A 72,089-nucleotide genomic window follows, 5' to 3' on the forward strand; every position below is an offset into this window, starting at 1 on the left:
AAGACCACTTGGAAGGTACATTATAGTGGAAATTTCTTTTCCATTATAAATTGGAGTAGATGGTCATCGATTCCCTTACAATCCTACAGTTCAGTGATTCTTTCTAACGAGGTGCTAGCTTAGTTTTTCTATGCTGCTAAAAGACCACCAATGTTGTCAGCATTCTCAAAATTTAGACACCTTGGGGACAAGCTCTATGACCACACCCATATTATGTCTCTGGTTATTGTATCATTCTTTATTGAGTAACTTACCATCATTAAACCTGTGAAATAGAATTTTCCCCAAAGGTTTGTTACCTTTCATTTATTTAGTGAAAAATCTGATATTCTCATTCCAAAAAGCTCCTAAGGTGTGAAGGTTCTGGGAAGAGTCATCCAATTAGAGAGACAGAGAGAGAGAGAGACAGAGAGACAGAGTGAGAGAGAGAGAGACGGAGAGTCCCCAAGGATGGATCCTTCTGTGTATGAGTTCCAGGGTTAGAATGAGCTTCTAGAATGAAGAGGTTTCTGGGGTCTGATAGAAGAAATATAGAGTCCAGTTTAGAGAGGAATAAGGATATGTTGAAAATGATTGTGCAAAATTAATATTTTAAAGTATGTTTATTAAGAAAGGTATTTACATAATGTCTTTTCAGATACCGAGGTTTTCTTCTTTCTTATTTTTACTATTCTCTTAATCTACATCACGCAGAGAACACTCAGGCCACCATACTTTGACCAAGCCAGATCTAGGGGTGGGGGTTGGGGAAATGCAGGATGTATTCAGACTAGTATGGTCCAAAATGTATTTTTATTGTCCCTTTGGCCTGAGAAATCAGAATGTCACATCTTTCTCATGACCCAACAACTCAAATAGTTTGAGGGGGACCTGGTTTTTTAACAGTGGTTTTGTTCTTTGATCTTCCTTCACTAATTTTGATGTGCGGTTTTCAGATTTTAATGAAGCTAACCTATAAATGCGGAACACTAAAGATGTCCTTCCACATGATTCTGAAGGTAGCTCAAATGCTTTAGGGTATACCACTTCCTTGCCAGACCTCTTTTAGAATAGCAATCACATTCCTCCTTCTGACCCCTACCCACCGACCCCCACCCACTGACCCCCTGTGAAACAGACTTACCACGGGGGAATGCAACAGAACTGAGAGCAGTCTCTCTCAACAGGAGATCTGCCCAAATGCTTCATGTGACCAATGAGCTCTTGAAAGATTTGGTCAAACTGCACTCATAGAGTTGTCCCAGGCCTCTTCTCAGGCCTCTTTATTCCTTCAAATTCATAGTGAACTTTGGGTCATCTCCAGTTTTGTCCTGACCCATATCTGGCCACTGGATCCAGATGGCTCTGGAGGAGAATATGAAGCTGGTGATGTAGCACAGCTCTCTTTTACTTATATCCAGTCCCCTTGGCATCATTTTCCTGATGTTATGGTTGTCTTCGAGAATGAAAAACGAACAACGTTAACAGAACGAACTGTTGAATTGGAGAATCGAGGAGAAAAAAATGGCCCAAGAAGACCTACATGTATCTATATCTGTAGACATAGGTATAGATATAGATATCTACACATACACACATACATGCATATAAATACACACACACAAACACACACATATTTCCTTCTTTAGGAAAAATTCCAAAGAGTACCATCACCTTGACAAGAGAGAAGAAAAAGGAACGATTATTGTGTGGAATGGGATAGAAAGAGTAGGAGAATTGTGGAATACATCCCCCATAGTTTAGTGAAAAGCATAAAGGCTTGGAAGTCAAGTCTCAGGTCTGCCATGTTGTGAGCAGGTCCCTTCCTCTTTCTGGGTCTCAGTATCTTTATCTATAAAATGGTGACGTTGAATTTGATGATCTCTAAGGTCCCTTCCAGCTTTTAATTCATAAAGTTGTATGCTATCTCTAGATGAAGAAAACATCTCTCAATTTCCTTACACTCTCTAATATATATGTATATGTGTAGAACTGGGAAAACAATGTAAACAGTAACGATACTATAAAGACAAACAACTTTGAATGACTTAAGAACTCTGATCAACACAGTGAAACCAACCACAGTCCCAGAGGACTCATGATGAAGCATGCTATCGACCTCTGGGTAGAGATGTGATGGATTCAAAGAGCAAAATTGAAGGGTTTTTTTTTTTTAAATGTAGCCAATACAGGAATTTGTTTTGTTTGACCATACACATTGTAATGAGTTTTGGTTTTCTTGCTTTCTCAGTGGGTAGGGGAGGTGGAGGTAGAAGGTAAAGAATTTGGAACTGAAAATAAAAGAATACTTATGGTTTATTTTTAAAAAAAGAAAAGCATGGGGATTTATAATGAGTTCATTAAGACTACCCAGTAGAATGACCTAGAATGAGATGCATGAACAGGGTTGGAGTGGGTGTCAGTTTCTGTAGCATTGCCTCATTTGTTAATAAATCCATATACTGATATTGTATTTTGGCACATAATGGTCTTGTTTGCCTTTTAAAATAAACACACATGCCCAAATGGAAAAAGAGTTAACGAAGCAAAAAAACAAAAAACAAAAAGCAAAAAAAACCCAACCAAAATCAATAACAAAAAAGGTCAGTGTTGTGTTGACATGGTCCGTCCTACTTAAAGGAGGGTGTGGTTACCTTCCTAGCAGTTCAGATTTTCTGTGTTAGTGGTCACCCAAAGTTGGGTAAATAACTTACAACATAAATTTGACTTTTTCATAAAACTAATTCAGTAGGAATTCAACATGTAAAATAAATATATTCATTTTCAAGACTTTGGGGGCATATCATGCAATGGAAAAAATCTGCTTCTGAAGTAGGTTTGTCAGAAGTAATTAAATATGAGGTATTGCTCTCCTTTTTAGCTCAGAAAAGCTTTAATTATCTTCCTGGGTACAGAGGAAAAAAATGCCCCCTACCATGGAGCCCATACATGGAGTCTCACTAGAGTTCTGTCTTTAGCTTTTTAATCACATACTCTTTCACCAAACCAAGAGAGAACAAGGATCAAAGTTTCATAAAATATATTTCAAAAAGCAAACTAACTGAACTTCACAGAATACTGAAAAACTCCAAACCACAAAATGTTTACCAGCGAACTATGTTATCCACATCCATAATCACCCCACCACCACACCCTCATGCTGCAAATACATTTGAGTAACCCTAGAAACACAAAACTAACCCAGAGAATAATTTTTGTTTTCTCATGAGTTTTAGGTGAACTGCATAACAGAGCTTATTTCAATAGTTTTAAGTCAGTTAAATACATAAAGGAATACAATGGGAATGGGTTTTCCATGGTTCAGTCACAAAATTTTATTGATAGATAAGCAAACTGAAGGCCAAGGAAGCAATAGAACTGGCCCAAGCTCATAGAGTTTATGACAATTCTTTTAACCTGAACTCAGTAGTCTTATGCTCCCCAGGGTTAACAACAATCTGAATCAGCCTGAGAGAGGCAACATGGTGTAGTCATGGCCAGTTTGACTTTGTGAATTTCGACAAGATGTATCGTCTCTCTAGGTCTTCATTTCCTCCTATATAATATAAAGGACACTTAACAAGATGATGTAATAGTTCCAAAAAACCTATGGATTGAAAATGCAATGCATTTTATGGGGTTTTTTCCTAATAGAAATTTTTTAATTTCTAAATGTATAGCATTTATAGAGGCTCTGAGGGTCCTTAAACCAATTATTCCCACTTGCATTGGAAACTGGGTCCCCAAAAGGTAAGCTATATTAGGTCTCCTTCAAGGTTGCTTTCAATTTTTCCTTATTGTCTCCAGAAAATTTACCCACCTTTTGTCCATTTTTATAGAACTGAAACGTTGGCATGCACTTACTACTCAAAGTGTAGCAACATTCTGGCAGTCATTTCCATCTATTTCTATGAAGATCACATCTGGGTACTTTTCAAAAAGTGAATGAAAGAAAAGTTTGATCATTTTTCATGGTCTATACCATATGCCACAGAAATTAACTACTTCTAGTTTTTTTCTCTAGCCTCTTTCAATTCTGGGACAAAGTTTTCCTTGTTCTCTTTCTATTTCACCATTTTTGCAGGAGGCAGAGAGCCACATGTCTGAATGGTCAGGCAGGGAGCAGCTGATCTGAAGGATCTGTGAGGCAGAGCTTTTCCAGACAGTGCTTCAGTCTACAGGAGATGCAAGAACTTGGCTTCTATCTTCTTGATATCGTTGGGAAGTGAGTAACATCAATTAGCTTTCACAAAAGGATGTTTACTGACAAGATATATGAAGAACAGAAGTGTAAACATGTCCCCCTCAATTGGGGATGACCAGTCTCTCCTCTACTACTTTGGTCTTTTAGGAAAGTGAGTTCAAACTGAAAGTGGTTGTATCATCCACTCCTGGAACGACATGGGCAAACTTGACCTTTAATACTGTGAATTTGGCAGATGTTTGGAGGATGACTTGGAATGGAGGGAGATTCAATGCAAAGAAACAACTAAGAGTCTCTTGCAATAGGCCTGGTGAATGGTGATGAGAGCCTGAAATTGAGTAGTAGTCACACGTTGGGGTAGAATTGATAAATCATAGCAGTTGATTGGGTGTGTGAGGTATGGGATAGGAAAAAGTTGAGGATGACCCCAAAATTGTAAATCTTCATCAGTAAGAGGAGAGTGGAGTCACCAAATGACAGAAATAGGAAAGAAACCAATGAATTCCTCTTTAGACATGTTGAGTTTGAGATACCTATGGAGCTATCCAGCATGTAATAACTGGTAATATCAGGACTGAAGTTCAGCCTACAGAGGAGTTCTGAATTTGAAGATTTAAGAGTCATTTGTATAGAAGTGATAATGGAACCCAGGGGTGATATTGAGATCATGGAGAGTATCAAGGCCCTTTAAGAATGATATACTTACTCATTACCTTAACTCAAAAGTATGTACTTCATCCCACTCTTTTGCTCCAAAAGCAGTTTAAAGTTTTCTTAAAAGGTTGTTGTAAGGAGTTTGATTCTTGGCACAACCATTTTATGAAATGGACACACATGGACCTGCCTCATGGTCTGTTTGTCTGTGTTCATCCTTCATTTTTGAAGAAGACCATGACATCAGAGAAATGATGACATGACTTGCATTGATTTTGTTTTGAGTGAGGGAGGGCTGTGCAAGGTCACCAGTCTCACTTTCTCCTCCTGAGCTATTTGGGTCCAGTGACCAGATATTCATCAGGATGACTGGAGATGGGCTCAGGACACAATGGGAGGCCTTGGCCTTTATAGGCTGGCCTTTTCAGGTAGAGGGAGGTAATACCCATTGAGTGAATAGGCCTCTTTAAGAAGTAGTCAGGGAATGGCCCTTTCTAATGAACAAAAGAAAAAATAACTAAATCAACAGAAACTGTTATTAGTGATAAGCAGTCTAAGCTAACCATTAAGTGGAAAGAAAGAAGGAAGGAAGGAAGGAAGGAAGGAAGGAAGGAAGGAAGGAAGGAAGGAAGGAAGGAAGGAAGGAAGGAAGGACATCTAGCTAGTTAACCCCAAAGCCCCAAAAGAAGGGGAGAGGGAAGCAGAAGGAAGAGAATGAGCTGGGTTACCCAGCTAGCCGGGTCCCCACTCAGGCATCTCAGTCTATGCTCACAGTCTGTGTTCATCCTTTGTTTTCAAAGAAGATCATGACTTCAGAGAAATGTTGACATGACTTGCACCTGACTTTGTTTTGAGTGAGGGAGGCTTGTGCAAGGTCACCAATCTCACTTTCTCCTCTTCAACATGCCTCACTACAGTTAAATCAAATGAATGTAGGAAAAAAGCAAAAAAAAATGAACCCCTTCTTAAGCCATAATTTTGGACCATTAGATCAGAGGAGTTTATACCTTTCCTTTTTTTTCTGAAACACCCATATACATCTATTGCACTATTAAAAAAATTTTCAGAAAAAATTTTGAGGAAGAATTTTTCATTTTAACAATTTGCCATGGCCAATGAAATGCAGCATAAAATAGTATATAACAGGCCTGTCTTGGAATCAGGAAACACTTACATTCAAGACCTGCCTTTGACATACTCTAGTTTTATCAGGCAAATCACTTACCAGTCTTTTTGGGAAACTCTCTATTATGTTATAGGCATGTTGCTAGTCAGCTTTAGTTGAGGGTGTCTCTACACATTGAGGTCCCTACAACACAAAACAGGGAGATTTTAGTTTTTCAATTAACTGATCACAAAGCTTTGCAGGACATACGAGCAATTCTCCTTCCCATCATATCTATAAAGGGAGTCCTTTGAAGTTGCTTTGCATATGATTCATCAACCATCATTTTGATTATATCAGTAGCTACAGGTAGCACCTTTGTTTCTGTTTTCAAATGCGGTTATTGACACTTAGCAATTCTGTAAGCCTTCTCATGTGATGCAAGTAATCATTTTGATGTCAAGGTTGTATTTGCTTATTTAACGCATCTGATTTTCTCTGGAAATGTTCTCTTGTCTAGCCAATTCAATATTCATATGAAATCAGAAATTAATTAGACCTGTCAAGCCAGAGATTCAGTCCCTAAAACTTTACTTAGAAATGATCATTATTTTTTAAGTACAAAATGTCTAACAGTAGTCTATTTATGATAGAAAAAGCCAACTTGGAATAAGTTTATATGCAAAAACTAGAGAATGGATGAATTAATTATTATATATTCATGTATGAAAATATGATGATGCTAAAAAGATAAATATGAAACATACAAGGAAATGATGAGTGAAATCATCTGTAACTATATACCTAATCAAGTCTATATTAGAAAAGAAAGAAAGAGGGAAGGAAAGAAAAGCAAAAGTCAAACTTTAGGAAGACTAGGAGGGGATGAAGAAAATGAAAGCATCTTCCTTGTTAAAGGCCAAGGGTTTGTCATGATAGTTTGACTCTTGTTTTGCATATTTATTTGATTATATTGATGGCTGTTTCATTTGTAATTTTTAAATTTTAAGATAGTTTATTATTAGCTAAACTTAAGATATGACAAATAAAATATCTTTCACTATTCAAGTGGAAAAGATGGAGAGATGTAGACTAGACGATGATACAATTAGCTAGATTTAGAACTGATTGCATGGCCAGACTCAAAGAATAAATGTTAATGTCATGCAGGTGGTCTCCCTCTCATGGCACATCCCAGGGAGCTGGGTTCTATTTAACATTTTTACCAATGGACAACAGTGTAGATCACAAGTTCATCAGATCTGAAGATGGCAAAACGCTGAAGAGGACAGTTTACACATTGGAGAACAAAGTCAGGAACCAAAAGCATTGAGCAAAATCTAATGAGATGAAATTCAGTAGGGATAAATGTGACATTGTGCATTTGGAGACAAAACATATAAGCTTCACAAGCATAAGGTGAGGGAGATATGGCTAGACTATAGCTTATCTGAAAAGTATTGAGGGATTTAGTGGACTGCCTCCTGATGACATGTAGTCAAAGTAGTACTTAGGGGAAATTTTATATCTCTAGGTGTTATATCAATAAAATAGAGGAAAGGGGCAGAGCCAAGATGGTGGAGTAGAAGGATGGGCCTGCTTTAGCTCTCCCCCCATAGCCCATAAAATACATGTAAAAGTGACTCTAAACAAATTCTAGAGCAGCATAAGCCACAACACAACAGAGTGAAAGAGATTTCCAGCCCAAGGCAGCCTGGAAGGCTGACAGGAAAGGTCTATTCCACTGGGTTCAGAGCAGAGAGCAAACTAGCCCTGGTCATGCAGCATGGACAGGACTGGAGCAGTCTTCAGAGTGCAGAATCAAAGGTAGCAGCTGCGGTTCCCAGATTTCTCAACTCACAAATGCCAAAGACAGCTTCAAGTCAGTAAGAAAGTTCTTTCACTTGGGTGAGAGGGGGCCCAGCCCCAGGGTGTTGGTAGTCACTGTGACAGCATCCACTTTTGGAGCCCTCAGCCTAAGGACCCTGGGGGAATCGAGCAGCTGATCTGGATCTCAGCCCTGAGTGGAGGTCCTGGGGTGAGGAGGAGCACTGGCACTGGTATGGTGGAGCTGGTGGTGGCTGTGGAAAGGGAATCCTACTTGAAGATTCTGAGAAGAAAAGAGGGCTTGTGGTTGCTCACAGACCAGAGTGCAGGCCAGGAGAGGAGTAAACTCCTCTCCCTTGATTGTGCTACCTTAGAGGAACTGAGAACTTACAGATCCCTAGAGTATACCCTCCTCTTGACAAAGGACTCAAAAGTCAAGTAACTGGCTAGGAAAATGACCCAAAAAAGGGGCAAAAATAAGACTATAGAAGGTTACTTTCTTGGTGAAAAGGTATTTTCTTCCATTCTTTTGGATGAGGAAAAACAAAGCATACCATCAAAGGAAGACATAAAAGTCAAGGCTTCTACATCCAAAGCCTCCAAAAAAATATGCAATAGTCTCAGGCCATGGAAGAGCTCAAAAAGGATTTTGAAAATCAAGTAAGAGAGGTGGAGGAAAAACTTGGAAGAGAAATGAGAGCAATGCAAGAAAATCATGAAAAGCAAGTCAACAGCTTGCTAAAGGAGATCCAAAAAAAATGCTGAAGGAAATAACACCTTTAAAAATAGACTAATCCAAATGGCAAAAGAGGTACAAAAAGTCAATGAGGAGAAGAATGCTTTAAAAAGCAGAATCAGCCAAATGGAAAAATGAGGTTCAAAAGCTCACTAAAGAAAATCATTCTTGAAAATTTAGAATGGAGCAGATAGAAGCAAATGTCTATATGGGAAACCAAGAAATTATAAAATAAAACCAAAAGAATGAAAAAATAGAAGACAATGTAAAATATCTCATTGGAAAAACAACTGACCTGGAAAATAGATCCAGTAAACATAATTTAAAAATTATTGGTCTACCTGAAAATCCCGTTTAAAAAAAAAAAAGAGCCGAGACATCATCTTCCAGGAAACTATCAAGGAAAACTGTCCAGATATTCTAGAACCTGAGGGCAAAATAGAAATGGAAGGAATTCACTGATCACCTCCTGAAAGGGATCCCAAAAGGAAAACTCTTAGGAATATTGTAGCCAAATTCCAGAGTTTCCAGGTCAAGAAGAAAATATCACAAGCAGCCAGAAAGAAACAATTCAAGTATTATGAAAATATAATCAAGATAACACAGAATTTAGCAGCTTCTACACTAAGAGATTGAAGGGCTTGGAATATGATATTCCAGAGGTCAAAAGAGATAGGATAAAAACTAAGAATCACCTGCCCAGCAAAACTGAGTATAATACTTCAAGGGAAAAATGGAATTTCAATGAAATAGAGGACTTCCAAGTATTCTTGTTGAAAAGACCAAAGCTGAATAGAAAATTTGACTTCCAAAAACAAGAATCAAGAGAAACATGGAAAGGTAAACAGGAAAGAGAAGCCTTAAGGAACTCATTAAAGTTGAACTATTTACATTCCTCCATGAAAAGATGTTATTTGAAACTCATGAGACCTTTTTCAGTATTAGGGTAGTTGGAGGCAATATATATATGTGTGTGTGTGTGTGTGTGTGTGTGTGTGTGTGTGTGTGTGTGTGTGTGTGTATGTATACACACACACACATACATACAAAAGCAGAGGGCATAGGGTGAGCTGAATATGAAGGAAGAATACTTAAAAAAAATAAAATTTACTGTTGAATGGAATGTACTAAGAGTAAGAGAAAGGGAGAAGTAGAATGTACCAAATCATCTCACATAAAAGAGGGAAGAAAGAGCTTTTACAATGGAGGGAAAAAGGGGGGAGATGAAAGGAAATAATTGAACCTTACTTTCATGGGATTTGACTTAACGGGGGAATACACACTTCACTGGATATGGAAATCTATTTTACCCTGCAGGAAGATGAAGGGGAAGGGTATAAGAGAGGGAAGATTATAGAAGGGACAGCAAATTGGGGAAAGGGGTAATCAGAAGCAAACACTATTGTGGGAGGACAGGTCAAGGGAGATAATGGAATAAATGAAGGGCAGGATAGGACAGAGGGAAATCTGGTTAGTCTTTTACAACATAACTATTATGGAAGTGCTTTGCATGGTTACACATGTATGCCCTACATTGAATTGCTTGATGTATGACCTATATGGAATTGTTTGTTTTCTCTATGAGGGTGGGTAGGGAGGGAAGGAGAGAATATGGAACTTAAAGCTTTAAGAATGAATGTTAAAAATTGTTTTAGCATGGAATTGGAAATTTAGCTATACAAGCAATGGAGAATAGAAACTATTTTGCCGTACAGGAAAATAGAGAGGAAGGGGGATGGAAGAAGGGTGGGTAATAGAAGGGAGGACAGACTGGAGGAAGGGGTGCATAGGGTACATGCTGTCCTGGGATGGGAGGTGGGGAGAGATGGGGAGAAAATTTTGAATTCAAATTCTTGTGGAAGTGAATGTTAAGAACTGAAAAATAAATAAATTACATATTAAAAAAATATAATAGAGGGGAAAAAAACAGATCAATGGACTGGGCATGCAACTAAAAAAGCTAGAAAAAGAACAAATTGAAAATCCCCTATTAAATACCACATCTGAAATCCTGAAAATCAAGGAGAGATTAATAAAATTGAAAGTAAGAAAATGAACTAATAAATAAAACTAAGAGCTGCTTTTATGAACAAACCAATAAAACAGATAAACCTTGAATTAATTTTATCTTTAAAAAAAGATAGAAGAAAACCAAATTACCAGCATCAAAAATTAAAAGAGTGCGTTCAACACCAATAAAGAGGACATTAAGACAATTATTAGAAGCTTTTTTGCCCAACTGTATGCCAACAAATTTGACAATCTAACTGAAATGGATGAATATTTACAAAAATATAAATGCCCAGATTAATGGAAGAGGAAAGAAAATATTTAAATAAGCCCATTTTAGAAAAAGAATTGAACAAACCATCAATGACCTTACTAAGAAAAAAAATCTCCAGGGCCAGGGTATTACTACAAGTGAATTCTACCAAATATTTAAAGAACAATTAATTCCAATACTATGCAAACTTTTTGAAAAAATAGGTAAAGAAAGAATTCTACCAAATTCCTTTCGTGACACAAATATAGTGCTGATATCTAAACCAGAAAGAGCCAAAACAGAGAAAGAAAATCGTAAACCAGTTTCCCTAATGAATAATGATGCATAGGAATAAATGTAACTTTCCTTAAAATGATAAGTGGCATCGATCTAAAACCAACAACAAGCATTATCTGTAATGGGGATAAGCTAGAAGCCTTCTCAGTAAGATCAAGGGTGAAACAAAGATGACCATTATCACCACTATTATTTAATATTGTACTAGAAATGCTAGCTTTAGCAATAAGAGAAGAAAAAAATTGAAGGAATTAGAATAGGCAATGAAGAAACAAAACTATCACTTTTTGCAGATGATATAATGGTATATTTAAAGAATGCTAGAGAATAAACCAAAACACTGCTTGAAATAATCAACAAGTATAGCAAAGTTGCAGGATATAAAATAAATCCACATAAATAATTAGCATTTCCATATATTACCAACAAAACCCAGCAGCAAAGATAGAAAGAGAAATTCCATTTAAAATAACTGTAGACAATATAAAATATCTGGGAGTCTACCTGCCAAGACAAGTCCAGGAACTATACGAACACAATTACAAAATACTTTTCACACAAATAAAGTCATATCAAAATAACCGGAAAAATATCAATTGCTCATAGGTAGGTAGAGTTAGTATAATAAAAATAACAATTCCATCTAAATTAATTTACTTAGAAAAACCAGTTACTAGAATGTAAAGGAGTGCCCATCAATTGGGAAATAGCTGAAACAATTGTGCTATATAAATATGATGGAATATTATTGTCACAAGAAATAATGAAAGATACAATTTCTAATAATCTTAGATACTACGAACTGATCTAGAGAAGTGAGTAGAATCCAGAGTAAAGTTCATACAAAGATAAAGTTCATACAAAGTTCACACTAAAAATCAACTGTGAAATCCTTCAAAACTCTGACAAATGTAATGACCAACCATATCTACAGAGTAACTACAATGAAGCATGTTATCCACTGCTTCCTGAGAGAGATATGATAGACTTAAAGTGTAGAAAGAGACATATATGTTAAGGCCACTGTGAGGTTTTTTTAAAATTTAACAGTGCTATCTGTTACAATTTTTTTTCTTTCACTAAGGGGAAGGGATGGGTATCGAGAGTGATGCTCTGCCAAAAGAAGACCATTAAATTTTTATATATCAAATAATTCTGCAATAAAATATAGGAAGGGAAAAAAATACAGAGACCTTGTATAGCCAGAACAAATCATGGCCCCACTGGAAGCCATATTCCCCTCTTCAGAGGTTATGATGCCATCCTGATGAACCAATGCTTTAATCAAACTGGGCTACTGTGTACATCTACTGTTATATTTTTCGATCCTTCTCTCTGTACTTAGCATATGCTGATCACCTGCATCCGAGCTCTTCTCTACGGTTCTTCTGCGGTCCTATGCTGCCAACCTCTTCCACTGAATTTTTCTGTTATATGACTTTTTCTACTCCTGGAAGCAATGGATTTTCAGGTATTTTGTAATATAACATCAAAACTATCTCACTTTTCTATGAAGTCCTAAATTAGTCCATCTGCAAATGACGCTAGGCTTAAATTAAATCTTTAGTCTCCTTCATTTCTATCTGAGCTGCCTCTTTGTGAGTTCAATTCATATGACTTAGAGCAGATTTTTCTAAACTGTGTACCTGTCCCTCCTAAGGATAGACCCTGGCTGAAGGTGGAGAGTGCAAGTGCCATGCAATGGCCAAAATTATTGGATATGTGTGTGTATACACACATATATATACACATATGTATATGTACATATATGCATATATACACACAGATATATTCCATTTTTTCATTGAAGAGAAAGCACAAATCAAAGCCAACAAAAGCATAAATCTTCTTCAAGAGACCATAAGCACCACTCAAAAATTAGTGAGAATAATACACACTTGACTAAGTGCAAATTGAGTATCAATTCAGGCAGGATCTGCACCTGTCATCAATAACATATAGTCATGACACTGATGAGGTACATGTTAATTACTATGCTACATGAAGCTGATTTACATTATGTAAACTCAAAGTTAAACAATCTTTGCAATAATTTACGATATATCACTTGAATATAAAAAGATCTGTTATCTCTCTTAATGTTATTCATGTTGGTAAGTACCAACATAAAAAAAATGTTATTTTCCTTCATAATATCTTAAAGATAAAACATGCATTTCATGACAAAAATTTCCATCCAAAACTTGCATATTTGGTTAATATTTTTAAATTGAATGCTCTATCTAAATTAATGCAAGATCCTTTAAGTCACAATCTGATACTAAAAGGTAAGGTGAACTATATTTATGAAAAAATTAGGGCTATAAATAGTAAATTTACAAGATAATATTTAAAGTGTTTCCTGATTTTAAAAAAATACTTGTCACAAAATGAAATATAAGAAAATAAAGATCTGCTTATTAACCATCTGATAGGTCTACAGAAGCAATTCTCACTTTATTTTTTAAAAAAACTAAATATATTTAAATCTCTCCTTGCTACACTCCTGATTCTCTAGACTTTTCTATGTCATGCTGGAGATACTAGCTAGTTATCTAAATACTAACGTATGCTAAATATCCTAAAATAGGGTAAGGAACCTATTTTCCACAGACAAATATAATACATTTGACCTCATTCTATTTGAATAAGAACAGTTAAAAATAGACTTGTGATAATAAACTAAAATAAGCACATGAACTTAAAAAAAAAGTCTGACATTTTGGCTAGGAGAAAATGAAGATTTTTTGTTTTTATCGAACGAAACAGTAGAAATTTATTCCATCGAATTTGTGCAAAATGTTTTCTCCTGTAGTTATTAAACATGATTTTAATAAGTTGTTCAGAAATAATTGGGTAGCCATATAATAATGATAACACGAGTTATTATGTGTATAGTGTTTTATAATAATGATAATTAACACGAGTATAGCGGTTTATGGCTTTTTTATTTGATCCTCAAAGCAAGGTTGTGAAGTAGAGGCTATTAGTACATTTTCCGTGCCCATTTTACAGCTGAGGAAACTGAAGCTGAGGGAGAGTAAGTGATTTTGGTTATACAAAAAGCCAGAGTAAATGCCTGAGACAGGATTTGAGCTGGGGTCTTCTAGCCTATAAATTTCACCCTATTCATGCCCCACCTAGCGGCCAAAATCATTTATGAAAAACTGATCCCAAAATAAACCCACCAATCTTGTTATTATGTTACAAATATGAAAGTGACAAAGGACCTACAATCAACCTATAGCTATTTTTGTCACTTTTCATATTTTATGCTAGTATTATGAATTCTATTTTCCAATAGTATATTAAGAAAATCATTAACATAGCTTGGTTTATGAAAAAGGGAAAAAGAATATTTTCTTGTAAAAGGAGATTCACACCACATAAATTTTGGAAACCACCAGTTTACACCATGCTTAATATTTCAAAGACCTATAACTTCATGAGCATGGATACTCTTTCCACTGAAACTGATTGCAATCTTTTTATCTCTAATTTAAATGATCTTTTAGTTTCTGTGGTTTAAAAAAAATTGTAACTTTGTAGTCAATCAGGGGAAGAGCTTCTCTAAATTTAGTTAGCCGAGTAGTCCTTGAACAATCTATATGCAATTCACATCAGAACACTGCTAAAGTAACTGGAATAATGATAAAAAAGGAATTCCTATTTGGAGAGAAAAGTTTTTAATCAGAGAAAAATTACTGGAAATAAAATGGGTAGTTTTGATTGTACATATAGAGTTTTTTTTAAAAAAATACTTATAAAAAAACTAAAATTTTGAAAGAATATTTGTTACATATGTGTTCATGTATCTTTATATATACCAGGTAGTTACAAAGTTCTTGCGTGGTTTTAAACTTTAATCACTTTAAATATACACTGTATAAAAATTAAAATTTTGGTTTTAAAGTAGGGGTTTGATTTTTTTTCACCATCATTCGTGACACATTTTTCAAACCGATTTTCCAACTTGCAGAAAACTTCTTAGTTAAGAAATAACAATTAACGGAAAAGTCTCCAGACTCCCCCCCGCTAGGTTAGACCCCCTGGGGTGTGCCTGATTCCAGCCTCCCCGGGCTCCACAAACAATTATTAATCTCCTGCTGTATCCAGGCACCGTGCTAAGCTTAAGAGGTATAAAGCCGAACATGAAAGAGTGACCGCCCTGGAGGAGCCCACATTCCAGTGGAGTACGGCCGCTGGCCCGGGCTAGTACCGAGCATCGGCACGGCACGAGTGGCACGTGCGCCTGGAGCCCTGGGAGAATAAAGGCCGTCCGTCCATTGGCCCACCGGGAAACGAGCCGAGTGCGGAATGGTCCTGTGCGCATGCGCATGGGGTTTGCGCCTGTCAATCACCCTTGGCAACGAGTCTCCTGGACCAAAAGATCAGCCCGCGCGTGCGCAGCTGGAAGAAAAGTCCCGCACGCACCAGGTTCTGCCACCGGGGCGGAGGGAGACGTCAATCCCTTCTAGATCATTTCCGCTCATGTGATTCGAAGGGACCAATGAGGTCGCAGGGACGGCGGGGTCGCGAGCCTCCGTTCTCCATGGCAACGGGCGGCTTCTAAACAGCTTCCCTCCGCGGGCCTCTGCCAGCCCCCGGCCGTGTCGTCGTCGTCTGCGGCCCTCTCCCCTCGGCTTGACCGACTCCCGCCGCCATGGTGAGTCCCAGGCTGCCTGGGCTCGCCGGGGAGGCGGGGGCTGCTCGCCGGGGAGGGGGAGGGGAGGGGCCGGGGCCGTTATCCCGGCCCGGGCCTGGACGGGCCGCCTCGTCCGAGGCCCTAGGATCCCGGATCTGGGGCGGGCCAGGGCCCTCCGCGCATCGGTGCTGGCCCCTTCGTTTTACCGAGGGGGAAACTGAGGCACGGGGAGGGAGGAGTCAGCCTGAGTCCCGGAGACAAGCTCGGGCCTTCCATCCCGGCCGTCTGCACCCCACCCCCATTCCTGCCTGGAAATGCTTCCCCCGGGCCGGGTCCCCTCCCCGCCCCCTCCGTCTAAAGACGCCGGGAATACTGCGGCGTGATCGAGCTGGTGACGGGAAGGTCCGGGCCGCGGTGAGAGCGGTCACTCCGTGCGTGATTGGCGCCTCCTGTGTGCCAGCGCTTTGCCCAGGGCAAGGAATGGAAAGACCAGACCCAGACCGTCCCTGCCCTCGAGGGACTTAGCTTCCAGTGGGGGGCGGGGGGGGGGCGTGACGGTCAATAGCTAGGTCCGCCCTCGATAGAGGGAGAGCGGGTGGACTGGGCCCGTGCGGGAGAAGCCCCGCGCCCCCGGGGAGAGCCTGACGTGCGAGGGAGGTCGTGGACCCGACTTTATTGGGGTGGGAAGAAACCCGGGGGAAGGGGAGGAGGCCATCGGAATGATCCGGGGACGAGCCACGAGAGCCTGCGCCGGCCAGTGGGGAGAAGGGGAGCTGTCCGGGAGGGGCTGGGGACCGGCGGGGACGGGTGGGAGGGGGTGGATCGGGAGGAGGCGGGCTGCAAAGGTCCGGAGGGGAGAGTGTGCCCCGCAGGAAACAGCGAGGGGTGAGATTAAGAGACCAGTGGTCACCGAGCCCGGCTGGGAAGGGCCGTCTGCTCTGGTCTCCACTCGCTCCCCTCTCCCTTCCTCGCTTCTGGCCCCTTCCTTTGGGTCTCCTTTGCTGCCCGCTCTCCACGGGGGGCAAACTCCAGGGACCCCTTCTGAGCCCTTTTTTCTCAGGGATCTCATCAGTTCTCGCGGTTTGCAAATATTCTCTCTGCAGATGACTCCCAAGTCTGTATACAATATCCAGCCCTTGTCCCAGTCCTGGGTTTCAGCCCTCATCACCAACTACTTACTTAATAGAAATTTCCAACTGAATATACTGTGTCTTAAACTCGGCCTGTCCAAAAGAGAACTCAGTATCTTTCCCTTTAAAGGAGGGTTTCTTTATCTTTTCTTTTGTCTTGGACCTCTTTGGCAGTCTAGGATGCCTCTTTACCCTTGTTCAGAATGCTTTTACCACTCTAAAATACACTGGATTACAAAGGAAACCAATTATGTTGAAATACAGTTATCAAGATATTTTTAAAAACAAGTTCGTAGGCTTCAGCTTCATGTTCCTTCTCTAACCATCTTCTCTTCATGATTTTCCTGTTTCTGTGGAGGTTTTGTACCCCCATCCTTCAGGTCAACCAGGTTCACCACCTTACCTCTTTTTTATTTTTGCATTTTTTATTTTACTTTTAAATTCTGAACATCACAGATACTAAATAAAATAGGTGTTTCCATGCACAGAGTAGAACATAGTGAGCAAAGCCCTAAGGTAGAGGATTATCAGACCCTTTCCAGAAGCTGTGCTAATATTAATTTGATTACTGTGCCCAGAGGTTGCAAAGTACGGAGTGGTGAGGAACATGTGCAGGGTGTTGGCAAAGAAGACGAGGAAGGGGGGAGGCAGTAGGAACGCTGGGTAGGATATATAGCTTGGTCTAGAGTGTGTGTGTGAATTTTTGCTTATTCAACAATTAAATACACTCAGTCACAGGGTAAGGGCTCCTAAAAGCTAAGGCTCCCTTACAGATGTTATTATAACATTCCAAATTCAAGATCACTTCGATAATGCCTACTTTTTAAAACTAAAATTTGTCTATTTGTATACAGTAAAGTAACATGTTTTCAATCAGCCAACAAGCATTTGTGTACCTACTAAGTGCGAGACATTGTACCAGTGATACAAAAGTGAGATACGTTTACAGATAAGTACATACAAAATAAATGTACTGATTGTAGTGGGGACCAGGGGGTATTGTTAACTGAGGGACTCAGCAGAGACTTCTGGGAGGAAGTTGCGACTGAGTTAAGTGAGTCTTGAAGGGAATTGGGGGTTCCAAGAAATGAAGGTCAGGAAGGAGAATATTTCAGACATTGGAGGAAAGACTGGACAAAAACATAAGGAGGAATAGGAGATGTTGTGTATGGGAGTAACTAGCAGGGTGCTTTGACTGGGTGTAGAGTACCAGAGGGTAAGTGGCATGTAATCAGCCTGGAGAGACAGGGAGAGGCAGATTGTGAAGGACTTGAAATGCCAAAGAGAGACACTTGGAGGATTTGCCTCTAGTTTATCCAGAAAGCAGTAGGTGCTGTGAGGCTTCTTGAGAAGATGTTTAAACTGGTGCTTCAGAAACATCAGTTTTGTAGGTAAGTGGAGGATGGGTTGAAAAGGAGAGATGAAAAATAGGGAGAAAAATGACCTAGCTGTTGCATTCTGCCTGCTGAGAAGTGATGAGGAACTGAAGGAGTGTGGTTATGATATGAATGAATGCAGAAGGGCACAGAAATGAGAGACTGCAGTGTCCATACAACATCTGAAAATAGTGGTATTAGAGGAATTTGGACGTTAATATTTTGTTTATATATTTTTGTAAATACTTAGCTTTCTTGGAATATTTGTCATAAAATTTGTTTGTGAGGTCTACTTTTTAAAAGATGCTTCTGTATTTATACTATATATTATTTAGGTCTTTGTGTCTGTCTACATTAAGTAAATTCTTTGAGATTTAAAAAACATGATTGTATTTGCCATAGGAAAGGCATTGCACTACCTTCCATCTCTCCCTCTATTTGGGCACACGTTGTGGAGTCTGGTAGTTCTTTGAACATTTTTTAAAAATAACCCTAATGAACTCTTCAGGACTGAATTTGGGTTTTTGGGAGGTGGAGGTGGTCATAATTCAGTGACAACTTGTCTTATTTTTTCCCATTTCATTGAAGTATTTGTTATCAATTTCTTGTTGCTTCAGTTTTTATTATTTTCTATCTTTGCAAATCGCCATCCACTTAATTTCTCTAACTTGCTAGCATATATTTATTCCCTATTAAATCCTTTTTTTATTTTTTAGTGTTTGAGAACTCTTTTAATTTTTGACCTTGTGACTTGTGTTTTCTCTCTCCTGTTTTGATTGTCTACTAATGGTTTGCTGATTTTGTTGGTCTTTTAGCAAAAAAAAAAAAAGTTCTTGATATTACTTGTCACTTCATTTTCTATTTATTTATGCTCTTTTATTTTTTTCTATCACATTACTACTTTGCTTTGACTTACTCTTTCTTCTTTTCATGGTGTCTTTAGGATCCAGCTTAATTCAGTTAGTTCTGATTTCCCTTGAAATGCTGAAATTTGCCTCAGAACTGTTTTGACGGCATTCTGTTGCTTTTGGTTTATAGTATTATTTTTATTATCTTTTAATTATAATTATAGTTTTCTGACTTAACCCAATTGTTGTTTTAATGTTTTAGTGGTTTTTATCTTTACACATTAAAAAAAAATTAATTTTATTACATTGTAGTTTGAAAATAGGGCCCACATTATTATACCTTTTGGAATTCCCCAGAGCTTTTCATGAATTCCTATGGGATTAGTTTTGCTTTGCGCTCCAAAAAGAATGTGCATTTGAAAAGAATGTGCATTCTCTGCTTCTCCCATTTTTTCTCAAAGAGTTTGTTTATGCTCTGAGGAAAACAGGTACATAGGTAAGTAAAAGCAAAATATAGAGAAGGACATTTCTTAGGAGAGGACACAGGGTCTAATGGGAAGGAAGGAGTTCTGAGGTCACATTATAAAATAGGGAAGGGAACCAGAGGGATGGGAATGAGAGAGCAGGGAGTGGTGTAGGGAGGGAGGGAAGGGAGCTGTGGTCTAGTGAGCCTATAACCTCAGAAGCACAGCTGTACTAAGTGGAGCCACAAGGCAGTAAATTTTCACGGCTTTCACTATAGCCAGGGTCCTGTTGCATTCTCAGTCCCTAAGAGAGAGGGAGAATGGGAATGAGGGGATGGGATTTTACATCTATGGCTGAGCAATGTCTAGTTCTGCTGATCCAGGTGGCTGGTGGAGACCTGGGTTTGGGCTGGTTGTAGAGAGAGGGCTGATGCATGTTTGAGATACTCGCTCTTAGCCAGATCAGCTTAGCTCAGATCTGTAGATATAGATTATCTTCCTTAGGGTGTAGGTGGGAGAGAGGCAGGAAGAAGATCACAGGTATTCTAACCATCTGGTTTTTATTCCCTGCTTGTTGAGTAAGCAGTTGAAATATACGAAGCCTTTATTGTTAGTCTACATTGGTCATATTTTTATAATGTCCGTTACTTATATTACTGTTAAGGTCTTGTGAATTTCACTGTCAGAGTTTTGGTACATGCAAGTAAAATATTGTTAGATATTTAATATTTTAGTGTATCACCATTATATTATACCCTTGTTTCTCTTTTTCATGTTATATAGTTTAAATTCATTTTGTTCTGTATCATTTCCCCTCCTGCTTTTTAAGCTAGCAGTTGCATGATCTATTTTGGAGCATTCTCTTCATCTTAATCTATAAAAATAGCTAACTTTAGAGAGCACTTTAAGATTTACAAACTGCTTTCCATGCATCATCTCATGAGAGTCTCAAAACAATCCTATGAGACTGATACTACAGGTATTATTATCCACTTCACAGATGAGGAAATTGAGACAGAAAAATTAAGTGACTTGCCCATGATTACCCAGCTTGTAAATAGAGGAGGTGAAATTCCAACCCACATTTCTCTGAACTTGAAGTACATAGTTCTTTCCAGTATACCATACTTGTACCATATGATTTTTAAAATATTTTTTGCATTAAATGAGTTTCCTGTAAAGCAGTTGTGCAGTGGAAATCTATGAAGCAGGTTTCTTATCATAATCCTATACTTAATGGAATTTATAGTCAATTTCAGAAGTAATAAACAGCTTTCCTTTTCTCTTTTTTCAGGCGGAATTAGGTCTAAATGATCACCATCAAAATGAAATTATCAATTACATGCGTTTTGCCCGTTCAAAAAGAGGTTTGAGGCTCAAGACTGTAGATTCCTGCTTCCAGGATGTCAAGGAAAGCAGGTACCAGAAGACAATAAGCAAATAATTTTAAACTCAAGAAGAGATTGGAACTTTTATATTAACCAGTGGGGAAGATTGCTTCTAGGAGCATACTGCAGTATTTCCTGGAATATTATTAGTGAGGGCCTCAATTGTTTAGAGCACTGTGCTGGGAAACAATAGTCGAGAGTTGGTGTATTAGAGAGATAGAGGAAACCACAAAATCAACATAGACTTTTATGTTGCAAGAGATGAGAATTGTTATTGTGGCTGGGCAAATTCGTGGAGGGTCTTAAAGCCCATGACAAGTTAGTATTTGATCTGGAAGGTTAATGAAAGCCAATGAAAACATATGTGGGGATAAACAATAGAGTGAAATGAAAGTACCATTAATACTCATTTATCCAGAGATCAGATTTCTGAAAACCTCAGCACTCTGTGGGTTCAAGTCCATGTGCATGGCTGCCCCAGCTATCAAAGTGATCGACAGCTATCACAAAGTCCAGTTATTTTGTTCCATAAAAGAATCCCTCAGTCAAAACTTTGTTGATTCTCTTTTTTTAAACGGTATTAATGTATTTTTTTAAACCACAGTTATTTCCCAATATTCACCCTCACAGTAGCTCCTTTATAAAAACAAAACAAAATCAGGAAAAACTATCATATTAACTCTTGTTTAACACACAATTTCAACAACTTAGACTCTCATTTCTTGTCACACAACATATTAAAGCAAGAAATTATGTGGTAGGTATGGGGTGAAGGGAGACTTGCTAGAGGTAAATACCATGACAGCCTACAATGGGAAATTTGTTGAGTTGTTTTTCAGTCATGTCTGACTCTTCATGACCCCATTTTGGATTTTCTTGCAAAAACACTAAAGTAAAGTAGTTTGCCTTTTTTTCCCTTTCAGCCCATTTTACAAATGAGAAACTGAGGCAAATGGTGAAATGGCTTGCCTGGGATCACACAGCTAATAAGCAATGGGAAAACTGAAAAATGAGCACAGAATTAGCAAAGTGCAGCAATCTGTTGTCTTGAGTAGGACAAAGCAGTCCTTCACAGCTCTGAATTAATTAGCCACCTCTATTAAGTGCCTACTATACTTGTGGCACTGGGGTGGGGATGGGGTTAGGGATGGGGGGGGGGGGGGGGGCGTCACTAAGGATAAGGATAAAGACTTGGCCTGTGATTTCACTGGTATAGAGAAGTCCTTGATGAGGAAACTCCACCAATGCAGGTTAGCACCTTCTCTTCCACTCTGGGTAATTGGAATGGTTTGATGTTAGTCTTTGTGTGCTCACATCCGAAGGAGAGTATAAGAACTGACGGTTTTCATGATGACTTAAGAGTACTCAAGAAAGCATTCAAGTATGTTCAATGTGCTCTCTTTCCTGTGGCAAACGTTTCAGAGAGGTTTCCACCAAGAGTAGTTAGAATTAAAATGGTGAGGTCCTTAAAGGGATAAGACTATCATTTAGGAAATTCATGTAAGAGAAACATCTGGTTTCTCCTGGATAAGCAAATCATTAATTGTAGTCAAGGTCAAGGTGGTAGATGCATTTGGTGGATAACCCAAATCATGACAGCATGACAATACCCTGATACAAGTTAGATTTTACTAAATAACCTTTTTGAAAATCAGTGGCAAGGTAATGGGGGTCCATAAATCCTGAAAAAGCTATGAGAGTGATTGTTGTTAACCTGCCCAAGAAGAGCTAACATTTATAGAATGCTTTGGCGAATGAGAGGGATAAGGGAACCTACTCTAACTAGTGAAAAGATAGCCTGAAGGAAGAAGAAGGATAGCAACTTAGGAATTTTTTTTCCCCATGTCTGGGTTGTATTTTCAGAAGGGTAGGAAGGATGGTTTTCTAGAGGATCTCCTCCCAAACTCTCAGCTCTTTCCAAGACTGCTAGACATCACAAGAGAGCTGAGTGTGAGAATTGATTTTCATCTCCCTAAGAGGGCCTTTTTGTCTGAAGGGGAAGAGGAGAGAGTTGTGGTTTTAGCTGTCTGTATTTTGTTACTAGACTTCAGAGTGGGATCCTTTTCTGTCTTGGGGCCTTTAGACTATTAAAAAGAAAGCTAAACTTTTTTACATACACACATAGCAAAACTTAAGTAGTTTACACTCTTGTTTGTTTATGTAGAAAGAGAAAACAGCAAAAAAAGAATTGCTGAGATTGAGTGTTAAAATACACAAAAATAAGACTCATCTGAGAAAAAATTTGAACTTTTTTTCAACTAAAGAAAAAAGTGATGGTTTTTAAAATATGCAGAGAGAGAGTGAGTATACATATGTCCACAAATCACTGTAATGGATGGGATAAACTAATGTATCTTCAGCTTTAAGTGGAAAAAGCCCAGCCCTGGGAGTGAGATGGCCCCCAGCCAGGACCTTAGTAGACTCTAGCCCATGGACAAATTGAGAGTAGGGAGTGATGAGTGCCTTTCTTTGTGTTCCTAGTGCTCCACACAGGGCCTGATCAGGAGGGCCTGATCGGGAGGCGTTCAACAAATGCTAGATGACTTCATTGATAATACTTGTACTACCCTTCTCTCAGTGTTTTTGGGAGGAAATCTTAAAGTGCTGCTGAAATAGGAGTTGTTTATAAGGTGTTTCAACTTACAGTCTACTCTTTTTGAAAAAAAGTATTTATTAAACACTTTTCCATATGCCAAGTACTGTGCTAAATGACATGAGGTTCGATTTTGTTGATCATTTTGATGATTTTACTTAAAAGTGGTTTTTTATGTTCTTTTCTTTTTTAAATTTAGACTGGTTGATGAGACCTTTACCATGGATGAAGTAAGCGAAGTTCTGAATGAATTACAGACTGTGGTTCATAGTGAAATAGAGTCCGAGCTCATCAATACTTCCTGTACCAATGTGTTGCTTCTTCGACAGCTGTTTTCACAGGCAGAGAAGTGGTACCTTAAGCTACAGACAGACATCTCAGAGCTGGAAAATCGGTAATGTCATTTACACCTGTGATTATAAGCATAGCAAGCTATAGTATTTCCCTAAGAAAGGTGTCTTATTGTTGACCTGATTTTCTTTTAGTGTGTGTGAAGACAGTAGGGCAAGAGGAAGAGATATTTGCATAGGTACCAGATTATGCTGATCTCTTAAACTGTGAGAATCTTTGTTATCTCTGTTTTATACAAATCATCTAAAAGATAAAGGTCATTAAATATTTGATAACTTTTTCTAAAGAGAACATCATTAGAAAGATGTAAAAGATGTCATCTGTTTCAGAGGTTCTTTTTTCTTATAAGTAGCTTTAGGAAACTCTCAATTTGTCCTTAAAAATAAAGTGGTACATAAATAGTTTTTGGTCATCTGAAAACTAGCAGACACATTAGTAAAATCACATGGAATTGTCAATCTTCTTGATCTCTTTGATTGATACTAGTGATCTTGTTGGGATCTCAGGTAAATTAAATGTTTTGACTAAATCTAATCTAATAGCATTAAGTATAAAGAACTGCCTTCAGAGTATTTAGTGTTGAGAGATACAAGACAGGGATTGAGACAAAAAACTTCAGAATAGTTGGGAGCACTTCTAAGAAACTGACCGGTGTGGAAGAGATTGGGGGGCGGGAGCGGGGTTGGGGAAAGTTATCTGCCTCAACTGAAAACTTATTATCCACAAAGTGCATTATCTGGGCACAAATACTTTAGAGTTAATAATTCTGCATTAATGTTACATGGATTGCTGATAAGTTATTACATCTTTCCAATACTGCACTAGGATTTATTTAGACAGCTAAGTGGCACAGTGAACAGAGTACTGGTCAGAAAGACCTGAGTTCAAATGTGGCCTCAGACACTAGCTATGTGACCCTGGGCAAGTCACTTAACCTCTGTCAGCCTCAATGTTCTGTGGGTTATGAGTGAACCACACTGACTCTATCTTGTGACTTAGTTCTAGAGCTAGCTCAGTTCCCTTTCTATTCGGTTATGGGCCTAGTCCAATTTGTCTTGTGAGAAAACTTTTATTCAGTTGTGAGAATTAGGAGGAAACTTCCCTGCATTGTTTGAATCTAGCCCTGAATGGCTGGGAAGCTGGACACCTCTCTCTGCTGCTTAGAAATGGACCAGAAACTCTGTCAGATCCAGACTGATGCAAGTTTTCTCACAATTGTGCATCTCAGGCAATCCACATGTCTTATCTGAAAACTGACCTCAAACTGATCACTCATTGTTTCCATATTCCTTTGATTGAATATGAACGCTTGAGGGGAGTGGGACACCTCTTTTTCTGATTTCAGGAAATTACACCTGTTCACTCTCTCCCCCTCAACTTAGAAAGCCCCCAGTCTCTCCTCAAATTGGAAATCAGATTATCTAATCTTGTATCCTGGTTAATTGTTTTTTTTTAATTAATTGGTCTTATTTGATTTTTTTTAATACATAAAGATCTATTTCTCTGTCTCTGGGGTCTTTGGGCTGACTGGGTAGTCCATTGTCCCATTTATTATATCTGTTTTGCTAATAAATCGTATAGCTTAGATTGTTTCCTCAGTTGTTATTATCTACCAGACTCATCATCTGTAAAATAAGGATAATCATAGCACTTCATTTGAAGGCAACTTGGTGGCTCAGTGGGTAGAGTCCTGGGTCTGGAGTCAGGAAGACCTGAGTTCAAAGATGTCAGACACTCATTAGCTGTGTGACCCTGAACAAGTCACTTCATCCTGTTTGTCTCAGTTTCCTCATCTGTAAAATGAGCTGGAGAAGGAAATGGAAAAACCACTCCAGGATCTCTGCCAAAAAAAGCCCAAAATATATCAGGAAGTGTCAGATGTGACTGAACAACAACAATACTAGCCACCTCCCTCCCAGGGTGGTTGTGAGGACCACACTAGGTGACAGCCATAAATGCTGCCCATTGCTATTTGTGTGTCTGTTTATGAGAGAGATTTGGCTTTTGATCGCTTGTGGCACACGCAGACCACAAGAGCCTTGGGTGAGTCACTTAGTTCTCAGTGCCCAGACCTGTGTGTTCATCCTTCTTGCCAGAGAAGACCATGCCATCAGAGAAATGATGACATGACTTGCACTTGACTTTGTTTTGAGTGAGGAAGGGCTGTGCAGGTCACCAGCCTCACTTCTCCTCCAGAGCCATCTGAACCCAGTGACCAGATATTCATCAGGATGAGTGGAGATGACCCAGGATGAGGCAGTTGGGGTTAAGTGACTTGCCCAAGGTCACAGAGCTAGTGAGTGTCAAGTGTCTGAAGTGAGATTTGAACTCAGGTCCTCCTGACTCCACTGCACCACCTAGCTGCCCCTAGTTACCAGACTGCAAGTTAGGGAGATGGAGACCTACCCATGTGGATGGAGGGAGTTTCCTCCCCTGGGAGTTCCGTATGGGAACAAAGCCCCAGGCCCTGCTCCTCACCCCTCTCTCTGTTTACATAAAATGATGGCACATGAAAAAATCATGGCAGCATTTTGTTCACCCTGCTCTACTCCAGGAGTAAGTGAGGTATACAAGAAGATGGGTAGACTTGGCTAGGCCCCAGGCAACTCTTTATGTCATTGCATTGTCATGAGGCTGTGGCATCAGCCAGTCTCTTTACAGTGGCTTTGTTATTGTAAATAGAAACTTTGAAGAAATTGTCTTTGTATTCTTGTATATTATAGGATTTATATGTTGCTTAAGCATTTTTATTTGTTTCTTCAAGAGAGTTATTAGAACAAGTTGCAGAATTTGAAAAAGCAGAATTTACCACTTCAAATAAAAAGGTAAAGTTTGATTATTCAAAACCCCAATATTAGTATTTGGTCCTCCCCTCCTCCCCATCCCTCGGTCCTCCCTTCTCTTCTTCCCTGGCTTGCTTCCAGTCCTAACCCTTAGGTAATCTATGAGTATGTTCAAGTGTAATAATTATAAACTTAATATTTTTGACATGTGATTGTTTGATAGATTTATAACAATAGAACTCTAATATGGAGGCACTCAGACTAAGTGGTCCTAAGGACCATAGAAGCATAGAGGCCTTGGTAACTCTGGGTCAGACAGATAAGCCTTGCTGCTTAGTGGTTGTATGCATTCTTAATTTGCCTGCAGGGACCTTATGGTCCTTGTAAGATGCTCCCCTTACCCGAGCATCAATGAGGGACTCTGAGAACTTTGAATATCCCCGCCTGCATCTGACACCAATAACCTGTTCTCAGCCAAGCCCATTCTTAGGGTGTATAATCTCATGCCCTGAATTTCAGCTTCGACTGTGTTTCTTTTCTGACAAATCTCTCTCCCCCTCCAGCTCAGTGAGTTCTTGCATCACTGGTTCATTTCCAGAGATGGGAACGAATCTCTGTTTATATTACCATTGTGTGTGTGTGTGTGTGTGCGCACACGTGCGTGCATACATGTGCATGTGTACTTGTGCAACACATGCATATTTAGAGTGCTTGTTTGTGACACTACATAACAAAAAAGCTCATGATTGCATCATTTCCCTGAGTACCAACTTTCTAGAAAATACCCAAGCCTTTAATCCAAGCCCCCTCTGCCACAATGAACCCTGAAGTCTAAACTAGAAAGTCAAAGAAGAGCTCAAAAGCTTCCTTTTAAATCTTTTATATAAGGCAAGAAAGCTTTAAAAATCACACTGGAAAAATATGCTTATATCAAAAATCATAAAATCAGCTGAATAGGGGAGGGAACCTGCTGTCTGCTCTGGCAAGTACTTCCTTACCGTAACACTGGCCCTTCATTTTCCAAGGAACTTGATCCCTTCTCTCTCAACCTTTTTCAGTTGGCTGAGAGATCAAATCTTGAAAGGCAGCATGACAAAATGGAAAGACCCCAGATCTTAGGAGTGCGGTTTTGGTCTGAATCCTGCCTTCAGTGTCTCCTATTTGTGTTGCTATGGGAGATAAGATGACAATGTTACAAATACCAGCTTACGGGGTTGTTGTAAGGAAGCCACTATGTGAATGTGATGATTATTACTGATAGCTTGAAATTGACATTTTATCATTTATTTTATGAAATGCTTTAATAATTACCTCATTGTTTTACCGAAGCACCCATGGCTTCTAACATTTCTAATTAAACTTTACTTTTGAAATACTTATAATTTTTCAATGACTTCTGAAACCTTCTGGTTTTTGTGTGGTGTTTTAAAGAAAGGCTTTTCATTTTTTTCTTCAAGATTTATTCAATTTAGCCTTCAGAGTATCTCCTAATTTTATTTTTCTCAGGCCTCTTCAATGTGCTGTAATTGGTGGGGGTTTTTTTGGGGAGGGGGGGGGCGCAAGGCAATTAGTGTTAAGTGACTTACCCAGGGTCACACAGCTAGAATGTACTACAATGTTAAAATAACATTTGGAAGATCAACTGGGAGGCTTTTTTGAGTTGATATCAAGACATCCTTGGTAAAGACAAGGAAATGTCATTGACAAAATAAATTGACTGTCAGCTGGAAAATCAGGCTAAACAAAACACTTTTTCCCCCATTATATAACTGAAATATTACTGTATGTGGAAGAGAAGTAAATTATAAAGTACAGAATAAGTAATTTCTCAGAGCTCTTTTGGAAATTGAACTGTTTAGATTAATAATGCTGTTCATCACAAGAGGCAGCAACAGAGACCGCAGGCCTAGGCCTCAGCTCTGCTGATCTCTGGGTGACCTGGAACGTGCTCTAGGGGCTGCAGACAAGGTGACTGAGGCCTCAAGAGGGGAAACATGCCCAACATCACCCAGAAAATCCGTGGCAGAGCCAAGCTTTGGCTCGTGTTTTTGGGTGTTCAGTCCATCACTTCTCCCACTGCACTGAGCTGTTGCTTCAAAGGGCTGCTGCTATAAGCAAATGTGTGGGTGTGTTTTTATGTATAAATTCATTCATACACACGTATGCATATCTATATTATGTATCTATATTTTAAAGCTATAAATAGTAAAACAAAATTAAAGGAATATTCTGTTTATAGGAAAGCACTTTGTAAACAATAAAACTGTAAAAATGAAAGGGTGTCACAGATTTGGGTAATTGATTTTTTTTCTTTATCTGAAGAGCAGTAAAGTAATATGCAAAATGAGGTCCTTTCCTATAGCCATTCTCAAAAATAAAGGGCAATACAGGGTCAGTTAACAAATATTAATTAAGCTTTTATTAAATCCTACAAGCAGTTATCGGTGATGCCTTCACATCATGTACCACATGGACCTCTTCTTTTTCTTTCCTCTCTTCCACTCCCTTTCCCTCTAATGAGTCCTCAGGCACATCACCGATGCTGCCTGGAGTTGTTTATCCGTGGCCCCACCACTTTTTCAGTATTTCAAGGCTCTGGGATTTCACTGAGGTGGATATTCCCTTCACCAACATAGATTGATAGTGTCCCCTTCTCACTTTAGGGGAATTTCTATAGCAGAAATTCCATCATCTTGCATCTTCAAAGATGAGCCTGCGCAAACTTGTCCAGGCTGACCTTCAGATGATAGACCACTGGGTTGAACTGTTAATAATAGATAGTCCCATTTGCTACTGGGCAGCTTGGTGGTCCAAGATCTAGAGTACAGGGCTTGTCAGGAAGACCTTGGTGCAAATCCTGACCTAGGACCTTCCCAGCCATATGACCTGAGCAAGGCACCTCTCCTCTCTCAGCCTCAGTTTTTTCAGCTGTAAAATGAGGATAATAATGGTACTGACATTACAGAGTTGTGAAGATGAAATGAGATGGTATATGTAAAACTCTTTGCAAACCTCAAAACATTATATAAGTGTTAGCTATTATTATTATGACTTACAACATATGAAAGGCCACTTAATTTTAGAGATCATAAACATTTTATTCTATTCCATTTTCATTTTCTTAATTAAATTTTTAGTCCAGTTCAGAGAACGTGAAGCCATCAAGACTTGTTCCACTTAATGAAGGTGGAACATCAGAGCTCCTAAACAAGGTAAGTTTACCATCATTTTATAGGGGATTTGAAATCAGCTAATTCTAGTGTTGGTGCCCAAGTCACTACTTGGCAGTTAGGTCCAGCCATAGAGATGCTTTACATGTTGGGTTCCCTGATCATATAGGATCTTTGTGATCCTAATGTATCAGATGATATCCCAGTAGCCCAGAAGAGGGAATATACCTAACAGGACCAGGGGGTGAGGTAAGTGCTGCAGTGATTGTAACCTTGGGATTTGAGCTATGTATCCATATGCATTTGAACATTCTGTCTTTTCACTGTGATAACAATGAGATTATTATCTTTTAGTTCTCTAAGGTATTTCACAATTTCTTATTTGTCATGTTATTCAATCATCAGTCAACACATATTTGCTCAGTATCTTATGTGTTCCCAGTATTATATGTAAATATAATTGGCTTCTATGGTATAAACAGTGTAGCTGGGGAGGTAGAAGCAATGAGCATGGGTTAATTAGGGGACAAGTAAGTGCTGACCATTTGATTCCTGACACCACATGTGGGAAATGTTTGGAGAAGGCAGTGATTCATGGGGTCTCAAAGTACAGAGGAGGGAGGAATGGAGCTGGGCTTTCTTTACTGGATGAATAATATTTGGACAGCCCAAGGAGGGCAGTCTAGGCAGAAGAAACAGCATGAGCAGAGGCATGGGGTGAATGTTCTAGAGCACACTGAGTATGCTTATTTGACTGGTTATATTCTGGGAAGTAGTGGAAAATAAAATTACAGAGGGCCTTGAAGACCACATACAGGATTCATGGTGCTCTGGCAGGGAGATCTTTACCTGTTTAAAAAAAATTAAGGGTTTCTTTAAGCCTTTGGTTTATTTTGGGTTTGTTTTTTTTTTAAACCTACTCATACTGGAAGCTTTGCTTGTGACGCTAAGAGAATCCTTTTCAGATGTAAACGTAGCTGTGGAAGGCAGGGAATAAGTTGCAGAGAAAACAGTTGTTACATTCATTAAATATCTGAATTCCACCAAAGTGCCTATTTGTTCTTAATAGTAACATCTAGATTTCTGTAATCTGGAAGCACTGCAGGTCTGTGGCTAAGAGCATGAATGACATGGTAACAGCAGTATTTTAGGACACTCTGTCTGGCATTGGCATTCAGCATGGATCGAAGGTAATGAGACTATGGAGATGGACAGAGCAGTAAGGAATGAGAAACTCTTAGCCATGAGCCTGGAGGGCACTGATAGTGAGGATAGATGTGAAAGGAGAATCATAGGAACATTGCAAAGACAAGGAAAGATAGGACTTGATAAGACTTTATAGATGTGATGGAGAGAAAAATGTATGATGCCTCCAGTATTTCTGACCTGGGAAAATGGAGAATGGTTGTTGTGACTGATAGAACCAATATACAGAATTTTTTTAGCTATGGAAATATTTTGTAAATTGATTTTTTTAAATTAGGAAAATAATTTCTGGTATTTAAAAAAATCTGGGGTTCCAGGAGCCAAGATGGCAGAGTGATCAGTAATTGCTCTCTCCCTCCCCTTTTTGACCTTGATGATACCAGAGAATTTGGCCTGTGAAGCTAGGAAGATCGCTAAGGAGGGTCCCTCTTGCTGTGGCTGAAGGGGACCAATGCAGGATCAGAGCTGTCCCAGACAGCCCCACCTCAATAAACCAGGAGAAGATCCTGAGCCCCAGGGGGGTGAAGCCAGCATCTGCCAACACCAGGACCCCAGGCATGCCTCAGCACCCCAGGGAAATTGGGAAGACACTAGTGTAGATGAGATTGACAACCACAGAACTTGCCTATGCTGTAGCTCAGCAGAGGAGACCTCCTGTGGCCAGACTACCCCTCCCCTCCACTTAATGAGCTAGCTCCACAGTAACTGCGAGGGAAACTCAAAAAGACCTCACCTGACCTCTGCTTTCCAACACCAGCCAGCTCAGCACCAGGTGAGCTTCAGCATGTTAGTTTCTAGCTGAAAGAACCAGAGGCCACAACACACAAAGCCTCAAATTTTAGGCACAAGAACTGTGGGACAGAGCCCCCTGTGTCCCAAATGCAGAAATCTACATTAAAAACCAGGAAAGGAGTGATTATCATGAGTAGGAAGCAGAAAAGAAAAGGCCATAGAATCTTTCTGTGGGGACAAGGACCAAAACACAGATACCAGAGAGGTCAGCATTGAGACTGTACTCCCGTCTGAAACTTCAGAAGGAATATGAACTGGTCTGAAGCACAAAAACCTTCTTGGAAGAGCTCACGAAGGACTTTAAAAGCCAAATTAGAGAAATAGGAAAAAGAACTGACCAGTGACTTTAAAAATATGACTAAAAAAACACAGAAGAATTTAAAAGGCCAATTAGGCAAATGGAAAAGGAAGTACAAAACCTTACTGGAGAAAATAACTCCTTAAAAGGAACAATTGGACAGATGGAAAAGGAGATGCAAAAGTTAACTGAAGAAAGCAATTTGATCAAAATTAGAATTGGGCAAGTAGAAGCTAATGAATCTGTGAGACATCAAGAATCAGTCAAACAGAATCTAAAGAATGAAAAGATAGAAGAAAATGTAAAATATCTCATTGGAAAAACAACTGACCTGGAAAATAGATCCAGGAGAGAAAATCTAAGGATTATTGGTCTAGCAGGAAGCCATGATGAAAAAAAGAGCCTGGACAATATCATCCAAGAAATCATCGAAGAAAATTGCCCAGAAGTTCTAGATCCAGAGGGCATAATAGTCATCGAAAGAATCCACTGTTCACCTTCTGAAAAGGATCCCAAACACCAAGCAGTACCATTGCCAAATTCCAGAACTATCAGGTGAAGGAGAAAATACTACAGACAGCCAGAAAGAAACAGTTCAAATATCGAGGAGCTATAGTCAGGATCACACAGGACCTTGCAGCTTCTACATTAAAAGATCGAAGGAATTGGAATACGATATTCTGTAAGGCAAAGGAGCTGAAACGTCAACCAAGGATTAATTACCCAGCAAAGTGAGCATAATATTTCATGTAAGGAGATGGACATTCAGTGAAATAAAGAATTTTCAGACCTTCCTGATGAAAAGGCTAGAACTTAATAGAAAATTCGATCTTCAAACACAGGTCTCAAGAGAGGCATAGAAAGGTAAATGGGTAAAAGAAATTTGTTACTCAATATGGGCAAATTGTTTACATCCCTATAAGGGAAGATGATACTTGTTAATCTTGAGAATTGTATATTATGAAATATAAAAGGGATATACACAGAGGGAGTGGGTAGAAATTAAATGATGTGATGATAACAAATGTGATTTAAGGATGTAAATGGATTATAGTGGGAGATGTGAAAAGGAGGAGACAGAAAAAAAAAATAAATTCCATCACAGGAAGAGGCACAAAAATATACAGTAGAGGGAAAGAGGGCAGGAAGATGAGCATTTTTTGAGAGGTACTCTCATCTGATTGGATTCAAGGAAGGTACAACAAACTCAGTTAAGTATAGAAATACTTCTATCTCTATAGGCAGTAGGAGGGAAAGAGGGAAAGAAAAAGGAGGGGAGGCTAAAAGGGAAGGAAGAAGTAATAAGGGAAAAGGGGATTAAAAGGGAGGGGGGATGAAACAAGGAAGGGAAGACTGAGGGAGGGGTGGTCAAAAATTAAAACTATTGTGGAGGGGAAAGGAAAAGGGAGAACTAAAAGTATAAACAAAGGGAAAGGGGATGAAGGGAAAGACACAGATAGTAATCATAATTGTGAATGTAAATGGGATGAACTCTCCCATAAAACGGAGACATTCTGATAGCAGAATGAATTAAAAACCTTAATCTAACAATATGTTATTTACAAGAAGCACATTTGAAGCTGGGTCGGGGGGGTGGCATACACACAGGGTAAAGGTAAAAGATTGGAGCAGAGTATTTTGTGCTTCAGCTGATGTAAAAAAAGCAGGAGTAGCAATTCTAATGTCAGACAAAATAAAAGCAGAAATAGATCTAATCAAAAGAGATAAGGAAGGAAAGTATATCTTGTTAAAAGGCACCATAAACAACAAAGCAATTTCATTACTAAACATATGCTCCAAGTGGTATAGCATCCAGATTCTTAGAGAAGTTAAGCGAGTTACAGGGAGAAATAGACAGCCAAAATATACTAGTGGGGGACCTCAACCTCCCCCTCTCTGAACTTGATAAATCTAACCTCAGAATAAACAAGAAAGAAGTTAAGGAGGTGAATAAAACTCTGGATAAGGTAGATATGATAGATCTTTGGAGAAAATTGAATGGGGAGAGGAAGGAATATACCTTTTTCTCAGCAGTACGTGGCACGTATACAAAAACTGACGATGTACTAGGCCATAAAAACCTCACAATCCAGTGCAGAAAGGCAGAGATAGTCAGTGCATCCTTCTCAGATTATAATGCAGTAAAAATTATATGTAATCAAAGGCCATGGAAACATAAACCAAAAACTAATTGGAAACTAAACAATTTAATCCTAAAGAATGAGTGGGTTAAACAACAAACTATAGAAACAATCAACAACTTCATTCAAGAGAATGACAATGATGAGACAACCTACCAAATGGTATTGAATACTGCAGAAGCAGTTCTTAGGGGAAGTTTTATCTCTTTGAGTGCCTACATGAATAAAATAGAGAAAGAAGAGATTGGGCATACAGCTGAAAAGGCTAGAAAAAGAACAAATTGAAAATCCCCAAGTAAATACCAAATTAGAAATACTGAAAACCAAAGGAGAGATTAATAAAATTGAAATTAAGAAAATTGTTGAAATATAAATAAAACTAAGAGTTGGTTTTATGAAAAAAAACCAATAACATTGATAAACCTTTGGTCAATTTGATTTTAAAAAAAGAAGAAAACCAAATTACCAATATCAAAAATGAAAAGAATGAACTAACTTCCAATGAGGAGAAAATTAAAACAATAATTAGAAATTACTTTGCCCAACTGTATGCCTATAAATTCAACAATCTAAATGAGATGGATGACTTTATTAAAAAAATATAAATTGCCCAGATTAACAAGAGGAAGTTGAGTACTTAAATAACCCTATCTCAGAAAATGAAGCTGAACAAGCCATCAATGAGCTCCCTAGGAAAAAATCTTCAGGGCCAGATGGATTTACAAGTGAATTCTATGAAACATTTAAAGAACAGTTAATTCCAATACTATATAGACTATTTGGGGAAATTGGGGAAGGAGGAGTCCTACCAAATTCTTTTTATGATACAAATATGGTTCTGATATCTAAACCAGGAAGAGCCAAAACAGAGAAAGAAAACTATAGACCAATTTCTCTAATGAATGTAGATGGGAAAATTTTAGATAAGATATTAGCAAAAAGAATACAGCAACTTACCACAATAATAATACATTATGATCAGGTAGGATTTATATCAGGAATGCAGGGCTGGTTCAATATTAGAAAAACTGTTAGCATTATTGATCATATCAACAACAAAACTAACAGAAACCACATGATTATCTCAATAGATGCAGGAAAAGCTTTTGAGAAAATAAAAGACCCACTCCTCTTGAAAATACTAGAAAGCATAGGAATAAATGGAACTTTCCATAAAATAAAAATTAGTATCTACCTAAAATCATCAGCAAGCATTATATGCAATGGGGACAAGCTAGATGCATTTCCAATAAGATCAGGGGTGAAACAAGGATGTCCATTATCACCACTGTTAGAAATGCTAGCTGTAGCAATAAGAGAAGAAAAAGAAATTGAAGGAATTAGAATAGGCAAAGAGGAAGCTAAGTTATCACTCTTTGCAGATGATATGATGATATACTTAGAGAATCCCAGAGAATCAAGTAAAAAACTACTTGAAATCATAAACAATTTTGGCAAAGTCGCAGGTTGCAAAATAAACCCACATAAATCATCTGCATTTCTACATATCACTAAAAAAGCCCAACAGCAAGAGATAGAAAGAGAAATCCCATTTAAAGCTATGGTAGACACCATAAAATATCTGAGAGTCTACCTGCCAAAACAAACCCAGAGACTATATGAACACAATTACAAAACACTTTTCACACAAATAGATCTAAGTACGTGGAAGAACATCAGTTGCTCAAGGGTAGGCCGAGCCAATACAATAAAAATGACAATTCTGCCTAAATTAATTTACTTATTCGGTGCCATACCAATCAAACTACCAGATAATTATTTTCTAGAGCTAGAAAAAATAATACCAAAATTCATCTGGAAGAACAAAAGGTCTAGAATATCAAGGGAACTAACGAAAAGAAATGTTAGGGAATGTGGCTTAGCCTTACCAGATCTCAAATTGTATTATAAAGCAGCAATCATCAAAACCACTTGGTACTGGCTAAGAAACAGGGGTAGACCAGTGGAATAGGTTAGGTACTCAAGACAGAGTAGTTAATGAATATAGCAATCTACTGTTGGATAAACCCAAGGATTCTAGCTTCTGAGATAATACTGACAAAAATTGCTGGGAAAACTGGATAACAGTGTGGCAGAAACTGGGCATAGACCAATGCCTGACACAGTACACAAGAATAAAGTCCAAATGGACACATGATTTAGGTATAAAGATTGATACTATAAACAGATTAGGGGAGCAAGGAATGGTGTATTTGTCAGATTTATAGAGAAATTTTATGACCCAACGAGAAATAGAGAATATTATGAAGTGCAAAATGGATAATTTTGATTATATTAAATTGAAAAAGTTTTGCACAAACAAATCCAGTGCAACCAAGATTAGGAGGAAAGCAGAAAACTGGGAAAGAATTTTTGCAACAATTGTCTGTGATAAAGGCCTCATTTCTAAAATATGTAGAGAACTGAGTCAAATGTACAAGAATCCAAGTCATTCCCCAGTTGATAAATGGTCAAAGGATATGAACAGGTAGGTTTCAGAGGAAGAAATTAAACCTATCTATAATCATATAAAAAAATGCTCTAAATCACTATTGATTAGAGAGATGAAAATCAAAACAACTCTGAGGCACCACATCACACCTATCAGATTGGCTAACGTGACAAAACAGGAAGATGATAAATGTTGGAGAAGATGTGGAGAGTTGGAATACTAATTCATTGTTGGTGGAGCTGTGAGCTGATCCAACCATTCTGGAGAGCAATTTGGAACTATGCCCAAAGGGCTACAAAAATGTGCATACCCTTTGAGCCAGCAATATCGCTTCTGGGACTCTTATCTGAAAGAGATCATAGACATGGGAAAGGGTCCCACATGTACAAAAATATTTATAGCAGCTCTCTTTGTGGTGGCCAAAAACTGGAAATCAAGGGGATGTCCATAAATTGGGGAATGGCTGAATAAATTGTGGTATATGAATGTAATGGAATACTATTGTGCTATGTGAAACAGTGAACAGGAAGACTTCAGAGAAGCCTGGAAAGACTTATATGAACCGATGCTGAGTGAAAGGAGCAGAACCAGGAGAGCTTTGTACACAGCAACAACCACAGTGTGTGAGGATTTCTGGTAGACTTAGTACTTCTTTGAAATGCATGGACTTAAAAAATTTCCAATGGACTCTTGAGGCAAAATGCCTTTCATGTCCAGAGAAGGAACTATGGAATTGGATCTCAGATAGAAACAGACCATTTCCTTTTGTATTATGTTTTGTCTTGTTTTGTTTTATGGCTTCTCCCATTCATTTTAAATCTTCGGTGCCACATGTATTTAATAGGAATGTGCATGTAGAACCTATATAATATCGTACACCATCTCAGGGAGGGATTGGGGAAATGGGGGGGGGATGAGGAGGAGGGACTGGAAAGAAATCTAAGATATATGGAAGTGATTGCTGAACACTGAAAACAAAATAATTCAATAAAAAAAAAAGTTTAATCATGCATACATGCTAGAAAGACTACCCCAGCAGGAATTATCACTTTTAGAACAATGGGCACAGCAGAGTCACTGACACACTCAGAAACAGATTCTATTGTTATTGAAGTGCCTTTAATGTCTCAATATAATAGTTTTTATTCCACATTTCCAATTGAAACTTAAAGCTTTGCAGAAATTATTTTGGTAAAATGTTCACAAAGTAACACTGTCACAATAATGAATATCTCAGGGAGGTTGGCTGTTCACATCAGTAGAAGAAATTCACTGCTGAGTTTGAAGCTCATTTGAATAAAATGTTTTTTGTCTTGTTTTGGTTTAAAAAAAATCTGATTGTATTAAATTTTAAAATTAGCACTCTTTTTCTTTACTTGTAAAGGAAATTATAAGACTTCAGGAAGAGAATGAAAAAATGAGATCAAAGATAAAGACCATAGAATTGCAGGTAACTTCAAAATTTCTTAACAAAATTACTAAAAAAGTTAGTTGCAGCTTACATGACTGTACATTTCTGTTTCCTCTTTATGACAGGCTACAAATGCATTGGATGAAAAATCAAAACTGGAGCGAGCACTGAGAGATTTACAGATGGTCCAGGGAGATCAGAAGGTAGAAATCATTCTAAATGATCTTTTCCCCACATTGTTTAGACGTATTTGACTCTGAGAAGCCTGCACTTTATTACCTGTTATTCACTCTGCATTCCCCAAGTAGATGAGTTACTCAGTGTGAAGAACTACCCCCCTTCTTACTTCCATCCCAGCCCTCTAGAACCCTACATCCCTCAAACTCCCAGGCACTCTGGGCTCCTCCACATGTCAGGGAGGCAGACAGGCTTTCAGTCAGCAGCAGGGAAGGAGAGCTGTCTGTGGATTCAGATCCTACCTCTGACTCTTAGTACATGGGCAGTGTTTGGAAGAGCCTTCATCTCTGTAGCCTCAGTTTCCTCATCTGCAAAGTGAGGAAGCTCTAGGCCTATAACCACATGTTCCTAATAGGTCATGTACTTCAGAAGTAGATTCTTCTGGTACAGATTGTGACCTATCCTGCTCTCATGTTATTTTTGCCCCTTTCCTGCCATGATTCCTCCATAGAGAATATACCCAGTGGACTGGAGTTCTTCCTCTGCATCCAAGAATGCCTAACCTGGGGTCCACACACTTCTCGGGGAATTTGGATATATTTTGTAGGGTCCATGAAGTTGGATGGGGAAAAAAAGCACATCTTTATTTTTTAACTGAAATTTAGCATTTCCTCCGATTATGATGAGCAAACCACAGTAAAATTAGGTTTCACCACACAACTACCAGAGGGAAAGACATCACAAAAATGGTTAAGAAGGCCTGTCCTAGATCTTGCACATTTTGTGGGCGCCAGGACAGAGTATCATTTTGGTTTGCTGTGGTATTCTGAGATACAACTAGGCTGTTGAATTTCTGCGTAAAATTTGCTGTGGTTTACTTCTTCTTAAAGGCAATAATCAGATCAAAGGATATAAGTGACTTGGAAAATACAGTTGCAGCCCTGAAGAATGAGTTTCAGAAGACACTGAATGATAATACTGAAAACCAGAAGACTTTGGAAGAAAATTTAGTGTCAACAAAGCATGACCTACTTAAAGTTCAGGAACAGTTGAGTGTGGCTGAAAAGGTCAGAGTGTAAAACTTTTCTCTTTCTGTTTTCATTTTATCTGTTTTATCAGGTTTAGAGAAATAAGTACAGCCAGGAGAGATACTGAAATCACTTGATACACTAAGATATTAGCTCATGTTCTGAAGGTCAGAGAAGTATGAATGAATTGGCCACCTTTCATGCTAAAGTGTTTGTTAACCAATGACTCTTCTTTCTCTGGAGCAAAACAACTCAATGAAATTATCCTCCCATATCTATGTTTATTCATCACTATTTTTATTTTCCTTTCTAACTTATCTTGTTTCTATAACTTATAACTAAGCAGACAGCTAAATAATGGGATTTGTCTTAAATGTCAGTGTATTTCTATACCTTTGGCATAATTTTTAAAGTAATTTTTGGAAATCTAGCCATCTTGGAACAGAGCCAAGATGGAGGAGTAAAGGCAGGGACTCTTCCAAGCTCTCCCAAATTCCTCTTCAAATAGCTTTTAAAATAATGCTTCAAAATGAACTCTGGAGCAGCAGAACCAATGGAAGGATGGGATGAAACAGTTTTCTAGCTCAAGACACTTTAGAATGAGTGCAGGAAAAGTCTTTTCAACTAGGGTAAGAGTAGAACACAGTCCAGAGCAGACCACACACCCCCAGCAAGCTAGCATTAGGCCTTAGGGACAACCAAATCGGCAGTGGCTTCCAAAACCCTCAGCTCACAGATGGTAAGGAGATTACAGGGAATCCTTAGCTGTAACTGAGAGCAAGACTCTTTGTATTACCAGAACTTGGTTCTGAGTCACAGTCTCAGGGTAAGGAGGAGCACTATCAGGAGCAGGGACCTTGATCATAGCTCCAGGGCAGAAAAGAGTGCTTGTGGTTACTCACAGACCAGATCACAGGCCAGGAAGAGCAGTGACCACACCTCTTAAATCATGTCACTTGGAAGAACTGAAAACTTACAGACTTCCAAAACTAGCTCTGAGGGCAGTAGCACAAAAGCCCTCCACTCCAGGAGCAGAGCCCAACTTTACCATAAAGTTAAAAGTAAAGAAATGGACTAGGAAAATGAGCAAACAACAATCAAAAAAGAACCTGGCCATAGAAAGTGACTATGGTAACAGAAAAGATCAAAACCCAAACTCAGAAGAAGACAACAAAGTCAAAACTGCTGCATCCAAAACCTCAAAGAAGAATGTGAACTGGCCTCTGGCTGCAAAGTAATTCTGGGAAGGGCTTTAAAAGGATTTTTTAAAAGCATGTAGTAGAGGTAAAGGAAAAATTGGTAAAAGAAATGAGAGTGAATCATGAAAAAAAGAATGAACACCTTGGTAAAAGAGGCACAAAAAAATACTGAAGAAAAAAGTGCCTTAAAAAACAGAATAGGCCAAATGGTAAAAGAAGTACAAAGTTCCCTGAAGAAAAGAACTCCTTAAAAAATAGAATTAGCCAAATGGAAAAGGGGGTACAAAAGCTCATTGAAGAAAATAATTCCTTAAAAATTAGAATTGGGCAAATGGAAGCCAATGACTTCGTGAGACAGAAAGAAGCAATAAAAACAAACAAAAGAATGAAAAAGTAGAAGAAAATGTGAAATATCTTATTGGAAAAACAACTGACCTGGAAAATAGATTGAGGAGAGAAAATTTAAGAAATATTACATGAAGTGAAAGCCATAATCAAAAAAAGAACACAGACATCATAATTCAAGGAAAACTGCCCTGATTTTCTAGAACCAAAGGGCAAATTAGAAATAGAAAGAATCCACCAGTCATCTCCTAAAAGGGATCCCAAAAGGAAAACTCCCAGGAATATTATAGCCAAATCGAGAGCTCCTAAGTCAAAGAAAAATATTGCATTCAGTCTGAAAGGAACTATTGAAATGTCATGGAGCCACAGTGAGGATCATATAATTTTTTTTTTTTTTGTAGTTTCTACATTGAAAGATTAGAGGGCTCAAAATTTGCTTTCCAGAAGCAAAGGAACTAGCATTACAACCGAGAATCACCTATCCAGCAAAACTGAGTATAATCTGTCAGGGAAAGAAATGGACATTCACTGAAATAGAACACTTTCAAGCATTTTTGATAAAAAGACCAGAGCTGAATAGAAAATTTGACTTTCAAATATAAGACTCAAGAGAAGCATAAAACAATAAACAGGAAAGAGAAATCATAAGAGATTTAATAAGGTTCAACTGTTTGAAAGGTGATATTTGTAATTCCTAAGAACTTTATCAGTTAGGAGTATACATAGAGGGCATGGGTGTGAGTTGACTATGATGGGATGATACCTAGAAAAGTAAAATTAAGAAGTGAGAAAGAGAGATGCACTGGGAGAAGGGGGAAGGGAGAAGTAAAATTGGCAAATTATCTCACATGAAAGGGCTGAGAAAGAGCTTTTACAGTGGAGAATATTGGAGGGGGATGGACAGCACTTGAATTCTCCTCAGAATTTACTCAAAGAAGGAATAGCATACATACTCAGTTGGGTATAGAAATTTATCTTACCATATGGGCAAGTAAGCAGGGAAAGGGATAAGAGAAGAGGTGAGTTGGGGACACTGATATAAGGAAGAATAAATTGGGGGAGATCGTGATCAGAAGCAAAACATTGCTGAGGAGGTGCAGGTGGAGAGAGAGAGAGAAGGATAAGCATAAAATATATAGCAAGTTTCTCTGATAAGGCCTCATTTCTCAAATATATAGAGAACTGAGTCAAATTTATAAGAATGCAAATTATTCCCCAATTAATAAATGGTCAAAGGTTGTGAAGAAATCAAAGCCAAATATAGTCACATGAAAAAGTGTTGTCAATCATCATTGATTAGAAAACTGCAAATTAAAATAAGTCTCAGGCACCACCTCACACCTTTTAGATTGGCTAATATGATAGAAAAGTAAAATGATAAATGTTGGTGGGGATGGGGGAAAATCAAGACATTAAAGTACTATTACTGGAGTTGTGAACTGATCCAACCATTTTGGAGAGAAATTTGGAACAATGTCCAAAGAGCTGTAAAATTGTGCATACCTTTTGACCTTTTCTGGAGGGTAAAGGAGCTAGGATTACAATCAAAAGTTGCCTACCCTACATAACAGTGTAATCCTTTGGGGGGGGGGGGAGGGGAATGAATATTTAACGAAATAGAGTACTAATAGGTCTATATCCCAAAGAGATTTTTTTTTTAAAGACAAGCAAATAGAACCTCTGTGTACAAAAATAATAACAGCTCTTTTTATGGTAGCAAAGAATTGGAAATTGAGGAGAAGCTCATCAGTTAGGGAATGATTGTGGTATATTAATGTAATACTGTACTATAAGAAATGATGAACAGGCTGATTTCAGAAAAACCTGGAAAGACTTACATGAAGTGATACAAAGTGACGTGAGCAGAGCGAGGAGATCATTGTACACAGGAACAGCAATGTTGTATGATGATCAGCTGTGAATAATAGCTATTCTCAGCAATATAATGATGCAAAATAATTCTGAAGGACTCATGATGAAAAATGCTATCCACTGCCAGAGAAAAAACCGATGTAGTTTGAATGCAGGTGGAAGCATACTTTTTAAGTTTCTTTATTTTTCTTGTTTTTTTTTTCTTTTGGTCTCTGTTTTCTTTTACAGCATGATTAATATGGAAATATATTTTTCTTGACTGCGCATATATAACATATTAAATTGCTTGCCTTTTCAATGATGGGGGGACAGGAGAGGAGGAGAAAATTTGGAACTCAGTTTTAAAGAATGAATGTTAAAAACTGTTTTTACATGTAATTGGAAAAAATATTAATTTTACTAAAAATCTAACCACCTTCAGAGATCAATTTTTTCTCTTTTAGATAAGAATATGAGTAAATTTATTATGAAGCCTGCATTTGAAAAGTTACTTTATTTCAGATATCTGTCAGAAGTAGATATAAAACTTAATTTGAAACCTTGCTTCCAAAATTTGTGGTTCATTGATTTTATTTCTAGAAGAACTAGAAAGATATCAAGATTCACATTGAACTGTATTCCAGGGATGTTAAAAAAAAGAGCCAAGACTGAGTTTCTTTATAAATTAAAATCAGTTTTATTGATTATGTCTAGAAAGCAGTCAGCAAAAGATCAGCCTCATTGTCCCCTTGATACCCAAAAAGGCCACACCTTTTGAACTTTTGATATTTATTTATAAAGTCTTTTACTTTTTTTTAACCTGCAGCCTCACCTCCTCAACAGTTGCCAAATACTGACTGAGTTTACAGCACAATTGATTCCTGAGAATGACATGAGTTAAACAGAACAACATGTACCATCTTGTCTGACGGCTGGCATGAAACTCCATAACAAGCCTTTGCTCTTTCTCTTACATTTTCTTTGCTCAGCTTTGGTCAGCTCATATTTCCCTGACCAAAGCTTGGAATTATAATAGAGTTCTTTCAAAGGTTACAAGCTGAAGAGTAGAAAGTCCATTTGGGCCAGCACTTACTACTAATTTCAATTCAGATAACATTTTTGCAAAAATTATTTTTTTTAAAAATGCTTTCTCCCTAATAAATTATCATGTGTTAGGACACGTCACAGAGATAGGTGCGTGTCAAGAAGTTCATTAGTAAATGGACCATAGCTATATTGTGTATCATCTTGGCAGTCTTTTACAGTAATTATCTTTACAATTATCATTTTAAATAAAGTCTTTTGGAAAAAGGGTGCATCTGAGGATGAAAATCAACTCTGAGTGGTCAACACATAATATAAGAGAGAATGAATATTATAATGGGAAGTGGACTATATTAAAATGAGGGTCACCCAAATCTTGACTTAAAGAGACTTAGCAATTTCCATATCACCTGTCTGACAAAAGGAAGAATCCATATTTTTCTCGACCTGCCTGAGTAAACTCAATGAGCAGTAAACACCCATCAGTCCAGACTTAGATCTTTGTCTGAGTAAATCTCTGCCTAAGATTTCCCAGACTTTGATTGTTCCCATACTTGGGCGGTTGATTTCTGGATGAGGAAATAGAGAAGAGGAAAAACCTTGGTCATAATACAATAATTAGTTATTAATTATAAGAGAGAAATAATCATTTCTCACAATTCACATAAAAACAAACACCTTTGTTTTTGTTTTGGAAGATTGAGTGTGTGTGTATGTTTGTGTTTGTGTGTGTGTTTTCCTGCAGCTAAAGAGCAGGCCTGGGAGCCCTGTAGGCCTGCATTCTGTCCCAAGTCTGACCTCCATTAACCAGTTCTCTCACTGGACCTCTCAGGACTGGAAGCAGCTCTAGAGGACTCCAAGAAAGTGCCAGGGGGCATCGTTCAGAGGGGCTTTCCCCCTGAGGCATTTTTCTGTATCAATGAAATCATAAGTCTAGTCCTACCCTCTGTATTTCTTTTAATGTTTTAAATTTTCCACTGGTGAAAGAGCATGTTTGAATCATTTGCTAGCAATGTAATCAGCCAAAGTGCTAGTTTGTGGCTTTGTAGTTAGAAAACAAAATGACTTCTTTAACTTTGGATAGTGCAGTCTTGTTATCTCCATAAAGATACCTGAGTTTGCTTTGCTAAATCAGATGGTGCCACTTGAAACAAGAGAGGATAATTAAATTTCCACATGTAGTAAAGTCATACCTGACCGATGTTCCTCCGCAAACAGGAGCTGGAGAAGAAGTTCCAGCAGACAGCAGCGTACCGCAGCCTGAAGGAGATTCTCACAAAGAAGAACGAGCAGATTAAAGACCTGAGGAAAAGGCTGGCAAAGTAAGGACCCCTCTGGGCAGGCAGATTTTCCCTCCTGTTGTTGGTCATTAACACATAAGACCTCAGGTTCCTCCCACTAATCTCCTGTCTTGTAGACAGGATGAGGATTGCACCATAGGTGAAAAAACCAAGGCTGACAAGTGACATAAGTTGGTCATGGTCACATAGGATGAGGGATAGCCAGGATTAGAACCCAGGCCTCATGGGGTTCTCTGAAGTCAAGTGCTGGATCATGCTGCTTCTGATGGCTCACCTACACAAATAGCTGCCCAGGTGAAGCGTTTACCTAAGGTACTAAAAGCAAGTAGACTTGTTGAGAAAAACAGGTGAACCTTGGCCTAAATTATCGCTATTAGCTCTCTGTGTTGATTGAATTATGTAGATAATTATGTAAATTCTATTGTACTTGGTGTAGAAGCACATGTTCTCTTAAAAAATGAAAACTGCTAATAGCCTGGCATTCCATTCACAAGCTAATGTGCATATAATTGGGAGACTTTTGGCAAATTTCCATATTGAAGTGCTAAATTGACTGAATCCATTGCTTTAGTTTGGGGACCTAGAGGATTTCTCAGAAGAAGCAGCTGTCCTAGCATGCACATCAGCGAGAAACTGAGGCCTTGCTTGGGGGAGAGAGGAGGGGCAGGGCCAGCAAGCATTCAGCCAGGATGGCCTCTGTAACCCACCATGCTGGCAGGAAGAGGATCAGGGTGGGCCATTCTGCCCATTCAAGTTGGGCAGACTCCTGATGCTTCCCTCCCCCTCCTCGAGCTTCTGAGTGGTGGGGCCATGTCTGCTGATGGCCCACCCAGGGTGTCACCAGGAAGGGACCAAATCTTGGAGTGTGGAAGTTTCCAGAAACAGGTAGTGGGAAGCATGTCCAGAGCAAAGGTAGTCTTTAGCAAGTGAGTCTTAACGGATCTCAGAAAAGCCCCCTCCCAAACAGGTATTATTTAGACTCCCACACAATTCTAGAGGCCATAGGTTTGAAAGGGATTGTAGGGGTCATCTGGTCCAGCCTCCTTCCCAGGGCAGGGACTCTGGCTATTAGCACCAGTGACAAATGGTCATCTCACCTTGAACTCTTCCTTACAAGGCAGTTATTGTTAATAGCCACATCATGGCAGTCATTGAGTAATGGAAGGTTTGCTTTCCATGCATTATCCTGTCAGAGCTCCCCAGCACACTGGGGCAGGGGATGGAGTGCTGGACTTAGAATGGGAAAAACTGTATTCCAGTCCTGCCTCTGCTCCCTGCTGGAGGGAGGGAGGGAGGGAGACTGGGGTGGGAGTCGGGGGAGAGCTTCAGCTTCCTCCTGTCTGATGGGGGCACTGACCTCTCAGGATACTTGGGAGCATCTGATGAGGTTACATATCAGTGCCACCTTTTATTAGTCTGTAAATGCTACTGTTATTCTGGTTATTCTCATTTTATAAATGAGGATCTGTACCTTACGAGGTGGGATTTGAACCCACGACTTCCTGACCCAGGTCTAGCTCTGTCCACTCTTTCCATTCTGTCTCAGTCACCCTCCATAGTTAACTCTTGCGGTGCTCTTATACCTGTATGCCTGAGTTGTCACACGTACATAAATGTTCTCTTAAAGGAACAGAAGCTCTTTAGTCTTGTTGACCTGAAAACTTTGTTAAGAAAAGGCAACAGGCTAAGTGCATACATTTTATGATTTAATTAATTAATTGATCAATTCCCTATTAAAGAAAACAGTAACATAATGCATTATGGAGCCAGAAATGTTCTGGCTACCCAGTGCAGAAATCTTCTGGCTTATATACATTTTGCCGTGAGAAAGGAACTCTCCTAGTTGAACAAATCATAAATTTAGTAAGACAAGACAATTAACAAAGTAATGTTGGTCAGGCCTTGGGATTCCAGCTGGGTAAACATATGTCTCAGTGATAAAGAAGGAAATCCCACCACTAGTAAGTGGCAGGCTTCCTGCCCTAAACAGATAACTGACACAGGAAAGGGTAAACAAAGTTCAATAGAAATTACGACCTAGGTTAAAGGTCTCCTAAGGAGTGTAGAGTCAGCCTTGGCTGGCTTTTGCTGACATAGGCAAAGGCATTCTCTGAGTTTTACTTCAGAGAGAACAAAGAGATTATTCCAAAATTTTATATTAAACATTATCAGTCTTCAAAATCAACAATGATATATTGAAGGTGTACAAAGCACTTGGGGGAGGGGGGTGTTGTAGCACTCTCCCCATTTTATAGACCAGATACCTGAGACTCAGCGGTCATGACCTCCTATATTTTACTATGAAAAGTACTTTTGACAGATGTGGTTCAGGTGAAAAGATATTTAGTTGTTTATATCTTCAGAATCCAAATGACTACAGTCAACACTCTAATCTGAATTTTCCTTTCTTCTCAGATATGAAACAGAAGATTAAGAAATCTGAAAATTCTGTGATTTGGAAGCTGCCACAAAGTGACAGTGTAGACCGTTGCAATCCTCCAGTGTGGACTTGAAAGGGTGTAGGCCCACTTTCCTCTTTTTCTAATGTTAAAATGAGTTGGGACATTCTTTGGTTTATTTTAGGAGATTGGGGGAAGGGGTATTGTTAATTTTTGCTTTTCAAGAAAAAGGTTTTCAGTTTTCATTTGTTTAATTGGAAAGAAGACAACATAGTGATTCTTATCACTCTGACATCCAAAGTTTCTCTTGCACTTAGGTAATATAAAATCTCTTCTGTACATAGAATTTCCTTTGAAAATAGTAAGAGTTCCTTCTCAGTGTAGAAAAGATTTTGTTCTTGGAAAGGAAAGAAGAATCTTGCCCTTTTGACATAAGTGTTAAAAATTATACCTTTTGTATAACTACTAAGGAAGCTGACAGTATATGTCTGTGCATTCCCCAGGGGAAAAAGAAGTACAAGGAGTTATTTCCAAATAACTGAATTTATTTTTATTAAAAGTTGAACTTAATGCATTTTTATGGCCTTTTGTAGCAGGGGTCTGTCTGTCACTGGAAATCTAACCCTAAATCAGTCATCACTTATTCCTGTAAATTATACGTCATGCGGCAGCACCAGACAAAGCCCGGTTACTGTCTGTGATGTCCTGGGAAGATGCTGAGTGGGATTGGGAGAGACCTTTGAGGCTATTGTTTCCAAAAAGGAGGCAGGTGAGCTCTTTGCTTCTCCAGTTACAGTTAGCTATTGGAGCTCAGTGGCAGAGTATTGGGAATTATTAGAAAAGCAAACACAGGGCATCATTTTTAGTTTTTGGTGCCTAGAATTTTCCTCAGCTACATGCTTAGTAAGAGCACTTTTTTCAAGACTGTATTACACAGAATGTCAAAGCTTGAGAACAAATTTTTTACCCCACATTTTTACATAGGGTGCACACAGTGTCAAAAATGGGAAAATATACTCCCAATTCTTCTTGCTAGGTGTGTTTGCATTGATCATTAGACTGTGTGTGCACATTTCATAATCTCAAAAAAAAAAACCTGAGTACTGCCCAACTGCACAGCAATGGGATAAGGCCTGGTGAGCGTTTGATTTTATTTCCTTAACAGAAATCCAGGGTTTAACCCAATCCTCAGAATACACTTGATTATTCAGCAAGTTAATTGGTCACACTTTAGAAGTGAATTAACTCTTCAGGAAACAGAGTGTTTCACTCACATCTAATAAAGACTGCCTGAAGAAAGAGGATTCATTGCCTCAAAATGATCATTTTCTCCCAGAAGAAACTGACTTTTAAGATAAGACTTATTATCATTATATTATGTTTCTACATATTAATCTCACAATGTATTCTAATGTGTTTTAAAAACATAAAAATATTCTTATAAAATATTCTTGACTTTTTTTTTTGAAGTCAAGAATAAAATTAGTTGAACTTTTCCCAGAAGAGTATGAAGAAATTGTTAAGGGATCTGCAAAAGGGAAGAAAAATAGAATTTTCCATGTGCTTTTATCTTGGATTTGGCCTTTTTTTATTACAACTCTGATGCAATCTTCCTAGTGTCCTTTTGGACTCTTTTGTTGAACACTAAGCACACATTTTGATAATATTGTCTTTCTCAAGACCTATTAACTCTTTACAATATCATCTGGAGGTAGCACTAACCTGGAACCAAGAACTCCATCATTCCAGAGCCGTGCTTCTGCTTACCGGGGCAGTGAATTAGGATGAACTAGGAGACCAGTGGCACAAGAGAGAGAGAGAGAGAGAGAGAGAGAGAGAGAGAGAGAGAGAGAGAGAGAGAGAGAGAGTGTGTGTGTGTGTGTGTGTGTGTGTGTGTGTGTGTTTGCAGTAGTTACACATAGAAGTGATTGCTTTGGCCTTTTGGTAACTCCTTGGCAATAGTTCTGTACAGCGTAATATTGATACAGAAGGTTGGCACATCCACAGATTAATGAAACCTCTTGTTTCTGGGCTCTTCCAATCTCACCGTAGCCACCCCTGGGTGAACCAACTGGCTCTTATTTGACCTAGATCAGCATGCTACTGCTACTGCTTCACAGCCTAAGCCAGAATTCTACATTGAACAGTTTTGAGCAAAATAAAATGTCACATTCTCATTTCTTTGTACATTTTAGCTTTACTATATATGCCTCATTGAACAAATAAGTTTTCTTTTTCTTTTAGGTCTCTGTTTTCCACTTTTAGGAATTAACTCAAATTCTTGTGTGACATACCACTCCATAAAAATGCTTACTTATTTTACCCTTAGCTCCTATTTTCATGGCATCACTCTGAAAGGACACGTTTCCTACTCACTTGTAATGATTCAGACTTTTTGTGGGTAGAATCAGAAAGTATAGGAGTGAGTCTTCATGTGCATGTCTTTTATTCACTATATATTTATCTTTTTTGTTTCATATCATGTAAACATCTTTAATCCATATGTATTAAATAAATCTGAAATCTTTGAAGAGAAAAAGAGTTACTCATTTATACGTATTAAAGCCAACGATGCTGCTCGTGTTCGAGACAATGTTGGAGAGTGGACAGGGTGCGGAGCTGGGCATCACAGGACCGGGGCTGAAATCCCAGCCTTGCCATTCACTCTCCTTAGACCTTGGACAAGTCCTGGCTTCTCTGGACCTTGGGATCCTCACGCGTTAAACAAGGGGGTGATCGAGCTGCTGTCAGATCTGTGATCCTGTGCCCCTGACAGTCTGGTGGAGATTTCTGCTGTTGGTAAAATGGATTGCAAAACTTGAACATAATAGATTATGGTAACCTAATTATTAGCTGATACTCAAAGGACTTCTGGTTAAGAAGGATGTGTGAATGGCCATAGAATTTGTCAGTCAAGCACGTTAAGTACTATGTGCCAGGCACTGTGCTAAGTGCTAGAGTACAAAGGCAAAAGTCAGTCCCTGCCCTCAAGGAGCTGATAATCTAATGGGGAAGATGACGTGACCACCATGTACAAACAAGCTAAATGCAGAATAAATTAGCAGTATAATTAATGAAAGGTTTTAGAATTAAGAGGGATCAGGAAAGGTTTCCTTTAGAAGGTGGGATTTTAGCTGATACTTAAAGGAAGTCAGAAAACAATGAGGAGAAAGAGCATTCCAGGCAAGAGATGAAATATCCAGGGAGGAGGCAGAAAATGGAGTGTCCTGTTCAAGAAATAGTGGAGGCCAGCGTCAGTGGATTGAAAGTGAAGGTGGGGGAAGAGGTGGTGCAAGGTACAAGAAGATTGGAAGGTGGAAAGGGACGTGGACAAACCTGCCCTTTAGGAGGGTCGCTGACAGCTGAGTGGAGGACGAACCAGAGCAGGGACACATGAGGCAGGCAGACGAACCTATTGTGAGGTGGTAAAGGTCTGCACCGGGAGGAGAGAGGAGGGTCAGAAAGATGCTGTAAAGGTAAAGTTGGCAACAGATTGGATATGAGAGGGAGACGGGCTGAGAGGGTCACCTAGGCTGTGAGCCTTGGGGGCTGGGAGGAAGGGCAGTGGTGCCCCTGACAGGGAAAGTAGGAAGGGTCTGGGGAGCAGCAGTGGATGAGGGGAGTCTTCTATCCTGTAAATCTCCACCCACTGTTATCTTACCCCAAAGGGAAGCAATGTGAACAGAGGCAAAGGACCCACTTGGGGGTCCCCTGGCCCCTTTTCCTCTCTGTGACCTCCCCCAAACAAACATTTATTACATTCAGGTCTTTCAATTCACTTTAGACTTTCAATATCTTTCTGTACTGTTTCCTACAAATCATCCTCAGTCTGGTTAATGAAGACCCTCCTAGAATGCCACCAAAGATTAGTGATTCCCTGAAGGACCCTCATTACTCTCCCCGCTCCCCCATCTTACATCAGTATCTGGATGTGTCATTCAGCTTCCTCAGACTGCCTGTTCCTGCTGATTTCTATTAGAAATGGCATTCAAAGGGCTATAAAAATGTGCATACCCTTCCCAGCAATATCGCTTCTAGGGCTGTATCCCAAAGAGATTATAAAAATGAAAAAAGGTCCCACATGTACAAAAATATTTATAGCAGCTCTCTTTGTGCTGGCCTAGAACTGGAAGTCAAGGGAATACCCATCAACGGGCAATGGCTGAACAAGCTGTAGTATATGAAGGTAATGGAATACTATTGTGCTGTAAGAAATGATGAACAGAAAGACTTCAGAGAGGCCTGGAAGGACTTATATGAACTGATGTTGAGTGAAAGGAGCAGAACCAGGAGAACTCGGTACACAGTAACAACCACAGTGTGTGAGGACTGTTTCTGATAGACTTAGCCCTTCACAGCAATGCAAGGACCTAAAACATTCCTAAAGGACCCTTGAGGCAAAATTCCATCCACATCCAGAGATAGAACTGTGGAATGGTAATGCAGAATGAAGCAGACTATTTTCTCTTGTGTTATATTTTGTTTTGATTTGGTTTTTCTAATGGTTTCTCCCATTTGTTTTAATTCTCGTATGCAACATGACTAATCTGAAAATGTGTTTAATAAGAACGTATGTGTAGAACCCATATAAAATTGCATGGTGTCTTGGGGAGAGAGAGGGGAGGGAAGGAGAGAATTTAAAACTTATAGAAGTGATTGTTGAAAACTGAAAACAGATTAATTAAAAAAAGAAGAAATGGCATTAACCCTGCAGTATTTAATGATTCATATCAATCTCTTTAGAATTATGTCTAAAATAAAAGTAAATGACCTCTAAATGACAGCTGGAAAGGCTCTCTCACCTTGGGTAGAGTACTGAACCTAGAAGTGCTCATTTTCCTTCAGAGCAACAATTCCTTCACTGTTTCTTTATCTCAGTGGGGTCAGTGTGGGGGGAGAGGAGAGGAGAAGCAGAGGTGGAGACAAAGAGAGACAGAGAGGGAGGGGGAGAGAAAAGGAGAGAGGGAGAAAGAGAGAGGGAGAGAGGGGAAGAGAGAGAGTGGGGGGAAGGAGAGAGGGAGAGAAGGAGAGAAAGGGAAAGAGGTAGGGAAGGAGCAAGATGGGGATGAGAGGGGAGAAGGAGAGAGAAAGGAAAAGAGAGAGGCAAGGAGAGAGAGAGACACACAGGGAGAGAGAGATGGGGGGAGGGAAAGAGAGAGAGATTTTTCTGAATTCCACAGACTCAAGATATTAAATCTTAGATGAACTATTTTTGTGCTTGCAAAATGAGGCGTGTGTGTGTGTGTGTGTGTGTGTGTGTGTGTGTGTTCTGCAAACATGGGACTGAGAGAGAGCCATTTCCCTTGGATTAAAGAGGGAATGAACCCTAAGCTCCACAATAGGGCCTTGTCTGAGTCCATCAGGTGGTCCCTCACCAGACATAGCATCACAGCAGGGCCTGAACCATTTAGTTACATGGTTCAGTGCACTTTGACCCTCCAAAATATTTTCAGAAGTCTCTGACATCTATTTTTCTTATACAAATTACAGTTTCCAGTTAATTCTGATTGCCTATGCTGGGGGAAAAAAATCAGAAATTTAACCAAAGTCAAGGAAAGAATTTAAGGATTAATCAAACATCTCTCCCTGCTACCCGCTGTTTCCTTCAAATTTCTTAACCAGTGGCTGTGGCCCATTTAAAGCAGGTTGTCTTTGGAGTGGACCTAGAAAGAAGTCATAAGAGTTTTTAATTAAGCCAACTTTGTCCATAAGTTTCAGACAAGCTTCCCTGGCCTGCAGTACAGAACCCTTGCAGCAGCCCCCACTGTTTACTGTTTCCACCAGTAATTTATGAGAACATAAGCATCAGTTTGTGTAAAAAACATTCAAGGTCATGCTACATTACTTTGGGGGGAGGGGGCGGTGAGAATAAGGGACGTCTAGATTAAGGAGAAATGAAAAGGGAGTGGGATGGAAAGACGATGATTCCAATTTCTTTTGGATTCAGGGCCTGATTTTTGTTTTTTACTTATCTGTGAATAAATATATTCTCTCTCCTGTCCCAGTTAAACCCCTTGAGGACAGGAATTATTTCCTTTTTGTCTTTGTGCCCAGAGACTAGTACAGTAGGTAGGCTTCAGGTGCAGCAGCAGAAGGAGCTTAATAAATACTGATTAGATCAGATCGAAGTGAATTGAATTTTCCTTTAGCCAGCTCCCAAATATATTTTAGGCCCTGGGCATCCAGGACAACACTTATTTTCATGACTGTTGGAAGCATTTATTTTAGTCTTTCCCTAATGTTTTGCAGATAAAGGATTTTTTGGCTAGGATTGTTAAAAATATATATATATTTCCCCAAAATAGCATTCTTGCTAATTTAAGTAGAATGAATGAAGTTGTCTGTTCATTTTTCTAGTCTCCCAGAAAAATCAGGAGTCAAGTCAAAAATAGATTCCTGGCCAGGGATTCTCAGGTGAATCCCAGTTCCTGCGAGGCTACAGTTGTTTTTCACTGATCGAGGCCACAGAGCCTTAATTTTAGACTCTCCTCCCTGGGCTTTCAGGTCAAAATGTTTGTCTTTAAGTTCTATATAAAAGATCAGCATTTTCCCCACACCTCTTTGTGGAGGAAGAAATTAAATTATAAGTAATTTGTACTCATGAGGATCAGAGCCTAAGAGATCATCTCTTGGCCTGTCCTTTCATTTTATAAATATGAAAACTGAGACCCAGAGAGATGATGTGGCTTATCCCAAGGTCATATGATCAGTAAATAGTAAAGCCAGTTTCTTTTTGTAACAGTCTTTCTCTCTCTCTGTCTCTGTCTCTCTCTGTCTCTCTTTGTGTCTCTGTCTCTGTCTCTCTGTCTCTCTGTCTCTCTGTCTCTCTCCCTCTCTCTTTCAGTGTGCTACAGTAGCCTGAGAGTATGTGTGATTAAAAAAAAAAGTCCTCTCTCCCACTTGCCCCTTTAGCTTTGGAGGGGAGGGGAAGGTGAGGAAGACCCCGCCCCCCCCATGACTTCCCTCTTCTTTATCTACAGATCCTCTAAAGCTCTAACTTTAGCTGGAAAAGCCCACACTTCATCCTCACCTCCCAATAGCTTCCTCCCTTCTGACTGTCTGGATAAAAAGACAACTTCCAAGGTCTTTGGAAACTTAGACCCGCTTGGAGGTGGCCTCAGCAGGGCTGCTATATTCTGACTCCAAATCCAATACTCTTCTTTCTTCACTTTTGGAAAATCAATGACTATTAATCACAAATCCACTTGGATTTGTATATGACAAAGACATGCAACACCTGAAAAAAAAATGTGTCTCATGGAAAATATAAATTAAATTGTCCTGGAATCAATTCGATTAAATAAATATTATGTTCCTACTGAATGAAAAACAGTGGTCTAAGCTCTGAGGCCACAGAAATCAAAACAGCCCGTATCCTTCTTCTGAAGGGGAGGTAGGGAGACAAAATGTCCACATGTGCATATGAACATAACATGAAATAGGGAGAAAGATGAGAAAGAAATCAAAGAACTCCTGGCAAAATTGAGGAGAAAGACTTTAAAGTGGAAATGAGAAGCCTTGATCAGTATCTTATCCTCATTTCCAGCTCTGTATAGGAAAGTTAGAGCCATTTTTGGAAGCACTTGTGGTTAAAATTGTAATTTCGATATTAGAGCAAAAGGAGAACTCAGTGAACCAAAAAGCATTTATTAGGAGTTTACTATGGACAGCTAGGTAGCACGGGCCTGGAGTCAGAAAGATCTGAGTTCAAATTCAGCCTCAGACACTTAGCAGCTGTGTGACCCTGGGCAAGTCACTTAATGCTGTTGGCCTCAGTTTCCTCCTCTGTAAAATGAGCTGGAGAAGGAAATGGCAAACCAATCCTGTGTCTTATCTCAAATGGGATAAGAAGAGTCACACATGACTCAATAACAGAATGGCAGGGGCATACAGTCCGTGCCTTCAAGAAGCTTACTTTTGGATAAGACAATAGTTGAAAAACTGGTTAAGACAAGAAAAAGATACCTACCCCAGGACCAAAATAGAGGAAGCTGGCGGAATGCAGCCTCAAGGGGAATGAGACATGGCTGGCTTGAGAGCCATTCTTAAATGGAAGTTCTGGGAAGACTCATTTGATGCTGGGATAAAAACAGTTCAATCCAGCTAGAGAGAGCCTATGGTTAAATTTTCAGCGTGAACATTTAGACTTCAGACTTCAGCAAACACTACAAATCAGAGAATGATTTATTGGTTTGTTGATTGTCTAGACTTATGAAAATAGTGAAGAAAATGTTAAAAATGCAGATTAAAGTTAAAAGTGTTTCCTGCATACTACTTTCCTGGACAGCCAGTTGTTAAATATTTTTTTAAAAATCAGCACATGACTGAATCACAGGGAAAAGTTGAGGGGACAGAAAGTACTTTTGATATGTGAAATTTGATATGTGAAATGCAGGGAGGCTTCAGAGGGAGAAATGGGACCGAGCAAAGAAGTAAAACCAGGGAGGAACAAACTTGGAATTTCTGAAACACTTAGACTCCCAAACCTTGGTGAGTTTTACAGTGTCTTTGCTAAGAAAGTGAACAGGCACAGTAAACTGTTTTTGCAAGAGCATCCTCAAAAAATTGGAAACAATTCAACCCAAAGATCACTGATGTGTACAGTGTATAAATCTTTTAGAGCTGAACGCAAACAGCAAAATGTCATTTTATCCCTAGTTGCACATGGTGACTGTACAGGTGTGTGAAGCAGCTGGATTCTGACCGGACTGGCCTTGAGAGCCCAACCCCAAAGCTGCCTCCTTCAGGAAACCTTCCCTCATCCCCACACCTGTCAGGAACCACCTTCGCCCATGGAAGGCAGAGTCTATTTTCAGTCATGCTTCTATTTGCATCACTTCTCATGGAAGGTTACATCCTAAATCCCCCTCACCCCACAATAGAATTGGAAACTCCAAGAGGCAGGGATTGTATCTGATCTAAGTTTTGTCCCAGTGCCAGCATCTATCAGGAACCCCAGCTGCTAGCATTTATGTAGAGCTCTGAGATTTACAAAATGCTTTGTATTCAATCATTAGATCCTCACAACTGCCCTGAGAGGTAAGTGCTATTATTACCTCCACTTTACACATGGGAAAACAGAGGTTAAATGACTTATCCAAGGCCACACATCTAGTATCTGAGGCTAGATTTGAACTCAGGCCAGTCTGACTCCAGGTCTGGTGTTCTATCCCCTATGACACCTCACCTATCCATCTTCTGAGTAGGTGCTTAATAAATATTGAATGAAGGAATGTTTGACTCCCACTATCCGAAGGAGGCTATTCCCAAAGTTAAAGGGATCATTTTCTCAGTTGAGGGGAAGATCCATCATGTCCAGTCACATGTTTAAATGCTCCTTCCTATTTGTCAGTAACACTTCTGGTTGGATGGATTACCCTTTGTTGGAAGTCCTTCATCCCCGGGCAGCCGGTGATGATGCTTTGGGATTCTGGAAAGAAGTCAGCCCTAGTATCGGGCATTGACTATAGAACTGATCCCAACCCCAAATCACCAGCATTAGAAACCAAGAATGACCCAGCCACTCCTTTGTCGTCTCTTCCCCCCATGTTCTCCTCTGTGGGGTCTCCTTGTTTCTAACCAGGGTTGTCTAAAAAAGTCTGATATTATACTAGGAGAAATGTTGGCAACAGGTCAGAGGTCCGGAGAGGTACACATGCAAATGCCATGGCTCAGATATCTTAAAGAAATGACTGTTTCCTTCACAAATCATGGCTTTGATGATTTGCCTCTTACCACCTGAAGGAGCCTCTGGGTTTCCATCTATGAACCATATTGATGAGATCCTTCATAGTCGGTGAGAAGGAAATCCAAATGAGTTGTCCTCCAATCGCCCTAATGTTTATAGAGCCTTTTGATTTAGGACACTCTTTCTTCATGATACCATGGTATGGGAGGCAGTGTGAATATTATGAACCTCACAGCTATTGTCATTTCCACAAAGCTAAACAAATGAAACAACACTGATGAAGCACTTGCTATGTGCCAAGCACAGTGTGAAGTGATAAGTAGCTAGTGGACTAGAATCAGGAAGACCTAAGTTCAAATCTAGTCTCAGTATGACCCTGGAGAAGTCACTTAAACCTTGTCTGCCTCAGTTTCCTTAACTGTAAAATGGGGATAATAATAGTACCTTCCTCTCAGGGTTGTTGTGAGGATCAAATGAAATTATAATTGCAAAATGCTTAGAAGAGTGCCAGGCACATAGCAAGTATTATAGAAAAGCTAGCTATCGTCATCATCGCCATCAGTACCACTGCTACTACTACCGGAACTCATGGAGACACAAACACTGTCTGCCTAAATAAAAATAGGACATGGAAACCTTCACCAAACTGAACAAGAGGGTCCCAGAGCAGAAATTCTGCAGCTGAAAGTGTGAAGTCCTCCAGGACATGATCTCTGGTCATGCTTTGTGTCTCCTTTCTCTGAACCCCACAACACTTAGTCAATCAACAATCGTTTCTTAAGGCAGAGAAGTAAAGTGTTACTGAGGGTTAGGAGTAAGTCTAGAACCCCAGTCTCCTGATCCCAAGTCCTGGGTTCCACAGAGGCACTCTCTACTCCTTCATTCCTCTCTGAGCTTTGCTCCTGACTCTCTGGACTTCTTTCTGCAATTGTCTTCTCACCTTGGAAGATCCCTCTGCCTCCTTAGCTTCTTTCTTTGAGTGGTAGTTCCCCCCAGAACCCCCATGTGAAGGAAGTGCCCAGGTCAGTCGTTCTCATGCCTTCGTTCTTCTCCCAGGCTGTACTTCCGACTTTCTGGGTTTCTTTCTTTATTAAGCTCCGTCTCAGATATTTCTTCCTTCCATCTTTTTCAGTTTCCTTTTCTGTGTTGTTTTCTCCCATTAGAATTTAAGATCCTTGAGAATATATCTATCTGTCTATATATCTATATCTATATATATCTTTTCTTCTTGTATTTGTATTTCCAACTTAGCATACCTAACACACAGTAAGCACCTAATATGCATGTTCACTTGACTAGTCTCTCCCATCTTGAGACTGGTTAGTATAGAAAAGAAACCTGTAGGTGTATTTAGGACTAAAACAGCTCCTGGCCCTTTGGTGAACGGGAACCATATGGTATATTATTTTTTTGTCTTTTTTTTTTAAGTGGGAATCCGCGTTAAGTGACTTGCCCAGGGTCACACTGCTAATAAGTGTCAAGGCTAGATTTGAACTGAAGTCCTCCTCAGTCCAGGGCCAATGCTCTATCCGCTGTGCAAGTTATATTACAATGCTATGTGAAATCAAGAGAGGCGTGTTCAAATTCTGACTTTGTGACCATAGATAAATCATACTACTGCACCGAACCTCAGTTTTGCAAAATGGAAGTATTTGTATTACAAGATTTGTAATGTAACAATATTTATATTACCTGTTTCATAGAGTTGTTATGTGTAAAGCACTTTGTCATGTTTATAGCTTGACAATATAAAGAAATATGATTTTCTTTGTTTTGTTGTTGTTTTGTCATTTTCAGTCATGTCTGACTCTTCATGACCCCATTTGGATTTTGGGGGGGCAAAGAGGCTGGAGTGGTTTGCCATTTCCTTCTCTGTCTCCTTTTACAGATGAGGAAACTGAGGCAAACAGGGTTAAGTGATTTGCTCAAGGTCACACAGCTAGTAAGTGTCTGAGGCTGGATTTGAACTCAAGATGAGTCTTCCTGACTCCAGGCCCCACGCTGTATGCACTATGGTGCCACCTAGCTACCCCCTTTCTTTGCTTTTAGTGCTCTATCTCCCAATTCCCTTTCTTTGTATCTTTCCTCTCTCCCCTTGCCTCCTGCAAAGCTTATGTCAAAGGCTGCTTCCTGAATGAAGCCTCTCTTGATACCCGAGGCTACCGCCTCCCATCGCTTCATTTATGTTTATTTTGCACATACGTGTGTGTTTGTGTGTGTGTGTATGTATGTGTGTGTGTGTATGTGATCTTTCAAGTAGAATTAAGCTTCTTGAGGTCAGGGATTGTTTTGTCTTTGCATCCTAAGAATCTAACACTACTATATAGCACTAGTATACAACAGGTGCCTAATAAATGTCTGTTAAAATTGCATTAGAGCTGAAGAATTTACGTATTTAAGTGACTATGGATGTATTTTCTAGGAAAGGTAATATTTATGGTATCTGGGTTTTTTTGTATTCTTAAGTAGCTATGGAGATAATGGAGAACACCAAGTGCTCTATTTATATGTGTCCAGAAAGGCACTGTCATACTGGCCCTATCTTTGAGGAAACTGGTCAAAAATCCAGTAACATCCTAGATTCTTAAAGCCAGAAGGTGCTTCAGAAGTCCAATTCAAGTTCATCCATTTCAGTCTTTCTGAGTGTCCATGTGGGGGTTTTGTCAGAGGTCACATTAAGAAAACACCTTGCCTCCCCATAACACTGAACAGGGGCTCGAGACAAGAAAATAAATCACAGCTAGTAAAACTAACAAATCTACTTCCTTAAAAAAAAATTCTTCTTTTGTTAACTGTCTCCAGTACTGTCACCATCCCAGTGATCCTTGTGTGAGGGGCCCTAGTTTGCTGATATCACCTTCGTCCTTAGTGACGCAATTATTGTAGCCTATAAGTTTATCAACTTTGTGGGACGCTGCACCTTACTGATGACTCATGAGGAAATTTAAATCCACTGAAATCCACATGTCCTTTCTATATAAAGTAGTGTCATAGCGTATATTTGAAACCTGAAGGGATCATAGAGACCATTGAGTCTTCTGGACACGTCTCCTCCATTCTGCATCAGTGAACTGCATTTACCAAACCGAAATGTAGACGTTTGTCCTCGCCCTTATTAAATTTCATCTTTTCAAATGCAGTGTGTTGGTCAAACCTGTCCTGCCCTTTTTGGATCCCAGTTCTGTAAGTCAACATGCTTATTATTCCTTCCAGTTTCACACCATCTGCAGATCTGATAAGCATGCATTCAGCCAAGTCATTGATTAAAAGAAAAGGATCTTCAGGAGTTAAAGTTAAGTCCATAAGGAGTCATTTAAAAAGAAAAATAACAAAAATTAGAAAATGCAGTTTTAAAAAATAGTCCCCAAGAGATATGTATGTGTATACAGAAGGACATAGGTAGAGATGAATTTATGTTTGTCTCACTAAAGTAGTTTGTCTTTTCCCCCATATGAATGTAGTCTGGATATCCCAAGAGTTGATATAATAGTCCAGAACTGTAATTACTCCCCAAAGCAATGTACTCTTCGTGACCTCCCCCTAGTGGACAGTTTCCAACATATCTTTTCATCCAGGCCATCTGAAAAGAATGTGATGGAATCCCAAATAGGTGTAGAAATTTTGAATTGAAGGATCCATAGATACAATTGTCAGATCAGAAAAAATGAAATAACTGAATAGGAGGTGGGACTTGAGGCTGCGACATGGTCACTCTAGAATAAGACAATGCCCCCAACCGCCCCAGTGTGATAACAACTCTGTTTGGATGCAGATATTACCTTCTACAGCCCTTTACAACCTGGCCCACACCCACCTTTCCAGACTTATTAAATTATTACTCCCCTTCTCATACTCTATGTCCAGCCAAACTGACCTTGCTTTTCTGAGCATGTGACATTCCATCTTACATCTCTGTGCTTTTGCTCATACCTCGAATGTTCTAGTTCCTTACTGTTACCTCTGGCAATTCCTAGTTTCTTTTCATAGCTTCCCCTCTGGGATCGCTCCCCCAACTTATACTGCTATTAGCAGGTTGCATCTCTATAGGGGTGACCGCTACTATGGGTCCTAGAGGTAAATTTATGGATGCCCACTTCCAATGCTATAGCTCATGAGCCCCCATCAGTGTATATTCCATTAAATAACATATACTATACTTTAGGACAGCTAGGTGGCACAATGGATAGAGTGCTGGTCCTGAAGTCTTCCTGAGCTAAAATCTGGCTTCAGACACTTCCTAGATGTGTGACCATGGGCAAGTCACTTAACCCTGTTTACCTTAGTTCCTCATCTATAAAATGAGCTGGAGCAGGATTTAGCAAACCACTGTAGTATCTTTGCCAAGAAAAACCCAAATGGGGTCATGAAGAATAAGACATGACTGAGATGACTGCACAACAAAATACTCATTTAGCTCTTGGAAAAGACATTTACTTGAATAGTATAGCAAGAACAGTAGTTATAAAACTTTTTCCTTACCCTCCTCCCTCCAACCTAGAGCACATTCTCCCAGATAACACAGTGAGTCCATGGAGAAAAGGTAGGAACAAATTTAAGATACAATAACAATAGTAAGACATATGTAGAGAACACATGGTCATGGAAACTCATGACCCCAGGACAGCAGGGCCTCAATATCCTTTCTTTCTCCATAGAGGCCTCACTGCGGGGAGTGGTTTGGGGATGAAATAGCCCTGCTGCTTAGCTGGACTGCCTCCTGGAATGACACTGCATCTCTTCTGGAAAGGTCTATCTGCAGGACTCCCTGGACTTCTTTGATGGGCAGCTGCAGTTTTCATCACTTTGGGTACAACTAGGTGTTACTGTACTCTTTCCACTGTGATGTTCTTTCATAAAGGACAAGAATCTTAGTCTGAGACTGGCAGAACCCTCTCTTGTTTGACTCCTTCAGGTCCTCTGCTCTGATGTTAGTCACATCCCAGGAAAGATTCTGGCCTCTCTTATTGGATGCTTCCATGTGGTTCAGAACTGGAGCCCCTTAGAGAGGGAATCTACTCTTCCTGGTATTGACCAATTAGTAAATATTTCCCTCATTTATGTTGGGGTCTCAGAGATTGAAGCAACTTGTTCATTGGGCAGGTTCATTGTCTTTACTGTCCCATTCCTAAAAAATTGAGCTATCTAAGCCTCAGACCCCTTCCATAGTGTAGAATGATTCATTCACACCTGAAACAGCCTCAGTTTCATAATTTGGTTGTCTCTGTCTTTGTCCCTCAGGATCTTTGAACTTGATGAAGTGTAAATGGGGATCAATTTAAGCTCTATATTCAACCTTAGCCTATTCTGTAGTTACTAGTGACTCTCCTCCCCCTCCCCCATTGTATTTATTTTTATAAACTTATATGTATCAGAGATAGCATGGGAGAGGGAAAAGAAAGCTGGTCTCAGAGCCTGGAAGACCTGAAGTCCTTCCTTGGATCCCTTCAGTGACCCTGGGCAAATCACTTAACCTCACACTGCTTGAGGCAACTCTCTAAGACTCAAAGCTGCAGAAAAAGTGTTGATCTGCCTTGGTAGAGGAATTTTCCTCACCTGGGAGTTCTAGGTCTCATCATCAATCCATTACTCATCCTTTATGTGCGTACATATTGTCTACCCCCAATAAAATGGAAACTCCTAGAGGGCAGCATTTGTTTCATTTTTGATCAAAATCAGCTTTACAAGTATAGTATAGGAGAGGCCTGGATAGAGAATAGTTGTTCTGATAATGTTATGGGGTTTTAATGAACTGTGAGCTCAATTTAAATCAGTAGTGGGGCAGCTAGGTGGCACAGTGGACAGAGCACCAATCCTGAAGACAAGAGGACCTGAATTCAAATCCGGTCTCAGGCACTTACTAGCTGTGTGACCATGGACAAGTCACTCAACCTCGACTGACTCAAAAAAAACCCCAAAGTTACTAGTGTGATGAAGCTCCCCAAATGTTCATGAGATCTTGGGCTACCTTGAGAGGTACAGAGGTACATGTCCCCCAAGAACGGGGAAGTGATGGAAAGAAGAGGTATTAGACTGACTGACTACCAAACAGCAGCTGTGTTGACCTCATTGTTGCATGCTACTTGGTAGTATGTAGTATGCACTCTACTAGGACCATGCTTGGAAACTGAGTCACTTCCATTTAATTTATCTTATGAAGATTCTAAAGATCACCTGGCAGGATAGGATACCAGACACTGAGGTCCTGTCTTGAACAAAACTGCCAAGCATTCACACTCTGCTTCAGAGAGCACAACTCCAATGGGCTGGTCATGCTGTCGAATGTCTAACGTATGCTTGCCTAAAAGACTATGTTATGGAGAACTCACCCAGGGTAAGCACTCACATGGTGGCCAGAAGAAGAGATACAAGGTTACTCTCAAGGTCTCTCTTAAGAGCTGTGGAATTGATTGCATGACATGGGAGACACTGGCACAGGACCACTCATCATGGCATGCCCACATCAGAGAAGGTGCTGTGCTCTGTGGGTAAAGCAGAATTGAAACAGCTCAAAGGAAACACAGGATGTGCAAATTGAGAGTATCCAACCCAAATGTTCACACAGACTATTTGTGCCTGACCTGAGGTAGAGCATTCTGAATTCATCTTGGTCTGATCAGCCACTTGATTCTAACATGGTGAGGTCACTTTGGTCCTCTTTGAGAACAATAGACAACCAGCCCTCCTCAGGAGTACTGCAGTCAACTCTTGGTTCCATGTTTTAAGAAGGACATCTATACACTGGAGAGAGTTCAGAAGAAGTCAATGGAGATGTGAAGGACCTTCAGTCCTTGTAATATGAAGACAGGCTGAGGAATCTGGAATTATTTAACTTGGATAAGAGAAGACTGTAGCAGATGGGGAGTAGGGAATGATGGCCGTCCTCAAGTGATTTGTCATCTAAAGGAAGAATCCAACTTGTTCTATTTGGTCCCAGAAGGCACAAAGAGGAAAATTAGACCTGATGTCAGGAAACCTTCCCACCAATTGGAGCTATCTAGAAGTGGAATGGACAGATTTAGAGGGGTTGAGTTCCCTCTCCTTAGATGTGTTCAAGCAGAGGCTAGACACCACTAGGTCTGTTATTGTGGGGATTTCTTTTGTGTATGGGTTCAACTTGATAGTTGTTGAGATCCTTTTCAACTATCTAATTCTGTGAATCTTGTATCTGTGAGTCTTAACCCAGATCCTAGCACATAGTAGGTGCTTAATAAATGTTTGTTGATTCACTGATAACAAAGAGGAGATTCAAGAAGAAAGGGAGGGAAGCATGATGGCAAACTGAGGTTTTACCTTGGATCTCCAATTTTGCATCTTTTGATCTGTAAGACTGTAAGACTGTAAGACTGAAATGGGAGATGTGTGGGAGCCCTGCAATCTTAGGGTATGCTTACCCTTGTCTGGATAGCTGGCCAAACTCTGTTCCACATTTCTTTCTCTTGCAATGAAGTCAGAAATCTCTTAGATTCTGAGGAGGACCATCTCATATCGTGGTGCAATTTTGTCTCAGGTCAAAGCCAGAGCAGCAATAAAGATGAAACTTTAGGATAAAATGTACTTAGGATGAAAATTATAGGGTCTCATGATTTGGATTAAAATTCTCTCTTTGCTATTAACCAGCTCTATGATCATAGGCAAGTCACTGTAAAATTAAAAATTGATTTCTATTTTGATAAGATTTAGGCTAGATTTAACATTCCCCTTCCCAGTTCTTTTCCCCTTGTAAACTTCACTCGCCATCCACATTCTGGTGACACTTGCCTAACTTGCCCAAAGGTGAAGATTTTGTCCATCATCCACTCTCTGGAGAAACTTGATTAACCCAAAAGGTCAAATCTCATCTAAATTATCATAGTAACTCCCATACCAGAAAACTAATACCATTGCCTGTATACCTTTGTCTTAAGACTCAAATCACATGTCTTGGCTGTAGTTAAGGGGGTTTCAAAAAGGGAGGTCCAAAGGATGTACTCTCACTTCTATTTTAAATAGGATTTTATGTAAAGACAGTTTTTAACATTCATTTTAATAAAGTTGTGAGTTCCAAATTTTTTCTCTCCCTCTTTCCTCCCTAAGAAAGTAAGCAATTTGATGTAGGTTATATATGTGCAATCATGTAAAACAAATTTCCATATTAGTCCTTTGTGAAAGAAGTTACAGAACAAAAAGGGAAAAAGCTACAAAGAAATAAAGTGAAAATATTATGCTCTGATCTTATTCAGACTCAATTATCCATTAATGACATCCATTCTCTGGATATGGATAGCAGTCTTTTGGAATTGTCTTGGAAGATTGCATTGCTAAGAACTAAGTCAATGATACTTAGTCATTGTACACTGTTACTGCTACTGTGTATAATGTTCTCCTAGTTCTACTCACTTCACTTTGCATTAGTTCTTGTAAGTCCAGGTTTTTCTGAAATCTTCCTGTTCATCATTTCTTATAGCACAAGTGTAATCTCAATTCTGACCATGTCATTGATCCCAATAGAAGATATGCCTATGTTATTCTAGATTTGCTCTGTCATCTTGCTAATTGTTACAGAAGACCCTGTCAGCCCTCGCTCAAGGTCTTTGGTCATCAAGAGATTCCATCGATCCAATTTATTGGTTACTGCTAGCCTAACTAATAAATTGATTAGAATTTTGTGCCTCAGTTTATCTTTATTTCTACCATAACACCGTGGTGACCATGAAGAGTTTGGAGGGTGGGAGGATGGTACTTGGAGCAATCTGTTAGGGCAACCCCTCCAAGGTGCTCAGGTGGCATTTGCACCAAGAGGTAGGGTTTCTCCATGGAGGATTGCACTGGAGACCTGACTCTCTCCTCAATTTCACCTCTTCCAAGCCAAGGTAAGCCCCCACACTGTTAGGGAAGCTACAATTTTATCTGTCTTGGAATGACTGTGTGGCAATAATTGAAATTGGAAGTAGAAAACCTGGGAACCTCCCCTAAAGGATAGGCACCGTGAAGAACTTTTCTTTAAGGGAGATCTCAGGCTCAAGTAGAGGAGTGAAAGACATGAGTCAGAGATGCCCCCTCTGGGAAGTCATAAAGTAAGTCCCAGGCCACTCATTGCCATTGGCAGGAGGAGGAGATTAAGTCCTGGGCCTCTCACTATAATTGGTGAGTAGGAAGAGGGACAGTTCCCATTGAAAAGTTGTCACAAGAAACATTTACTGGCAAGTGGAAGAACCAGCAGTCACAAATAGCCATAGTTGGTGAGTGACTTATAATCTGGTAATAGATTCTTCCCAGCCAAAAGAAAATCTGCAGAAATTTATGGCATGATAGATTAATCAGAGGCTAAAATGTGTAAGTTCTCTACTGTGAATTTCCAAATTATCCTTTGAATGTTATTCTAAGTGCTGAAACGTGTTAGTGAGTTTTAACTTATTAGAGAATTTGTTTTAAGGAAAAATAAAAATTTCAACTGAAAGTTGTAGGGAAACAATACTTAGATCTATCACTTTTTGACTGGAAAGTGACAGACTTACTGGGTTAGTGTAGGGGTAAGGTTATTTTGTATATCAGAGAAAAGAAAACTGAAGGTAGTTTGAAAGTAGTCTCTGAAATTCCAAAGTGAAGGAAAAAAAAGAGATTGCAGTTTGTTTTCCTGATTCACAAAAAAGATAAAGGTTTGTGTAAATCAGGGAGCAACTGAATAGTAAATAAAACTTTATTTGGAAAAATGCTTTGTATTATTTCTGTGAATGGTATAACAGATTGCTATCTGAATAGATAAGGCATGTGTAAGTTGTTAACTAGGGTTGAGAGAACTTAGAACACTCCCCTCTCCTATGCCTCCACAAAAGGGATAAGCCACTGCAGACTTCCTCTTTCGTGCTCTGTGTTAGACAGAGGTGGATACCACCACCTCTGCCACCCCTTCTGATTACGCACAACTTAAGGAAGAATTGTGAGCTGGCATTATAAAGGAATTAGGAATTTAGGTTTGTAATTGAAATGCAATATCTTTATGGTAAATATCATGTTATGGTTTAAAGGTTTTTATAACTGCTAAAAATATCTTAATGGATTTTTAGAGGTTTGCAGGTGGGATTAAGATGAAAAGCAAACAACCCCTTCCTTGTTTGGAGGCGATAGATGTGTTGTTTTAGTTAAGGAGATGGTTTTACTTCCTAGAGAATAACCAAATTTGAAGCTAGTCTGAAATAATTGTTTGAGTAAATTAGTTGCTAAGTTGCCTGAATTATAAGACTATGCAACTTAAGAAGTAAAAGGTTAGCAATTAATTGGTTATGTAGAAGGAAATCTGTTAAGGAAAAAATTCAGTGGAGAGAAGATATGTACATACATACATATATACATATATATACATATATACAGAGAGAGAGAGAGTCTGGGATACGTTTGGGATATAAAGAATACTGGAATTGAGCAAATAGAAGCAAGAAAGGAAATGGTATCAGATCAAAATATGAAAGGACAACGAGAAAGGTCCTGTTTTGAAGGGCTTTAATTGAAGTTCACTGGAGGGATAGAGGAGAGAGAGGAAGAGAAAAATGTAGGTAAGTAGGGTCCAAAAGTTAAAGGGGTTTGGAGTTTAGTAAAGAGAGATTTGAGGGAGGTTTTTGATCTCTTGAAATAAGAAGGATATGAGAAATGTTATGTATTTATTTTTGTGATATGAAAGCTATAGTAATAAAATTGTAACATGAAATTCCCAGGCTCTGAAGCAGGGAGGATGGGAATGTGAAACCGCCCTGTAGAGCCTCTCCCTATCTCACACCCAGAGTTAAAACTGGAAACCCTTCAGGAAAGGTGAAAGAATAAGGACTAGATTGTGAACACAAAAAGTATTGATTTCGTTTGGGAGTTTTAGCCTTTCTTTTTTCTTTTGATTTTTTTTTCTTTTTTTCTTTGTGATAGTTATGGAGGTCAATATGCAGCTGCAGGGATCCTTATGTACCATTTACACTCCGTTTCTATTTGAGTTTGGCACGCTGGATTAGAGATTACATTCTTGCTGTCAGTGTCATTCAACCCAACTCAATTCAAAAAGCAATTTAAAGAGTAGATCTTTAAAAAGTAGCAGGATATAAAGTAAATCCATATAAATCATTAGCATTACTATATATCACAAACAAAATCCTGTAAAAAGATACAGTAAGAGATACCCTATTTAAAATAACTCTAGGCAGTATAAAATATCTAGGAGTACACCTACCAAAATAAACCCAAAACTATATATAAACAAAATTACCAAAAAAAAATTATACAAATGAATCAGATTTAAGTAGTTGGAGAAATATTAATTGTTCATGGATAGGCAGGATCAATATAATAGAAATGATGATTTTTACCTCAACTAATTCATATATTCAATTCCATCCCAATTAAATTACAATTATTTTACTGAATTAGAAAAATAATAACAAAATTCGTTTTGAAGAACAAAAAAAACCCCCAAGAATATTAAAGGAACTAATGGAATAATTTAAAGGAAGGAGGTTTAGCAAAACCAGGTCTTAAACTATATTATAAGGCAGTAGTTATCAAAACTATCTGGTACTGGCTAAGAAATAGAAAGGTAAATCAATGAAACAGAGTAGACATACAATTTATAGCAGCAAATAAATATAGTTACCTGTATTTGACAAGCATAAAAATTTAAGATTTTGAGATAAGAATGCATTATTTGGTAAAAAAAAAAAATTGTTGGGAAAACTGGGAAGCAGTATGACAGATATTGAGCATAGGCTGATATCTTACACCATTTACCAAGATAAAGTCAAAATAGATACGTGATGTAGATGTAAAGAGATACACGACAAGAACATGTAAAGAACATGAAACATTACTTATCAGACTTATGGATAGGTGAACACTTTATGAATAAACAAGAGACAGAGAGAAGTGTGAAGGATAAAATGGATGATTTTGATTACATTAATTAAAAGGTTTTTGAAAAATAAAATAGATATGGCAAAGATCAAAAGGAAATAAGAAAATTGGGGGGAAATGTTTATAGACAGTTTCTCAGATAAAGGTGTAATATTTCAACTTATGGAGAATTTTGTAAAATCTATAAGAATACACATCATTCTCCAATTGATGCATGTGAACAGTTTTTAGATATAGAAATCAAAACAATTTAGTCGTAAAAATGTTCCAAATCATTATTGATTAGAGAAATACAAATTAAAACAACCTTGAGCTATCATTTTATATCAGGTTGGCTAAAATGATTGAAGAGGAAAGTGGCAAATGTTGGAGGGCATGTGGAAAAATTGGGGCACTGATTCATTGTTGTGGAACTGTGAACTGATCCAGCCATTTTAGACACCACTCTGGTTTTTGTCCTTCATTCTCAAAGGGAATTGAAATGACATCACTGTGTTAGAGTCAAGTTATACTTATGTCCAAAGAGTTGTTAAATACCCTTTCCAAAGATGATAAGGGAAAAGGAAAAGAAGCTATATGTTCTAAAACATTTCTAGCAGTTCTCTTTGTAGTGGCAAGGAACTGGAAAATTGGGGGATACCTGTTAACTGGAAAATGGCAGAATAAGCTGTGGTGTATGACTGTGATGGAATACGACTGTGTTATGAGAAATGATGAGCTCAATGATCCTAGAAAAACATTCATAGATTTACACAAAACAACAGAGTGAAATAAGCACCACCAAGAGAACGTTGCATATAGTGACAGCAATGTTGTCTTAAGAACTATGAGCAACTAAGTCGTATATCTATTACAAATGACCAAATTAACTATAAAAGATATATGAAAGAAGACATATGTGCATCCAGAGAAAGAACTGATAAATAATATAGTCAGGATTCTCATGCTAAGGACCACCCCTCCCTTTTCACTCCTCTCATTTTACTATTAGGAGACACCCTGTCTTTCAGAACTAGGACCCAGCAAGTAAGATGTGCCCTGAGCACACAACAAGCCTTCGCACTCACCTCTGGATGAATTCCCTGTAGCTGAATCACAAAAATTGGTCCACTTCAGCTTGGACAAGCACTGCAGGAACCATGTCATGAAGCCCTGCTATGAATCAAACTGGCCTTATTGTTACTGTTACCTCTCATTGCCACACCTGCGCATCACTGCTTGGATCTTTGTCCAGCTGCTACTATGTGTATCAAGGCTTAGCCTTGCTGCCTTGGGTCTCCTCATAGGGGAGACCCTGCAACCACATGTAGTGTCCCATCTCCAGTGTGATAAAGAAAGCTTTTTGCTTCTAATCTTGGCTTATTTTATTTTAATTTTCAGTTAACAGTTGATGTACAACCTCTGTGAGCTCTTTGGTGTTTTCAGATTTAACCATTGTTGCATAACCTCTGTGGCTCTTTGGTTATTTATTTTGAGAGCTTGATGATAGAATGATTTTTGCATACATACATACATACATACACACATATATGCGCATATACATATTTGTGTCTAATGATAACCATTTCTGGGGAGGAGAGAGGGAGGAAAAAAAGAAATTTACATGATAACTTTATTATATAGTTAAAAGAATTAAGAAGTGGTATATAATAGATTTGCAGTTTCATGTGCAATTGTTTTATTATATTGTGTTATGGAAGTGATTAATTTATTGCATAAATTAAAAATAAAATAAATAAAAGCATTTTTTTAAAAAGAGTAGGTGTGACCAAGACACTCCCTGCTTCATGAGTTCCAGTAGCTCCCTATTGTCTCCAGGTGCCTCTGTTTGGCACCAAAAGCTCTCCACAACTTGGTCCTTAATTACATTTACAATTTTCTGATACCTTACTCCCATCCAAGAAGCTATGACCCAGCTACACTGTCCTACTGGTAGTTCCTCGAACACAACACTCCATTTCCCATGTCTTTGCCTTTGTATTAGCTGTTCCCTGTGCTTGAAAACCTCTTCCCCCAGCTCCTCACCTCTGCCTCTCAGTTGCTCTGGCTTCCTTCAAGACTCAGCTCAAATCCCACCTTCTACCCTTCTCAGTCTTTGTTTCCCACCCCTACCCTCACTCCTTTAATATCTTCTTCTTTGAGATTATCTTCCAGCTACTCTATAGGTAGCATATCTATACCTAGTTATTCATATGTTGTTTCTCTCATTAAGATGTCTGCTTTGTGAAGACAGGAATTTTGTGTCCCTAGAGTTTAGTACAATGCATGGTACATAGTAATAAATGCTTGCTTATTGGCTGAAACATCTAGTATGCATCTGCTATGGTCAAGGTACTACACTAAATGAGGAAACTGACTCCAGGCCTTGGACTCCATCCACTTAATCACTGGGTGATTCTACGTAGTGGTCCAAAAGGTATAGGGATGGTGAAGGGGGCTATAAGGGAGCAGACTGACATACTCCATCCAGGAAAAATGGCAGAGTTGATTCAATCATTTTTCTAGAACATAAAGTAGGAGGAAAGGATTAGAGCAGGGGAGAGCACCCAAGATTTGGTAAGAATACTTGTAAAGTTGTGGAGAAGTTGGCCAGATAGTCTAGACTGAAACGAAGCATGGGTAAGGTTTTTTCTGGAAAAAATCAGTATGAGACAATCAGCCACCAATCAGGAGACAGGAACACCAAGGCTAGAGGAGAACTGGTTAGGTTACTTCTGAGTTTCTGCTTTTTGCTGCCTGATTGGATCAACTGCATCTACCATCCATTTTAATGAAAAATATTACTGCATCAAATATCATCAAATGAAAAATTAAAGCAACAACTTCATCTGGACTCAAGGGATGAGAAAGGTTTCACTGGGCACCATCTCCTACCATTTGCCTTTGAATCAGTGATTACCCTCCATTCTTCACATGGGGAAAAGCTGTGGAGGCAAAAAATGGATTGCTGTGTTTGAGGAAGGTCAAGTAGGAATGTCCAGGTTGGATGGAATGTTGAGTATGTGGGGGAATGTATTGTGAAATCCATTGAACTAGATGATAAAGGGCTTAAATGTCAAATAGTGGACTTTATATTTTA

At 39.1% G+C, this 72,089-nt stretch overlaps 1 protein-coding gene across 3 annotated transcripts; it reads left to right on the forward strand.

Moving 5' to 3' along the window:
• Window positions 1–15,483: 15,483 nt before the first annotated feature.
• LZTFL1 (leucine zipper transcription factor like 1) lies at window positions 15,484–48,031 on the forward strand. Of its 3 annotated transcripts, XM_072651383.1 has the most exons (11): window positions 15,556–15,731; window positions 20,823–20,947; window positions 23,709–23,739; window positions 23,839–23,903; window positions 26,625–26,685; window positions 29,781–29,855; window positions 38,087–38,152; window positions 38,239–38,316; window positions 39,181–39,357; window positions 44,976–45,079; window positions 47,474–48,031. In XM_072651383.1, the coding sequence occupies exons 1-11, from the start codon at window positions 15,729–15,731 to the stop codon at window positions 47,490–47,492; spliced, it is 804 nt and encodes a 267-aa protein (XP_072507484.1). In that variant the 5' UTR covers window positions 15,556–15,728; the 3' UTR covers window positions 47,493–48,031. The 3 variants fall into 3 exon arrangements, with proteins under 3 accessions (XP_072507483.1, XP_072507484.1, XP_072507485.1); XM_072651382.1 differs by having other exon boundaries at window positions 15,484–15,731; window positions 23,709–23,903; XM_072651384.1 differs by lacking the exon at window positions 15,556–15,731 and adding an exon at window positions 15,912–16,124 and having other exon boundaries at window positions 23,709–23,903.
• Window positions 48,032–72,089: the final 24,058 nt, after the last annotated feature.

The sequence above is a fragment of the Notamacropus eugenii genome, chromosome 3 (genome assembly GCF_028372415.1).
Source record: "Notamacropus eugenii isolate mMacEug1 chromosome 3, mMacEug1.pri_v2, whole genome shotgun sequence".
In the NCBI taxonomy this organism is placed as follows: Eukaryota; Metazoa; Chordata; class Mammalia; order Diprotodontia; family Macropodidae; genus Notamacropus; species Notamacropus eugenii.

What these genes read in the sequence shown, in the direction of transcription:
- LZTFL1 (XM_072651382.1), top strand. An exon ending in TAAAGACCATAGAATTGCAG is followed by an intron (nt 38,153 to 38,238) that starts GTAACTTCAAAA and finishes TCTTTATGACAG; the next exon opens with GCTACAAATGCATTGGATGA. An exon ending in TGGTCCAGGGAGATCAGAAG is followed by an intron (nt 38,317 to 39,180) that starts GTAGAAATCATT and finishes TTCTTCTTAAAG; the next exon opens with GCAATAATCAGATCAAAGGA.